The sequence below is a fragment of the Antennarius striatus genome, chromosome 4, assembly GCF_040054535.1.
Source record: "Antennarius striatus isolate MH-2024 chromosome 4, ASM4005453v1, whole genome shotgun sequence".
Taxonomy (NCBI): Eukaryota; Metazoa; Chordata; class Actinopteri; order Lophiiformes; family Antennariidae; genus Antennarius; species Antennarius striatus.
The window spans coordinates 24,100,181-24,168,649 of NC_090779.1; the positions used below are offsets into that span (position 1 = coordinate 24,100,181).

Below are 68,469 nucleotides of genomic sequence, written 5' to 3' on the forward strand. Positions count from 1 at the left end.
GACAATCAGCGACATGACAGGATTCATGATTAAAGTCTCCTCTGAGCAACAAAACTTTCCCTTTGTCCCCGGTTATCAATAGAAGAGACTACACCAGGCGAAGGTGTGAGCTTAATTATACAAGCAGGTTTGCCGAACACAAACATAAAGATCGAGTCAATGATCAAGAGAAAGACCAGAGAGGATAAACGAAAACAGGGTTATTCTTGTGGAAGGCAGCCACTGGTCTCCAAAGGCCACTCCAATTACCGGGTGAGACAAAAGACGACGTCTACAAATCCAGAAGTGGCCAGATTAAGAGATGAGGCCGTTTGATTCTCTGCCTGGAACAGGAAACATGTTTGAGGATTTACGTGATCACATGAAACCCGTTGGCTCCGTCGCCTGGAAATTAGCTCCCGACCATCGAGGAAACAAAACGCCAACCGGTTGTAGTTTCTTTGACCCACCCCCACCCCAAGGAGGACGAGCCTCTGAGGTTGCTCCAAAGATTTAGCTGAATGCCTTTATTGATTAGGGCAAATCAAGTAAACCTGACTAACTAAGCTCTTTTTATTGCATAAACCTGAACTCAAACCAAAACCATGGCTCCTGCTGCTGCAGTCTGGCCCCCATGTGTTCCAATCCCACCACCCCTCCAGCGAGGAGAATAAAGACAGTGTTTTACACCACTAAGTAAATGTCACTTCTGAGCATAATGCTGGAAAATATTAGGTTTTCTAGGGCGATGTTGCAGCATAATGAGTCGCACTGTTTCACTGTTGCCTCCCAGCAAAAAGGTCTTGGGTTCAAATCCACCGGGGGCTTTACTGGGTGGAGGCTGCATGTTCTCGCTCCGGGTTCTCTGGCTTCCACCCACCTCCAGAAACAGTAGAGGTGAACTGACAACTCTAAGGTGTCTCCAGGTGCAGATGTGGGTAAAACTAGCTTGACCCTGCCTCTCGCTCAAAGTTGGTTGTGATTGGCTCCAGCCCCCTTGTGACCTCACCCAGAATGAGCAACTGCAAAAAAAAAAAATTACTGGATGAATGGATAGCTTGTTTTTATTCGAATTTGCTTGTGTAAAATTTGACCATATAAGGTCTTAAATCTGTGTTTGCATGGATGTAAACTAATAACACGCCGTCATTACTGTCGACTGTTAGACAGCAAGTGTGTGAGGATGGTGAGTATGGCCTGATGAAGAGTCTCTGATGAGTGAGATGAATGGACACCACAGTAAACAGCTGTAAACATCTCCAAAGACAGACGTCAGCAGCTCATTCGGGGGGGGGGTTGGAAGGAAAACTTGTCCCAGAATGGTTTTCAGTGGTTTTTTAGTGTGGAGCATCGACGGGCCTTGAAGTTGTGAATGAGTAAGAGCAGGAGCTGCAGGGAGAGGCGGGAGGCGGGTTCTGGTTTTCCTATCCTTCAGTTCTCGTGCACGTCTACCAGAGGAGGGGGGGGGGGGTTAAAGAGGGCGTTCCCCTTCCGTGATCCCTCCCCCCGGTACTGCCCCTCCACATAGAAGAGTGTCCAGTAGCAGGTCCCAAAACTGGAAACTCATTCAGTCTCTTCTGAATGGAGTGTCTTTAAAGTCAGAGTGGAGGACTTAACTTTCAGCAAGACAACATGAGAGCCCCGTGTTTGGTCCTGGTCGCCGTCTTCCTGACCCTGCTGCTCGGCCTCCCCAACCCGGGTCATGGAGGTAAGTGCCCCCATAAATCAGTCCTTCCTTCAGAGATGCCCAGGAGGAGATCAGATCAGGATCCCATCTGGGGTGAAAACTGTGATGAAGCTTGTTCAACTTATGACTGAGCAAAATGAACGAACGCCAGATCAGTTTTTCTGTCTTTCTTTTCTACTTTCCTTGCTGAACGTGTTCATTCCATTCATTGCTGACCAGTGAAAGCTTCGTTTTCTTGGATGAAACTCTATTCATGAGGAGAAAGATGCTCCAGGCTTTGACCCCAGTCCAAGGTCTGGACGACATCTGCTGATTTCTCATCAGTGCAGTTTTTTTTCTCTTCTTTTCCGTACAGACTGAGTGCATTTACCTTGAAAATGTTTGCATTGAAACTCCAAAAGCGAGGAGGCAGTGAGTTCGACGCCCTCTGTGGTCGCTAGGTGAGCGGCGATGAATGGCTCTTTCAGAGGGAAGCCGTCGGTGGCAGGAAGGGTTACTCCTTATCCACCCGGAGAGGAAGATGAAAGTGAGAGAAGGAGTAGTAAGGTAGTGAGAGAAGCAGTGTGTGTACCAGGGTGGGATGGGGGTGGGGGGGATGCTGGAAGGCCAAGGTGTGAACAATGGTCCCATAGTGCACCAATGAAGCAGTAGATGCAGCCGGGAGTGTGATGTTGGGTAACTTGGCGGGGGTTAGAGCAGCTGTTGAGTCCATTGTTTCTACCCGCCTGTCGGATCTTTAGCTGCAGATTCCACTCAATTAAGGGGATGCAACCCCCCCCCCCCCACTACACCCCCCCCCCACACCAGCCTCCTCTATGTAGAATGGAAAAGCTGGCTCCTGATCTGAACGGAGGAGTAGCGCTTTGTTTCTGTGGCGTGGAATCAAAGCTCAGCTGGAGAGCCGGAGTCACTTCTCTGATCTGTTCACCACAAGTGTGAAAAAGAGTCATCTGCCCTCCTGTTTGCTGGGTTTACAGATAAACCCCCACTGACTGGAGCGACCGTCAGATGTACGGCGAGGCGTCGCGTTAGCGAGCAGCGTGACGTCTCCTCATGCAGGCGAGTTAAACGTCATTATCCTCTAATCGAAACGACGGCGGGGCGGAGCGGCTGAAGGAAGCGTTTGTGCTGCAAACGTGTGAACAACACTCACTGCTGACCCTGAAGAGCTACATGCTAATGCTGACCAGATGTACACAGGGGCTAATTAGATCCTGGACCCCCTTCCCTCCGCCCGCAAAATGCCCTCCTCAAGCTGTCGAGGCGACCGGCTCTTAAAAGCCTAACTTGGGGGGGGGGGGGGGGGGGGATTCATTTTCTTTTCCGTGTTTACAACTTAAAATGTCACATACGGCACCGCGTGACGTCCAGATGTCTGGAAGATGGCAGCGATTATTGGTGGAAAGGCGTGTACTTGAGTCACGTGAGTCAGACCCGAGTAACAAATCTGATGACTTCAGACATGAAAATCGAAGACTTGTGATTTCACTTGAACCTTGTAAAATCAAAACACATGAAAATGTCCCCAAAAGCTCAAATATTAAAAAACTCACGCCACGGAATTTCACTTTTTTTTTCCCGATTTAATAAAGCTCATGGGGCCCAGATTAATAGATCCAATTGATTGTTTCTACTGGAATAAAAAAAATTCAACATAAAATAGTTCTTGCAAATTAAACTTTACTGATGTGCAACAAATTACAAATTCATTCAACTTTTGAAGCTGCATGAAAATCGGTTCATCCAAGAATTTAGGATTCAGAATTTACGACCTGGGACTGGCTTATCTTAACTCGGGACTCGAGTGTAAAGACTTACTTCTACCCTGTGAGACAATAATTCAGTCCCATCTCTGCAGCACAGTGAGGTTTTCCTTTATACTCATATTTTCCACGAGTTCCCTGCAGTGGAACAACCGACCATTTTCTCATAGTTTACAACATGATGCTTTCTGCCCACATAGCAGCCTCAGCAACAATTATCATGCAGCCCGAGCGTAAGCGGAGTCTCACTAAATCAATTCTATAACCTTCTCTTTATGTGGATCGAGGAAGTTAGAATACCAAGGATACAGAGTGGCTTTCAGGGTTCGCTATGTCTTTGCATTCACAACCCGATAACCGGCCTGTGTCGCCTTCTGGTGATGTCACGGCTCTCCGTTGGGCCGATGATGACTCTCCTCGACCTACATATCCCGCTCAAGGCTTCATGTCGCCGGGGGAATTTTAAAAAAGTCTCAGAGCAACCAAATGACGGCGCTTCCTCACAAATCAAAGGATGACGAATCCATCACAGCTCTATCGAATTTTTGGACGTGACAACTTCCTGTGCGGCATCTATAAAACACCCACAGCTCTGTATATCTTCGGCGGGCCGGGACAGCTGCTCCTTAACGACTGCTTAACCAGTGTTTGGAAAAAATGGCCAGTGTAGTTATTTCCAAACCATAAATTGCTCTTCCATGCTTACATGTTGTTTGGTTGGCCTGGTAATAGAGTTTTTTGGTTGCTTTGCTGGTTTTATTTCCGTTGATAGGAACACAAAGTTTGATGATGTTATCTGTTGGGGCGTTCTGCTCCAGACCACCAGGGCTCCCATCTGTCGGTCAGACAGTCTGAAAGGTCATTGGGTTCTCTGTCTGTTTGCTGTCTTGTCTTTTGTCTTAAAATAATAGAGTATTTTACAATCTGCAGATACGACCTGACATGTGGAGTTAATAAAGCTCCAGATCGATGTCAGATGCCGTCGATATGTAAGAGAAAGTTGATATAATTTAATGTGTCGCCACATAAATGTCATCATGTCGACGTATCGCCACAGCGACGGGAGACTGTAACGGCATTCTACCGCTGCAGCAAACGGCAGCTGGAAAAACCGCTTCGGCACAGACCGCGAAGTCTGCATGGCTGTCATTATTCATCTGCTCTTCATCTGTTAGCATATTTCTATTCACGCTCCGCTCAAATGTGCTCGATTCGTCGCAAGAATGATTGGTTGAATGCGGCCTTTCAGCTGTTACGACACGTCGCTAGCGTTACAAATGGATCTGAAAATCAGATAACATCTGTGTGGAAGTTTAAAAGATCATTTCTTTGTTGTAAAACTTTGAGGTGTTTGTGACAGCGGACACATGCAGGTCATTTTTCTGACAGCATATGATAAGATAATGATTAAAAACCTTAAGATGCATGAGTCCCACCTACTAAATATCACCTTGAGTGCATGATCCGACCTGCAGAAGCCTGACTGAGGATCCTTGTTTGAGCTGCTCATATAATCACAACACTAACGCTGAAAACTTCCTCTGGTGCCTTTTTGCTCATTTCTGAGTGTTTTTGCAGCAACTCGCTCCTGAATGTGTTTGCATTTTCAATTGCTAAGCTTCACGGAAGGATTTGCATCCCCAAGACTTCATATGAGCATCCAATCTCCTGGGGGACTATAACGTCTCTATGGCAACAAGAAAAATAAACATGAAATTTGCCTGGGTTTTGTGAAGTGTCTGCAGACAAGGCCTCCGTGTGTTCCCTGAGACTTGGCTCTGAGGACGATGTGACTACAAGTGTCTGCGTTAAAGATTAATACGTCCAATATTTGCATGGGGAAATTGATGAGATTAGCGGTTGTGCTGGTCGTGTCGGTCCCACAGACGCTCTTTGTGACCCTCCTCTCACCTCACAGTTTAAACACAAGGCAGTGTTAGGACAGAATAGAAATGGGGCATTTGGAGAAAATCCAAACATGAAAATCAGACTGTTTATAAATGCGGAGCCGAATGCGCCGCCTCGCATCCCTGCTTTCTATCCACGGAAATCCATCCACGTGTGAGCGAAGCGTCCAGCTCCAACGTGCCGGTAATGCTTTCTGTTCCACGTGCAGAATCTAAAAACATGAAAGGCAAAAGAGATTGCTTCCTTCCTCCCTATGGCGTCATGTAGGAGTTGACATCTGACCTGCAGCGGCAGGGTGGGCAGCACGTCTGCCCGGTGATTACAGTGTCAGCCCCATAATGGAGGCATTCGGCTTTGACTCCTGCACCAGCAGTAATTCCTGCCGACGTGTCCTTGAGCTACTGAAGCCACAAAGGAGAGGGCGTCTCTTCAAGGCCGTCGTCTCATCCTCATTTCACCTTGGAGTCAATTTCGGGTCTTTATTTTTGCAGTTTGGCTCGTCGGTTATTTAACTGTCGGCCTTAAACGCATCACGACCCCTTCGGAGAAGGTCTACGAACGATACAGGGAATAAATGAGTAGGAATTGTCTTTGTAGTTATTGGCAGGAACAACAGTCGTAATCTCCAAATTAGGCTGAAATCAGTGGCGAATCTGGGCTATCTGAGGGCCAGGGGCAGTAAAAGTCTAAAGGGCACCAGCTGCATGTGGTGGGGCAGAATCAGAGGGCATTCACGGTGAAAGCCCACCGCAGATTGAAATAGTTTTATATGTGACTCACATCTTTCAACTGCTGCACATCTGTAATTAAAGCTTATATAGCATTTTATCTACTGGAAGTTAGCCTAGAGATCATTTCATCGCATTTTCTTTTCATTAAAATCTGGCTGGTGTAATAATGTAATAAATGAGGGTAATTATTTAAAGTCAGATGCACAACAGAAAAAACATCACAGCTCAGTTTGTTCTCATCTCGACGCAAGAATATTAGAAAAAAGACGCATCCTCTGCATCCTCGTAAACGGTGTTCACACAAAAGTCCTTCTGTTCATAAATACAGTCCCTGATTCTGCTCCTGGATGGGGGGGGGGGGTCAAAGGCGCTCCTGTGTTGTTTCAAACCCCCTCCCTTGATAAAGTTTTTGGAGGTGGGGGATTTCACAACAGACTTGTGACGGATGGTCTCCACCCAGATTTCAGGTCTGCATGCAGCAATTTGGGATTTGAGATTATTTGTTAAATAGTGATAACGTTGTCGCCGGGCGGTTTAAGATAAGCAAGGGGGGGGGGGGTCAGTGCTGAGTTTACGAGACTGTTTTCTAGCATTTAGCGTTTAGCATTTCTTATAGTTTAGATTTTTTTCTGCGGCTTCAGGCAAAAAATTTATTTCTTGTTTTTACGTGGCTGCACTGATCACAATAAAGTCGTCACGTTTTATCCTTCATTTTTAAATAAATCAAATGAGAAGCGATTAACAAAATAATAAAAGATCTTACGCCGTTAGACGAGCCGTGTTAAGGTTAGTGCATCTCCCATCTCGCTCCTGTGTTCAGTGTGTGTGTGTGTGTGTTTGACATGCGGTGATTTCACACAAATCCAATAATATTGCACCTTCCCGCCGGTTGCTGAGGAGGTGTGAGATGGTAACCATAGTAAAACCATCAAATTTATTCCCTCGCTTCTCTTCTTTGTTTCAGCTCCTGCTCCCTCCCTCTCTCTCCTCACTCCCCATCCATCTCGCTCGCCCACCGCTGCTGGGTAGGACCGTCCAACCCGCTTCTTGGAGATGTGATTCCGGTTCCGATCCAAAAAAAATTTTACGACTTCTTTCTTGGCACTTGATTCACAGTTTCTTCATGTTTCATTACAATCAGGCCGGTAGTTATTTTTTTTTGTTTTTCCAGATGCAAACAAACCAACAAACCAGAATGAAAACATAATAAACACCAAGTGGAGTCCAGGCTGATGGGAACGCCATGGGTTTTTATGGGCTTTTGAGTATTAATGCAGCCAAGACAAAAGGATAAATAACCTTCAGAGTTGGTCGTAATGAATCATCTGGAGACCATGACCGCTTGTGGACACTTAAATGGGAATCCATCTGATTGTTGTTAAGATATTTAAGCCGGGAGTGGTGGCGATAATCGACATTCCAGACGATGCAAAAGTCATTAAGTTTGTTTCCTCAGTAGATTATGTTTGATCCGTGCTATTTTTGAGCCGCTGGGCAACAGAATATAAAGAAACCTGAGTTTAATGTCGATTACTGAACACGGAAAGGAAGAAACAACCCAACAGAGGGAGAACACCGCAGAATAATCTGATGGTATCGCACCCATCAGATTACCTGTGAGGCCTGCAGTGGAGTATTAAAAATCAAAGCGTGTGTCATGACCCTGAGACAGACAGCCCCACAAAAACCTTGCCACCCCTAACCCCCCCCACACACACACACACACACACCCGACCTGAAGCAGCTGAATAGTGAATGTTTATTTTCGATAAGAGCTGTTTGGGAGTTTAGTGCCCAAAAAAATGAAAACTCCAGAGAAAATTCTCATCATCACAGAACTGCCAAGCTTTCAATAAGCAGGAATTATGCATGACCAGATGTCTCCTCCATGGCGTCTACGGCTCTATTTTCCTCTTCTTTTCTTTTTTTCATATTTTTTACAGAATGGGTTTTTGTTATCATTTGTGGCCGAACGAAGAGAAATCAGCTTTTATCCAATGAAAATAAATTACAAAGAAAAGCGAATAGCAGAATATCTTCCTACCCCCCTGAGGGCTTGTGTGAAATTACTTTTCATCCCAACAACAGCTCTCAAATTATTTTCCTCTTCATCACAAAAATGATTTATTGCTAATATCGTCAGACATTATTATCTTATAAACACCATGTGATATAAATTCAGACGCAGGAAGAATACCGTCCTTGTTTGACGCTGCATCACATGTAGCTCACATGCCCCCAGTGGAACTTTGAGTGATGCGGGCTACTGGGATCGCACTGGGAAAGCAGAGTGAATCATGGGAAATGTTTCCAGTGGGTCATGTTAGGAAAAGACTGTGGTTTCCCCCTCCAACATCTTGAGTCGGGCCCCGGTCGGCTAGCAACAAGCCAAAGCTGGAGGATTTCATCAAAATTGTCCACCTGCTTCTCTTTCCTAATATAGACAATAAAGCGGTGGTGATAGATCGCCGCCGCAATTAGGCAACATTTAAAGAATGTTCTTCTGCAGCGACCCAGAGGCCAGATGTGTTTTACGATTGCTCGCCCGATCTCCAAGGGGAGCTCAAGATTTCCAAAGCGTCTTCAACCTTCATGCGATGCATGTTGCATTTCACGTGTGTTTAGCTTCACTCCACATACCAGTATCCCCTGGTGGACTCCGCTCTGCAGCTCTGCACATGAATATGAGTCACTGTTTAAAATACAGAGAGGAGCAGTGAGTCGGGGACTCCCTCCAGCCAACAGGGTGTATGACTCATCAGCACAAGGCTGAAGTGGTTCATCATGAGACATCAGACTCCACACCAATAGCTGTTGTGCTTCTAATTAGGATTTGACTCTGATATATATCGTTAGTTTCTGCTCCAAAATTTAGTCTCAACCTCCAGCTGCTGTAAGACGTTATGAGAGAGAAAGTTTTGACCCAGTCGTCACACAGATTCTGGTAAACTCCTGGAAATGAGACTATATTGTCCTTAATTCTTCTAAAACAGCTTCTTGACTCCCTTTTGTTTTAAATTGCGTCATTTGTTTGACTTATTTCACTTCAACAGTTCAAGACAGGGAAAAAGAAAAGTACAAGAAGGCATTCTTCCAATCTGGGATCCTGAATAAGAAGAAGGGGGGAAAAAATGACTTGAGAACATTCAGGGTAATAATAGACCGAGTGGGAGTCGTATCCTCTGAATGACCTCTATAGCATGAAGGTCTAGACTGCCTACACAGAGCTAACATCCAGAGAAAAGAAAGGATAAAACCACCAGGAAACATGCTGTTCTCAATCTGCTAAACTTAATTTAGTTTACTTTAAGAAAGATGTTCCAGATTATTTTTACAGACGCGCAACCTAAATAAACGGTTTGGATTTGGCGCACCGGCTGCTGTTCGGTGACCTTCCTCCTCCCCCCATCCTCATCCGACAGCCGTCTGCTCCAGGGATCGAATTTATTTGTCCATCTTTGTGTTCTGACAAAGTTTCGCTAATGACTTATTGATCCACCGAGCTCCAGTCTGGGAGAATTTGTCCAACTTTGCTGGAGTTGAGTTTGCACCATCTGCCCCAGAAGTCACATTCACGCCATTCTTTGACTACCAATTTTTAATTTGTCAAAACATGTAGCAAAATTGATTTATTTTTTACCTATAGATGAAATAACTTATTATAATAACTTCTTATTTCACTGCTCAACTTGAGCTTCAGAACATTATCAAAAAATTAAAAGGTAGAGGACTAAAATAATTCCAGAAAAGGATAACTATGAGTCTTTTTTAATGCCAAGGTCTCATCTTGTTGTAACTCTTCATCAGCACCACTGAGGGTGTGTTCTGAGTAGTTTGATGCCAGACGGCCTCATTCACAGTCCAGGTTCTGATGGAATTAAAGGGAGGCTGGGGGGGGTCGCACCAAGCCTGGGATCGGGCAGACGACAGACTGGACTAGGTCGCGCCAGATAAATATAGCTAGATGGGAGGACTAACAAAACATGTTGCTTCACATGAGGCTGTCGAAACCTCGGAGGGCGAGGAAAGGGGATCCGGGGGTGGAGGGGTGGGGAGTTGTGTTGAGTTGTGTGTGCGTGTATTATGTATGTGCTGTGGTTTACACACACCCCAGTGTTAGGAGGCCAGAGCCAATGTCGTCATGGCATTACAAGAAGTCTTAAAATAACCAGAGGAAATGATGTGTCTCGTGAAGTTTGCTTTGACTGACTGTGCGAGCGACGGCGTTAGCACGAAGCAGAGAACAGAAGCTGAAGCACACGTGATTGGCTCTAAGGCGACCATGAATCATACGCGGTCATGCGTTGAAACGAGGCGGAGAGAATCCAGCGTAGAATCGAATTTAGATTACTTACATTTGCAGACTTGTAATCGCGCTCATGTCTGGACATTCAATGTTAAGCTAAAGCTGCTGCTGCAGATGGAAAAGGGGGGAGGGGAATCGTTTGCCTATAAGGTGAGACAAAGTTTGCCTACACGAATCTCTGCAGGTTCACGTTCACTGATGTGGAGGCCCAGGGGTCGAGAGGCCGGAGGAACGCCCTGAAGCAAAGGAGGAGGCATGGGAGGGGTCCGGATTGGATGTGGAGACGTTCTGGCAAAGCATCCGATGACTCAGGAAGACAAAACTGCTTTCTTTTTATGAAATAGCTTCTGGCTGTAGCTAAATATCAACTGTACCGATAGACAGACACCAGCTTGTCATCCGCAGCCTTCCATGACTTTTACTTTGCTTCTTCAACCGCTAGACAATCCTTTCACGTCCTTAAATGAACTCCATATGGACGCAAACCCCCAACTTTAACAGTTCCTCGACTCAAACTGTTGCATGTGTCAATCAGATAATTACTGGTGTTTATTCTGGCGACAAGATGTTCTGAATCTGGAATAAAAAGGCTGCCTTTCTTCAAACATGTTGACGAAAACAAAATCACACAAAGGGGTGATGTTTTCGTCTGTTGAATATTCAGACAAAGCCGTCTGAGGAGACGAAATCTTCAAACAATTTAATTGCGGATTAAACCAACAGAGAGGAAAACATTGGTGAAAACTAGAAGATCTCGTGATAAACAGTCCAAAGACGAGCGAAACATCGAGGGTCCTGGGAAAAGACCCCTGGACACCCAACTTCCTGTTTCTGTCCATTCCCTTACTTCACTTCAAACTCATTGAGTTTAGATTTAAAACACAACTGCGTTGCTTTCAGGTTCGTTCTGTTGCGCTGGTCTTTTATAAAATAAAGGACTATAGATGTTTCCACCCTTCATCGCACCCTAACGATGCTCCCAAGCTGTTCAGGTGTTCTGATCGAACAGGAATGCGGTACTCTCCTTGTATAATAACCTCCAGAGGCTGTAGAACTAATTTGCAGTGAGAGGGAGCATAACTGAACCAATAACCATTGGATGGCAATTAGTTTAAGGCCAGCCTGAAGAGGAAAAACTGACCCGACTCTTTCTGGCTGACTGATTCTCTAATGCGCATTAATTTATTAGAACAATTAGCAGGCCTCTGGTGTTTATTTGCTTTCTTGGATGCATTGAATGCAAAAGCAACGCTAAAGTAAACATTTAGTCAACAAGGGTTTCTTCCCTGAGGTGTGGAACTGTTAACTCGCTGGTTTCGACCTGTGAAAGTCCATATCGTCACAACATGGACTTTCTGTCCCCAACAGCAGGTGAGTCTAACTTCAAACTACGGAAATTCATCAATTTCAGTTCAGGTTAAAACAGGAGACTCTTTTAGTCGGGTCACAGTTGTGAGAAATCGTGGATGTTTTAAAGAGCAAGGTTTTAGACTTTGCATTTCAAATATCTGAGCTGTGAAATGTGATCTCCCCTTGTATAATACCATCTTCCTCTGAGTCTCATCTTCTTCAAGTCTCTCTTTAACAAGGTGAGAAAGAACATCCTTTTCCCAAGAAAACAACAGGACATCGATTTGTGTGGGGTCGAGAGAGCTGATTGAACAGAAACAGCAAATCAGTCAAACTAAAACACCATTAAAAAGCCAAAGAAATAAGAATCATGAGACAAATTATTTCTGCACAATTGGATTCATTCGTCATACTGTCTGTTTTGGTGGAAGTCTCAACTCTAAGTCACCCAGCAGCTGTTGTTGCAGAGAAATCATTGTGTCATCCAATATGCAGCTACTTGTGAGAAATATTTCTCTGGCAGCCAAGAGTGGAATTAACTGCATTCATTGCCTTGCAAAATAGTGGATTTCTTCCCAGATATAATTAAACATAGTTCTTAAAAGTAGAGATCATGGTGCTGTTATCCTAAACCTTGTATATGAAGCATCGCTGCTTCCCAGATGCAATCAAACGATAGGCAAATATTAAGGAATTAAGATAATAATCGGAAAGAAAGCAAACATCTTATGCAGCAGAATTAATCAGTTTAATAACAATGCTTGAAATTGCACCCAATCAAGAAGACGTCTGAACAGTAGATCATTGATTAGATGTAATCATGAGCTTCTTTAGTAGAGGCTTGACAATCTAAACACAATCAGGCCCACTTCAGGCTACCACTTCTGCTCTCTGCCAAACACAAATTACATTATGTGCTTGTCAAACACATGTTGGCATTGTCGTAGCATTCCTCCAGCGAGAAACCTTCAGTGCGTCTCGTAACTGAATTTTTAAACACACGCCGCTCGCCAAGAATGTCTGCACAATGTTCTAAGGGGAGCGCTCACCTCCAGATAGCACCACACAAGACGCTGCTTTCAATGCAGTCCGCATGCTAATATAAACACCATTCTGGGATCTCTGGATATTTGAAATTGTGCATAGCTGCCCAGAAATGTTCAGCCATGAGGTGACACCTGGGGGCATGCAGGCTGGCATGCCTGATCTCCTCGTGAGCTGTTAAAGGGAGTTAGCTTCAAGTTAGCCTTGTGTTCTGTTTGTTCTGAAGTGTTTTAGGTGTTTTCAAACTCTGTGGGGAGTTCAGGAGAGGAGCTGCTTCACAGAGAGGTACCTCAAGATTAACATACAATCCAGGGGATGTTTCCTGTTTACGTCTCGGGGAATAGAAACACTGAACAGATGTAAGCTGTTGGATGGTTGGTTCAGAATTGTCACCTCTGCACAATGTAATAAATGTTTCACAGAGGTTTTTCAGAATGCCAGTAGACGGCTCTGGATTGGTTGTGTTCTGGGTCTGGATCAGTGACCGTCCTCCACCATCTGGACCAATCTTATACACCTACCAAGATCTGGATGTATCTCCACACACCATAGTCTGACCAATCACATACACTTACATCTGTTTTTATGTACCAAAGGTGAACGTATGTACAACATGTGATCAGAGTCCACTATTCTCACAGAATCAATGCTGAAAAAGATTCCTTGGGAACTGATGTGCCAAGGTTTAGCAGCTGTAAAGCGATCCAAATGCAACACACACAACCATGCAAGCTGAAAAAATATAAAGCTATCTTCAAAAACATAAAGCTGAAACCCAGACATCTGGAACAAATACAGGAGGAGGACGAGACAAACCAAAGAGAGAATCAACCAGACCGACGCAGGGAAAACCAGAGAGGAAAAACACGAATAGCACACAAAGAAAACCCAACGAAATTACACCAGTAAGGGTAACAGAACACGGACTGATCAGGGATGAAACTAACAGACTGAGACAAACCTCCGACTTTAAGTATTTTACAAGAGACGGTGTAAAACTAAAGGTCAGGATCATCAACACCTTCTTGTTGACGGATCCCAAAAGCATTGCTGACAAGTCGAGCTTTTAGCAAGTCTTAGTTTTTTCTCCTTTCATTTACCTAAAGGCATCAGGAAAAGACAATCAAATATTCCCTTTCAGCCACAATTCTAGTGACCTCTCAATTATCAGATGTCTTCTTTAGCCGTGTCGTCTGATGGGTAATGAATGATTCATTCGCAGATGATATCGGTTTAACTTGACCGGAACGGACCTTCTCAGGCCTCTTTTTAAAACCCAACTCATAAAGTATTGATGGCGTTCTCCATGTGAACTCACCGCTGGATCCCTCCAGCGTGAGGTCATTTGGAAACAAAGTTAACGGCCATGAAAACGTCTGCCTGCACCGGAATAATTGAGAGGAATGATATCGGCTGTTGCCTTGGATTTACTGTATGATTGAGACATGTGAGGAGTCGACTTGAGTTGTACAAAAGGACGTCAAAAGTCCTGCTGTTGTTGAGTGAAATATAGACGAAACATTCCGCCGGGTTAATCTCAGGAATGGCCTCCTATGAGCACATGGAAGGAGTTCAGTGAATCACTGCAGGCGAGAAACGCTTTATGTCAGGAGGATGCTGTGGAGATGCACAGATGGGTCATTGTCGGCCAAATCCAACAGGACCAGACCGGCACCACCCCGGTTCTCCCAGGTCTCCCTAACCTGACAGATCTCACAGAAGGTTGTGAAGCGTCTATCATTATGTGACTCAGGTCTTACAACTACTACACCCCTGTAATAAAAAGGTAACTATTCCCCTTTTTAAACATTTAGAGGCGCATGGAGACCTGGTAATTACCAAGAGCGAGACTATATAGTATTACATCGCCCAGGAACGGCCCCCTAGAGGACACCTTATCAGGTTTGGAACACTTGCACGGCACCCACATTGATTTACGTATCTGGCCACCCTGGAGTGCTTGTTTTTTTTTACAGGATTTTCCACCATCTTTTATCAGCCACAGAGGCGTCCAATTTATTTTTCTTTGTTTTACCCCCAAACATGGGTGAACCACAGAGATAATTGCACCACAGCATCTCGTGGAACCAAAAAAAAAAAGCACTCAACAAACGGACGCTTGTGTTACTCGCATTCAAACCGTTGGCTGGAAAAGTGACGCAGTTAAGCGTGTTTATGAAAATGCATCATTCACACATTCCATACTTTGCATGGCGGCGTTCTGGATGCATTAATTCCTGGTAAATGGAGAAGAACATGTGAATGCCAGCTGGATGGGATTAGATGCCTTTGGCAGGATTTATTGTGAATCTGTGCGTTTTGGAGCGGCGTTCATTAGCAGTCAAAAATATACGGGCTTCATTTGGCCTGTGGAACTCAATTCATTCTCTCATTGAAATGCCAATAAACAACTGTGAATGTATTCATAACTGAAGGCCAGAGTTCATTTACATCAGAATCCAGGAGCCTGTGTTGGGAGTCTTGTATGACATTTTCTGTGTTATTCATGTTGAAAAGACGACTTTAATTGGGTAAACTTGAAAACCGACACGCCTTTAAAGACGACTATCATCTCTGAGTACTTTAAAGTGGATGAAGAGGCATTCTTCAGGAGGATAGTTCATTGCGTGTTACTGAGAACATACATGCGAGTTGCACGCAGTTCATTAGCGGTTGCCCATCGCTGCAGCTAAAGCAATACGTGTTCATTGCGCATTAACACGGACAAAAACATTCCTACGTCAAACTGAATTCACTTTCTTTCGTGTGTGTGCGGCTTCGTTTTACTGCAGCTTCTCATTGAACATGAGTATCGGGGTTAGCGCCGCCACATCAACCGACTGAAGCAGTTAAAAATAAAAAGCACATTATTAAGGTCTCATGGATCCGCTGTGGCACAGAAAGCAACGCCATCGGAAACAAGACCAACGCCCTGACACTACGCCAAGGCCTTCTGGTGAAACATCGGATCAGAAAAAGCTCCAGAAGGAACTCTTTCCCCCCCACAAAAAAATACATCTTCCTCTGCTCCCCCCAGAAAAGCCTCCCTCCTCCGGGCGGGCACATGGCGCTCTTTCTGTTTGACTCTTTCTTTCCATTCGTCCTTTCCTTCGCTGTACTTAGTCAACACTTTTGAGGACACAAAGACTCCCTGTTACAGTAGCCATCAGAAAAATAACTTTTTGTGCCATTTGTTTGGTTTTGGGTTTTCTGTTTTTTCTCTTTTCAGGGAGGCGGTTTCCCTCCAAATCCTGGATTGGATGGACCCTCCCTTTTTTTAGCGAAGGAGTTGCCCTGCAGCTTATAAATGCTTGAAAAAGAGCGTTCTCCTCCGTGATCCGAAACCATCTCAAAGCTTGGCAGGGGTAACTTCGCAGCGCGGTGAAACGCGGGCAAACATCAAACATTCCGTGTCATCGGCTACAGAAAACGGCGAGCGACGCCTGCGAGGATGTGTGTTTGCGACAAAATTCACGGGTGCATACTCTGTTTTACAAAGTTTTTCCAACTATTTACTTCCGAGTATCAACGTTTATGTTTGTTTTCCACGTCGCAGACCCTTAAATGTTGCATATTCTCCACTAGAACCTCCGAGATAAGACATTTCTCAACTTTCTACATTAATGTCATTAGGTTCCGTCACACCGCAGTTAGCGACGCTAACTGCAGCTTATGCGTCTTGCTCAAAGGCACCTCACTTTGAGTAGGAGGCCACAACATCCCTCCACCCCGAGCTGAGTGGAGGATTCAAGCTGACACCCCTGCAGCCTTAAACCCTCCTCTGTAACCCCCCCGTGCCACCAGCACATGCATATGCTGCCACTTAATCAGGAGGTTCTTTATCGGCATCAAAGGCTGTGTTTTCGCGCCTTATTTCGCCTGAGCGGATTGACTTGAGCGTGTCTGAGGATTCTGGGAAAGCAGGAAATGTGGGATCTTTGTGTGTTTATTCTTGTGTGTGTTTGCATGTGAGTGTTCATACATGTGGATGGCGTGATGGCAGATGGATGCATTCGGAGAACTTCGAGGGTGATGCTGCGAATATATTCAGCTCAGGCAAACTTTTTAACCAACACGGGTGACAAAATGTGGCTTAGAAAAAAAAATTATAATAACTTTGTCAAAATAATAGCAAACGTGACGACTTTTTTTCATGTTTGCGCTCACTTCATCAGAAAGAATTCAGTTCTAACCCAATAATGTGGCAGGTTTTGGTACAATAACATCACATCTTTATATTTTAAAGACTTTATTAGCTGATGTTTACACAAATGTCGTTAAAAATTGAAGGCTCAGCTGCATTTACATATAATTTAATCATCATATGCCAAAAATACCTGTTTGGAATTTGGTGAAAGCAAAGTTTGGACAATGAGTCACTTTGTCAGGCAAACTAAATGTGGATGTACTGCACAATTCAAAGTGAATATTCCTAAAATACATAAATCATACATTCCATTTTATAACTACAGTGCCATAATGACATTGAGTACAAAAATAACCCCTTAAAGAACTGACTGAGTCGTCAGTGCGCCACACCTTTTATGTGACTCAAAGAAAGGAAACAAAATGTAATACAGCTTTTACAAACTTGCCTAAAATAGACGGCTCATTTCTCTGGAAAAGACAGCCGCATTCGCAGCCGCGATGGCTTGTTAACCGTTAATTACGCTGCCATCGCTGAGTACATGCACATTATTCAATTAACAGGAATACAAACTGTCTCTGCAGGTGCGCTGCCAATATCCAGAGAAGAGAGGCTCCTTATTTTTTAGCAGAAATGAGTGCCCAAAGCAGAGATGGATTCTACCTGTAGTAACCTCTCTGAAATGGGGGGGGGGGGGGTTGTTGCTGCTGTCGTAAATAAGGATGATTTTTTTTAGGTGAGTTCTGGTTCTCGCAGCCCGAAGCCGGTGACTTGGATTTTCCACCTTTTCCTCCCTCCTCAGCATCATCAACACATGTTGCTTGGGGTCTTTGTCTAAAACAGACATGTGTGTGTGTGTGTGTGTGCGTGCGTGCGTGTGTGTGTGTGTGTGTGTGTGTGTGTGTGTGTGTGTGTGTGTGTGTGTGTGTGTGTGTGTGTGTGTGTGTGTGTGTGTGTGTGTGTGTGTGTGTGTGTGAGTTCAAACGTAGCGCTCTATAATTTCCCAGATTTGTTCCATGATCCATCAAAGACGGGTTAGAAACCGAACCAGCTGAACATTTGTAGAATCAAACCGACCAAATCAGACTCTTTGCCTTTTCCTCCTTGAGTCTGGGTTAAATTCGGGTGCAAGAACTCATATTGTTTCAAAAGAGGGATCGCATTAAGACGGCTGCACCCACCCAATGAGATAGAAAAGATATCCAAACGCATGATGGGAAAAAGTTTTTAATGAGTCTTTATGAATGTCTGACCCTAATAAGGGTATAATCGCGTTGGGAGCTATGAAATCACGTGTTCACCCATTAGTAGGAAGAACACTCTTCTCAGTCTCTCTGATTAGTCAAAGAAGCTCCCAGGGGGGCTGTTAGCGCCAACATCGCAGATCGTATTTAAATCCTGAGGAAATTTTAATTACACTCTGATCGCTTTCGACTGGTGTTAGCTGGTGTTGTTTGGAGAGTGAATTAATGGCTCCGTAAAGCCGTTTTCATTTCATCCGCCAGGCTCAGACGCGAGGAAAGAACACCACAGGTGATGCTGTATTTGAACTCATTTAGCGCACAGCAAAGGCCTGTTACGTGTTTGAATCCCATCACACAGGTAGAGGGCGCGTTTCGACGTAAAATGTAGGCGATCACGTATTTACACTATTTGAACAAGAAAAACCAATCCGATCTAATTCCGCTGTTCATCCGTGCATTGAAATATTGCGACAGATGTATCTTACGCGGTAAAGAGACGGGGATTGTTATCTTCTGTATGTCGACGTATTGAGAAACGTGTTGCCAGCTTGACAGATCATCCAGATCTGTCAAACACACAAGAAGCTAATCCCTGAGATTTATGATTATCATATCCGCTGGCGTGCAATTTGATCTTCCTGTGAGGTATGAAGTATAATATCTGCATGTTAAAACCGTGCGGCGCGTCACTTTCTGACAGTCTGCGGCGTCTGTTTACTTAGCTGGTAAGCACCAGCGAACACATCTGCTGATGGTTTGGGTTATTACTGTAGGAGGCCCCCCCCTTGTCCCATTTTCCACCATGTTTACAGGTGAAAGTATAACATCTAAAGAGGATGGAAAAGTTTAATCTTCACTCACCCAACCCCCACCCACCCCTTCTCCTTCCAAACAAGGCAGATGGAAGATAATGCATGATAATTCCCTCTTTGGAAAGAGTTCAAATGGTTTCGTGCCGCCAAGTAACAACTAATGAATCACAATGAGTGTCCTAAATACAGGTGTGCTGGGGGGGGGGATTTCTGCACGAGGTCAAAAGAAGAGCGAGTAAAAAGAGAGAAAGCCTGCCTGAAGCCTTTGTAATCCCTGCAAAATCTAACCTTAAAAGGGGATTATTACCATTTTTTTTTCCAACTCTTGGAAGTTTGGCTCCTTGATTGAGATCAAGGTTTTTGACACCGTTGGAAGAGGAACTCTGTTTCTGCTGAGCTTATTTTGAACACTCGTTTTATTCTGTGGAGCTCTTCAACACGCATGATTTTCAATAAGTTGAGGAAGTTAAAAAGTCACACATCGGTACGCATCGATCAAAGCGAGTCCCTTTGGAATGTGTGCATCGCTTGAAGCCATATTAGTCCATTTCTTATTGAGCTAATGGCATCAATGTAGGACAGAAAGACTATGAGTGACACACTATCATCATTCTCAAGGTATTCCAGTTTTCGGGAACATGTTTCGGCTCATTCTGGAGCATCCCGAGGTTGTCGGCATCCCAGGCCAGACCAGACGGAGTCTCTCCAGCAAACTCTGCGTCCGCTTCCATGTTAGAGTTCCCTGGATTACCTCCAAAGGGAGGCGCCTAGACTGCAACCTAATAAGGATGTGAAGCAGCAGCAGCTCCGCTTCGAGTTCCCTTCCAGATATACGATCGATTCTCTCCATCTCCCAGTCTGAGCCTTTTTCACCCGGCGGAGGAAACTCGATTCGGCTGCTGGTACCGGAGATCTCACACTTTCGCTGTGAGGATCCAACAGTTTTGTCTCGTAACTCGGTGGCCTTTGCATCGAAATAATCCAGGACAAACTCCTGCAGGACTGCAGACGTTGAACCGACTAGCATTGCATATTCCCAACCCTGGGAAATAAGAACAAGAGGTCTTAAACTCCCTTTGTGCAGTGCAGCAACACGCCCACAAACCGAAGACCAGTTGCCTCAGACTTGTTTATGATGCCACCCATAACTTAAATAGTGACATTTAAAAGTTTTCCTACTTCTCGCTCCAATTTTGTATATTTCTCAGTCATTCATTTTGAAGTTCGGACACAATAAAGACATTCCGTCGAGGCTTGAGTTTGTTTTAACTGTCAACACGACCAACAAACTCGCCCTACACGCATCCCGATGTCTTCTGAATGAACCGGCAATTGAAAAAAATTGGCATTTTCGACACACACACACACACACACACACACACACACACACACTACGTGGCATGAAATTAGCCATGAATGAGGCTGTCAGTTCTTCCGGAGAAACATTTCTGGCTTTATTTATAATCGGAAGACATTTTCAGCCACGACTGCCACTTCATCAACGCTTCAGAAAAACTAGTTGAACACAATATGGTGTCTCATGATAAATTTAGTGGATAAATAAAGTAATCACGAAGACTTTGCGTCGACCGACCGTGGCGTGTCGATCACATGTTCTGAAAACCTTTGGAGAGAAAAGACGGAACAGTTCATCCGTCGCGACATACTTTCAGTCGTCCAGTTGGTAGATAAACAGAACAACATGATTAAATTTAAACCATCGGATGTAGAGCGTGAGCGTTAGCCGACCATTTCTTAGGATACTCTCCTGTTTCACCAGCTCTCAAATGAGCTCTCGCCTCGAGCAGTGAATTAAATAAAAGCACATTTGACACTTTTCCTCTTGCCAGTGTTCGGTTACTCCGTGTTGATGATCTTCTCTCAACATTAAAGCTTCAGTCCCGACTTCATCACGGTTTAACGGCGTAGTCGATATTTGCCGACCAAAACGAGCGAGGGAGCCATCTAGCTCAGCGAAGGAGATGAAGAAATGTGTTCATAAACCTAAATATAGCGGGGGAGGCTGTCAGCCCTGGATGTGAAACTATGTGTGCCGATGTGCACAAAATGTGCATGAGCCATCTGTGGCGGTGGCATGTTTAGTACCGTCAAATTACTCACCCGTGTGGCACTTCCATCAGTATACTTAATTGTGCCGTGGCGAGACCAAACATTCGTCTACGTGATGATGGATGAGAGGTTCGCAACATGCAGCAGATTTAGACTATAGAGGATACAAAGACAATGTACCAGAGCTGGAAGAGCATCAGCTCTGAAAAAGACGCAAAGAGATGAAGTAGAACGCTAAAAAAAAAAAAAAACACCGGAGAACAATGAAAGCAGATGTCGAGAGCCGAAAGTACTCGTCATCTTCTGTTCCGATCGCTGCCGTAACTCAGTCTTATGGAGGCTTTAAATCTAACTCCGTTAAAAAATAAATAAATAAAATAAGAAAAAGAGTGCGTCTGTTTTGCTGTTTTTTGTTCTTTAACGTGATTCACTGACAGCAATTCAATCTTTACGGTTGGTCAATTCAGGGCTCGCTTTTACACGGCGATGGTTTTAGGGAAAAGTTTATAAAAGCTCTGCCTTCACATAAACACCCACTCAAAAAAAGAGCTGACAACATTGTCCATCCATGCCAGAGATGTAGATGGCGACGTTTCTTCTCTAAATCACACTTTGAACGAAATTTTGGCGTTTTCAAAAGGTTTATTCTCTGGAGCCAATTTTCAAATGTTTGCATTTTCAGGGCTCCGAAATGTTGTTGGTGTCTAAACGAAAGACCGCATCACAAGAAAAGTTGAACATTTCTGGATAAAACTGGTATAAACACCTCCTTAATCACACCAGGCTGGTTGCCAGGGGTTACCTTGTTAAAAGCAAATGCAGAATGGGCTGGATGAGTTATCAATAATGATCTCTAAAGCAGCCCGTAAGGCAAAGAAGAACATCATCAACATGGACTCACTAAAGGGATGAAACCTGATGTTCTTGTTGACTTTTATGTTTGTTTTGTGTCTGGCCTTCAAAATAAGAGTCTAATGTGAACAAAAAGTGTTATGACTGGGTGACAGCAGAGATTAGCTCGGCTCTGACAACAGGACCGGTTTGGAGGGAACACAGTCTTTTCCTGCCAGGTTCTTGGTTTCGGAGTGCAGACGAGCAGTCGGATAGGCAAACAATTCCAAAAAGGGGCAGCAAACAAAGCAAGAGGCAGGAGTCTAACGAAACCAGGAAGCAACAGGAAGTACTGAGGTAATCAGAGGCTAACCAGGCTAAGCTAAGCTAAGCACAATAAATAAAAGTACATAACGAATTTATATTGGGCAGGGCAATTTGTCAATTATCTTCAGGATCCAGATTCTGGTGAAACTGGACCAGTTGAATCGTGCTTTAACTGGTTTGTACGTCTCATCGACAGCAGCTTCTTCTGATTCGTCCTCCTCGAGGTGGGTGGGACGTCACCAGAGGTAGCGTGTTACTCCTCTACAGCAATCGGCAACACATATGGCCGATTCAAACAACAGCGAGGAGAATTTAGTCGAATCAGCTGTGCCCATTTGGAAATTACACAAAGGAAGATTATGAGCAACTTTTCCAATGAAATGAAGAAATAACAGAGTAATCAGTCAGAGGCAATGAGGTGTATTACTCGTAATTACATCTGTTAGAAGCTGTTGGAACAACAGCCCATTCAGGCTCCCTGCTCTTGTTATCATCTAAATGCAAATTGGATGTAATAAGGACCTTGTCTGCCTATCTGCTGAAGTTGTGTAGCAACTCACAAGAACAGCAGCGAGAAAGGAGGACGTTTGACTCCATATTTATTCATTCACTCCAAAGAAAAACTTTTTCTGGTGCTTTTTCATCAGATTTTCTTGTGGTTTACTTTTGTATTATTTTTTTTTTTGTCACATGTGGCCCAGGAGGTTTATTTTCACCAGCAGATTGGACAATTTTCATATATTTGATTTCAATTACATTCTTCCTCGACGAAGGTGGAGATGGAAAGTTGCTTTATAATTTTAAAAAAAAAAAAAAAAACCTCTTACTGTCAACTTCGGTGAGAAATTCATCAGCTTTAGAATGAACTTCAGCTCAACTTGAACCCAGCTGACCTACATCCGCGACTTATTCCATTTGACAACACACCATTATATCGTCTATAGCCTATATAATTGATTAGGTCCTTGCTACTCCCTCCTGTCTTGTGTAGCTCCTTTAGATTTTAAGGAGGATGCAGACAAACTGGATCCTTCCCACTCCGATTTTATCCGGCACGGCGCTGCCAGGACGGATACTTCTGTCTCAAATGCTGCACTTTTAGTGAATTAAGTGCTTCCAGGTGAATCAGGGCCTGGCCTCCAGACTGAAGGTATTTAGACCTTAAGTAAAAGTGTCTGAACAGCTGATCTTAATGTCTTTAATCTGGACTTTGAAGGGAAACAAATATCCAGAGTCTTTATTTTGGAAACTTTAACAGATGGTTGTAAAGACAGACGTGTGGAGCAGCGGTCGTAGATTACTCTGCTTCTTCTTCTTCTTCTTCTTCTTCCGTTGCTCCATCCCGACGCCGCACGTCTGCCAAAGGGTGTGAGTTACGTTCGGTAAACATCGCCTTGTGTCGTGGATGCGTGTTGCCACGACGGCCCTCCAGGCCGCCTGCGGTGCGCCGGGCGGCCGCTGTCACCGAATGATTTGGCAGGGAAGCAGTTCGCTTCACCCTAAGACAATTTTGTCACCACATGTTTAAACCATTACCACAGATGTGGCCTGAGCTTTGAGGCCAAACACACACAAGCAGTGTTTACATCAGATTCCTATTCTATATTCAGGAAGCTTATGTGTCATACGTAGGCAGGAATGACACAATTCTGTTTTTTTCTGACGTGAAAAGCAAAGGTCGCTTGTAAACCAAAGGTTTTGCCGGTTTGATCCGGCTCACGCTGGTTCAACAAATGTCAAGGAGCACAGCTTGTTCCTGTTCGTTACCACTGCCAAGCAAAACTTGAGCAAGAACCAAAGGTCACAAAAGTACAAGCAGTTATTCCTCAAGTAGAAGTACAGGTATGTTTGTGAGGAAGAAGAAAAGCAGGCAAAAGAGAAGCACAGTGGTACCACAGTGGTGGTCTACTTACGAATGTCTCTACTGATGTCTCTACTGACAAAAATCTCTACTTACGAAACGCCTCAACAGGAATATATTGCCTCTAGTTACGAAACAAATTTCGAGTTACGAAAGGTAAAAACACAGTCTGGGCTGATACTCGCAGCTCCCACAGGTTCCTGAACGCAACATTCTTATAGCTGCTCCGCCATTGGCTATTACCAAGAATCCTGGCATCCCATTGGCTAAGAGGGACCTCTGTGTGGAGCTAGATTTGTGTTTATGCAGCGTCCGCGTCATTCGGCCCTCAACCCGTGAGGTGTTCTGATAGTTTTTAGTTTATGAATATATTAACTTTTAGAGTATTCACTATGGACCCCAAGAAAGTGACGGAGAAAAGAGGAAAAGAAAAGACGAAGAAAAGAGTTTTTTTGTCCGTACAATCAAAGCCAGAGATGATAGAAAAGCGTGAAAAAGGGATGCGTTTGGTTGATCTCACCAAAGAATATGGCCGTAATGCATCTACAATCACCACGTTATTAAAACTAAAGGAAGTTTAAGGAGTTTAAGGCGTTGCGTGGGTGGTTGGAGAAGTTCAGGAGGAGGACTGGAATTCACTCTGTTGTTCATGGTGGGGGCAAGAGGGCATGAACCAAAGAGGGCAAAAAACAATGAGGACAACAGTTAAAAGGTAAATGACCGTCATTAATATTCTTTATTCTAGTTTTTGTTTTTTGCATTATGCACAACTCTCATTTATTGTGTAATAATATAATTCTAACATGTATTTGTTACATGTTTTGATGCATTTTTATGCTTTATAAAACATTTATGTCTGAATCTACGGCAGCTTGGAACGGATTAGGGCATTTGCATGGAAAATTTTCTACTTACGAAATTTCTTTTAGAACCAATTTATTTCGTAAGTAGAGGTACCACTCTATTACCAACATCAAAGGTTTCAGAGTCTCTCGTTTCCTGTCAGTTTTGTCTCCTTGTTCTTCTCCATCCTCTCCATCCTCCTAATTCTTCTGTTCTATGTTCCTTTATATGCTGATGATAGATTGATTTCAATCTGGATTTGAATCAGCTTAGACACGCCAACACATCTCATCCCGTCTTATCGCGTACTTGAGCATCTCATCCAGATGCTCGACCCTTTTTTGGCGTCTCTGGCCAACACGTGTAGCAGCCCTTACAAATCCCCTCTAACATGAGCTGAATGTGAAATAGCGCTTTAGTTAAAGCAGGAAAGAAAAAAAAATCCCGTGAGCGATGAGCCACTCATCTCCAACCTCCACCTCCTCATGGGACTTAACATAAGTCGTGTTGGACGGTTTGAACACCTCATATTAACATGGGTGTGTTTTTATTGGATGTGCATTAAAGCCTCATGCCTCTCATGCCTCCTCCACATTGTTCCATATCTGGATTGGATGAGGATGGATGTGCCAGAAGCTGTGGTATCTGATGCTTTGGGAATGACACTCGAGTTTGATCTACAGTTATGTATTTACGTTCAAAAGGAGATGTGTGAGGAGATCTGTTTCAATTTCAAAACCCTGGAGCCCCCCACCCCCTCCACCTCATCCACCAACCACCTCCATTTTCCACTGTAACCATTGCCATCCATCTTTCGACAGAGGAAAATGTGGAAAAATTAAACGGGATGTATAAGTAGGAGCCGGAGCGGCGTTTATGTGGACTCTTAATTTGGGGTTTGAAAAGACCAGGATAGACTGGCGGGAAAAGAAGAAGTGGGGGGGGGGGGAAGTGCTCCTAAGTTCTCCTGAATGAGAAGCTGGGATGGATGTTGGAGGGAGAAAATTGGCTGGAGGGTCTGGGTGGAGCAGGGCGCGCCTCCTGAACGGTAGCCCGGTTGGAAAAAAAAAAAAAAAAGAGCTGCTTGAATGGCGGTTGTTTGAGGGCTGACTCAGCCAGACGGCCGTTGAGGAATGACCGTTAGGTTGTGAAGACGTCTAGGAGGGAGTGTGTTTGCATTTGTGAGTGTGTGTTCATGGTCGTTACTATGTGCCTGGGTGAGCGTGGGTGTTTATGTTTGCACCGTGGGCTCCCGTCTGGGCGTGTGCCCCAAGACGGTTTAGAGCAGCGCCTGTTGATGGAAGGATTTTAGCGCCAGCATCTGGATAAGGAATTTATCTGGGTTGAAATTCAGCAGAGGTGTCCCCAGGGTTGTTTTTTTTTTTGGGGGGGGGGGGGTAAACGGTGAGGCGTCTGGGCTGGGTGAGGGTCAGTCTGGTGGTGTGTACCTTCAGCTGGTTCTCATTACGGGGCTAATGTGACACTCTGATCTCAAACGCATTGACTTTGCAGACCCAGGTTAAAGCCGGATATGGGTTTTGTGAGGCCCCCTTTTTCTGCAGCTTCTGTATCCCAGCTGCCCTCCTTGGAGCACAGAGAGCCTGGGGGGCTCGTTTATAGACGTGGCTGACTGTAAAATTGGCCGTGGAAAACAGTGAAGCTATCAAAATGATGGGGGTCTCTGGAAGTTCTAGGAAATAATCTGAAATTTGACACGAGAGCTGAGCAACAAAAACTGTCAAGTGCCGAATCCCAGCATCAGATTCTGGGTCCATTCCATTAAACACATTTTAGGTGCTTCTAAAAGACATTCTCCGAATTTGTTACCTTGGCAGCAACAACTACATATATCCTTAACCCTTACAGCCCTATGATGCATTTATTCACGTGATTCAAACATGTCTCGCGATTCGTGCATTTTGTCACATGACGCAAACATGCGTCACACGTTTGTGCATTCGTATTATATTGAAAAACTCCTTTGAAGAGTGGCACAAGTGACACAAACTGCATATAGTTATGTTAGAAGACTATGGCAACCTTTTTGGAGCTCAAAATCAATTCCATGAGCATGTTTTTGGTTTTATTAGCCAATAAAATACCATTTTTCCATTTCCGAATTTGACTGTGTGTGCCTACTTTGCCCCAATATGTCAATACAATAAGTTATGGGGAAATAATAACTATCTCTTCATATAGCAGAAGTTGTGCTGAAGATAAACTTACCAAGCATGGGTATGTTAAATCATTTCTAATGTGGTATCTAGAGACAAATATCAAATGTACCAAAAAACGGCCAAACTAGGTCAGGGCTGTAAGGGTTATATTGTGCCCAACCCAGAGGAACAAACCGTTTTTATGTACGAGATTGTTCTGGGTAATATTTGGATCCATGTTCGACTCAAACCCCTTCTGGATCTGCTTCCCCAGATCTGGACTGAAGTCCAGCTCCTGAATCTTTTGCCCCCCTTTTTACTGACGTTTTAAAGAGGGAGGATTTACGACAGCAAGCTGCTGCTCAGCAAAGTGTTTTCCGGTCCAGTGAAAAGCCAATGTCATGTTGATAATTAGCGGTGAGGTGACTGATGCTTACACTTGTGATCATAACTGCAGTCATGAGGCCAAGGGAGCGGCGCTGAACAAAGCGTTTCACACGCCAGAAACCACCGCTAACGCTAAAGGGGAGAATCCGGATCGTACAAAACAGGACCGGAAACATTTGCTGCTTTGACGATGAAACATCTTGTTGATGCTTCAGGTGCTTCCAGTGGTGAGTCGTGGTGAACCGGACGTATGATGGAAACATTCAAACGCACACTAAACCTCCAGAGAGCCGCTCGCTCGCTAAAGTGAAGTAGCAGGAACCGGACGGTGACACAAGCACATTACAACACGACAAAAGTCACAATTCAGAATTAAACAGTAACCCAACTACACCATCAGTAATTTATGATGTCTTTGACTTCTATTTTGACATTTCAGGGTACATTTATTGAGTTACTTTGCTTCAATAAGAGTGTTGGATTATAGAGATGGGGCCTCTACCTTCCTGTTAAAACACTCATTCACATTTCCGACGTGTACGGATTAGACGAAGCGAGTTAAAAATGAGCTTTACAGGCGTCAGCAGATGCATTCTCAACTTTGAACACAGCCCGGCGAGCTGTTTCCCCCCACTCGCGCTCAGATTTAAGCTAAGTTAAGCTGATCACATTCTGGCTCCAGCTCTACAAGCGGAGCACAAACAAGAGCGAGTTTATTCGCTATCAGCAGGAGAATCAATAAACGTTATTTTCCAAAGTTTCGGAAATTCCTTTGACAGTTTGCACGCAACAAGCTCCCATAGCGGGAGGCTGTCGTTTCTCAGGCGTCCGTTTGTTGACAAGTTACATAAAAGGTCCTACACAGATTTTCATGAAACTCAGCAGGGGGGGGGGGGGGTTGGCATGTCCAAAATAATCCATTAAATCTTCAAGTGGATCCTGATAAAGGAATATTTTCTTCAACATTGCCTGACAGGGACTGCTTTTAATAAATTCTCTGCACCGTCCCGTAGATGTAGATTCTTACTGACCGGAGTGGTGGAGCATGCTGCTAGGAAGAATCCATTGCATTTTGGAGTAGATGTGGTTAAAGGGTGGATTCTCCAAAGATCAGAATAAAGTGGTGCATCCATTAAAGCTCACTATACCATCAGAAGATGGGGCTTTTCAGCATTATGTTTGCATCAGTTCATTATGTTGCCTTTTGTGGAAGTATGGGCTCTACAGTTTGCCCCTGTGGTCTTATCTAACACACGTTCATCCTATAATGAGATTGTGAAAAACTAATCTTAGTCTGATTCAATTCACTTAAACTGGATAATCCAATGCGTACGTACGAGTGATATACCTGTGTCTAGGGAAAACAAAGGCTCTAAATGGGGCTTAAAATAATCAAAATGGACATGATTTAGGTAAATCAAGCGTATAAATCCGTCGATATAGAAACAGGACATGGGCTTGTGTTGACATTTTAAATACTAGATGCTCAAGTGGCCATAGAGTATTTAACCGCTGTCTAATTTCCTTTGCTATTACCTCGAACCGTCAGGGCTGTGGAACAAATCCAGGACTCCAACCGGTCAAGCATTACATGCGGCGCTCGCAATTTGTGCTTGTACCAGCTTTTTTTTTTTTTTTTCTTGTTCTTTTATAAAGTAGTGTGGACTAATGAAAACCCTTCACAACCTTTAGATTCAAGTGGGAAGGTGCACGCAACACGTTCTGTTCTGAGAGGCGAGAAGGGTGTCGTCTTTAAAAGTTTTACGTTTGATCGTCTAGATGTGATTTCCTTTACTTTTCGGCTTTCCTTCCTGTCTTCGCCCTTCAAACACGCATTTCTGCTCAAAAGTCACATGGTGGGGGTTTACACACACAAATTCATTACCGGTGTGTTAAAACGTCCTCCAGTTCAGTCCATAAACAGCCTGGTTCCAGCTGAGGTAAAACAGGGAAAGTCACAGCTACATGTATAAACAATTACTTGTTAGGACTTTCCTGCAGGACTCTAGAGAGTCTCCAGCAAAAAGAAAATGTGTGTGTTCATTTAGAAGAGGTCAATTAGGTGAGGAGGCTAAGCCTATAGGGTGAAACCATTTTGGGGGGGTCCATCCTCCGATGTCACAGGGATTATTTTAACAAGACCCGCCCTCTGGGACCTCGGCGGTCGATGGCTTCCGTCACTCGAGCCGATCCGACAGAGGCACGCTTTGTATTAGCAAGTCGTAAACTACAGCAGAGCCCAGCGTCACCCCACAATGCTTCTGTTCACGGCCCGTGTTTGTTCTACGACGTTGTTGGACGAGTGAGATCATCGTCCCGAAGTCGGCACGGCCGACACGTTTGGGGTTTTTTTAGACAAGCGCGAACCAGCCAACAAATCGTGCGTTCGTCACGCTCCTTATTTGGCTGCCCTTTTGGGGAAAAGATGTTTACCTTGTAGCTGAAGTCCATGAAAATGTCCCATTGTGTGCTTCTGAAGCAGCACAATGTCTCTTTGTTTGCTGTTGCCTCAAGTAGAGGAAAGTTAACATGAAACTAAAACCCAGCCAACATTGGAGGGAAACATTTCCACTGGCAGCTCTGCAAGAGAGCGTACAGACTGCAAAGAAGATTTCATCATTCCTACAAAACATCCCTGTCCAGTGATGTGATTGGATGTTGCGTGATAGAATTGCGTCTCTGTAACCTTTGGCCACCTCCTGATTTCCTGTTGTCAGTCTCATCTCTGCCCAGAGATGGAGGACAGGAACAGGTAGCAGATGTGAACTTCTTTTTTTTTTTTTTACAGTCAGTAATACTCTTCAGAAAGCAGGCTTTCCCTATTCATTTAGTTTCAAAGGCTTTCAGACCCCTTCCCGCATTAACATCACAATCCCAGACAACACTGGGTCTTTCACATCTTCTCCACGCTCTCCCTCCCTTTTCCAGGTCCATTTTCCTAAACTAAAATTACATTACACAGCCATTCTCCTTTCACAGCAAAGAAAAAGTCATAATTTCTCCTTGCTGCCGCCCCTTCTTGTCTGTTGTGTAAGTGTGAGTTTTACAGAGCGAGCCTGAAAAGTTTTAATTATTGTTAGAGAGGAGGATTCCCGCTGTGGCTCCACGGGTCTGTTTTTTCTTCTCTCTATGTATTGTACCTCCTTACTCTCGCTAGCTTATGAGGGTCTCAGAGGGAAGCAGATGGGGATTTGAAAGGGGACTAAAATGATTATTTGTTTGCTGACATAGTCTGGTCTGAAAAATGGCTCTATAAAGCCTGTAAAAATGTGTCCCTGGTGACTTCTGAAAAGTCGGTGTGGAATGTTGAGGCTCTTATAAAACGGTGCTGTCAAGGTATGTAGAGTTGTGGCTCAGCTCTCTGCTGTTTAACAGTGCTGGAGTTAGCAGTATTTTCCACGCCGTTGTATCGAGAGTCGGGCTTGTAAAACTGCTGCATTTACATGAGCGCTTCTTTTTAGGAGTAGCTACACTGTGGCAATATTAGCTGAAAAATTATCGTTCTGATTATTTGATGTTCATCGTAGGTCCAGTAGGAAAAGAAGATGTAAGAGATAGCCGTGGTTTCTCCAACATATTCATGACGCGAGAAGGATACCAGGTAATCTGAAGGCCACAGTATGGGGGAGAATACGTTGGTCAAGTCAAGGCTACCTGATAAAGGTGTTGTTTTTTAAACACGTTTTTCTTCTCATGCCAGCAACACATTCCGAAAACGGTTCAAAAGGCAACAAAAGACTGAGAAAGTTATGGAATGCCCTCAAACCACCTGTTTTTAACATTCCGTAGGTAAAGAGGTTAACTGATAGCAGATGACGGCATCACGCAACGACAGGAGAACCAACAGGCCATGTTCAAAGGCACAGATGGAGGCGATGCTCACCTACTCAAGATCGTATAAAAAGAGGATTTTCAGCAGACTCTGGAAGATTGGCTTCAGGTTCTGTGCAGAAGCTCAAGTTTAGTTTGGAATTTGGTAGTTTGCATTCATTTCATTGATCTTGGTTGTCTAAATCGTGTTAACTCATCACTAAATACTCCAATGCCTGTCACTGAATGTTTGACTGATGCACGAAAACATAGAACATCAGCCAAAGACCACGGGAATGTTTTCAACTACAGTCTGAGAAAACACTGAAAAAACACTTTTCAAATCATTAGGTTTTGAAAAAATGTCCTCCAATAATCAAATATTTGAAAGTTTGCCTTATGGCTGTTGTCAAACTTCCAACCAGAGCAGACTTCTGATGTGCAGAGACTACTAATCTAAGTTCTGATGTTCCACCAGGGTTAGTCATTGCAAACATAATTAGAAAATGAATGTTTATCATAAATACCAGTGCCGTTGACCTTTGTGAGGGATGTAAATGCTCGTTACCCAAATGACTGTGCTGCCATATGGCGAATACACGTCGATCCAAGCACTCTCTCTACTCAGTCCATGGTTAACATCACCCTATTGTTCACGTAATTATATCCAGAAGCCTTTATGACCTGTTGTAGAAGGGACAGCCCAGATAAACCAGTATTTATAGTCGAGCTAACCATCGTCTAACCATGAGTTGCTCCAGTAGGTGGTTTGTTTGGATCCTAGGCAGTGTTGCCATGGCATAAATCATTGCAGAGGAACACACACTAGTTATCCCAGAACTTTTAAAACAAGCAAACCATATCATTTGAAAGAATACGCGACTGCCATGTTTGCAGAATGGTATCGTCGTCATGTTCTACTTGACAGTTACGTGTCACACAAACACTTAGTGAATACTTAGGCGAGAATTTAGCCTTCAGGGTGAAATGATTTGAGCATTTTCTTTTGGCGACCAACACAAACAAACCCTCAAAGGCCAAAAGCTTGTCTATTAGTCATGTCTTCAGAATATAGCTATGATTCATTGGCACAGACAAAGTCACAAGAAGCAAATTTGTGGGAATGTCGGCAATCTTCCTTCTCTTGTGGTCGGCACGCCTCTCTTCCACATGGCTTCTGGACTCGTGTTGCTAGATCGAGACCAAAAGAGGACGGCAAAAGAGGAGGAGAAGGAGGAGGAAAGGGACCGAAAGACAACGCTTCATTCAGTCCTTCTTTCAGTCGTCTGTGAAAGAGAGAGGAAGACTCCGTTTCCTTGAAGCATTATGAATACAAGAGCAGTCAGTCATCAAATTATAGCCATCTGCATTGGCATGAAACCAGGCTTCTGCTTGATGGACAATAAGGTAGTGTGTGGAGGGGCGTGGCCGCTACAGGGGTTTAAGGACTGTTCGCTTAGGTAGTTCAGACTCTGTGACACCAAGTATGGCAGCAGATCCACAGCTCCAGCTTGTACTCGTAAAGAACAGGGACCATCCTTTAAGGATAATGATGCTCTGTCAGCAAATGTCACCTTGGCTAGATCCCATCAACAATGCCCCGAGTCCCTGCGAGATGTCACGCTGCAGAAGTAAACAGGAAAGTTGATGCACAATGTGATTTTGTTCCATCCTGAGTCCCCTTCTTGCAAACCTGATAGATCGAAGCAAGGGCACAGAGACAAATAAGAGTCACCGAGCAGGGCTTTTATACAGATAGCATATTGAAAATGTGCTTTTTCCTACATGAAGCCTATTATCTGCCTGGGCTTTACACAGCTTAGCTGAGGAACTAATGAATTCCAGGTCCAGGTACACTGCAGAGTGAAGCTATTGTATGTATCATTAGAAAATGTGCTCTTTTTTCCTGAAGGCAACTGCAGCAAATTCGAACCAGAAAATCCCCAGGCAGAATTGTCTTGGCATCACCCTCTCCTTCAGCTTTTTATCCCCATGCTCAGCGAACAATCCAACAAAAGCTCAGGTTTAAGAACCATGGAGCTCTTTGTGATTTTCTTTGTTAATGCAATTGCTGGTAAGAAAAGATTTTTCTCCCCCATTTTTCAGTGTCAGCCTGGAGGTTCTTGTGCAATTAGCTCCATTCCTTCGACTGGAATACCTGAGTCTCACCACAAACTCTCTGAACTCTGTCAGGAGATCCTCTCACAGACACCATAAGCTAGCAACAATAGCCTCCCGGAAGGTACCGCTTGAAAAGAACGATCCGATAATAATATCCAAATCACTTCTATGGATTCTATTGACATGTTTAGCTCCAGTCTCATTGGTTTCGTTCTTGATTAGCTCTATTGTTATCATTCACACACTATTAATTTTAAAGATTTTGAAGTGGCTACCATTGATTAGCGTCTCTGGGAGTAACGAATAACATGTAATTGAAGTATTTCTGCAGCAGATTGATAATCATTTGACGACATTCATATTTCCATTATAACTTCAGTACCAAATGCAGTAAAGTTAACTATGTGCAACTTCTGCCGAGTTGTTTTTTTCCACACATACGTGTATATTTTTAAATTATTTTGCATCACATTTGCATTGTAGATTGACTTTCCTTCCGCTTATCTGTGGCTTTCGTGAACTCACACTAAATTTACCCCTTAAAGGAGCTTGTTGTCGTTCTGTTTCACTAATTGGTGACTTTCAAGACTGTGTTCTCAAAGCAACTTCCCCAACTGGCATTAATGTCGATGCAACGCAGACGCACGCTGCCCTTTAAAAGAGGCACACGCAACTTTCACACGGACACCTTCAAACTGTCGAAAATACCATTTCCATTTATAGCCATGAATGTGAATGTTTAGTGTCGTGTTTTCTCCTCTATTTTCTGACCAACTCATATATGAGAAGTTATGCTATGAGATGTTTGTCTCCTGGCATCGAGCCTACATCCTGCTTGGCCTCTGGATGCTGCTGTTCATTCTGAGGGAATATTTTGGTCTTCATGACCTCATAGGAATGCTCTATCTTTGAATATTGAAACAGAGCGGGACATTACTTCGCCCAAAGTATTCCATTAGCATTGGCATTGTGTTGTCAGAAGACTATTTGGTTCAGATGAGTTTCTGTCCCTTGACCCGTCATCTGAATCCCCATTCCTCTATCTCCTGACTGAGACTGTGGTAAACCCAGGCTCGTGGGAAAAGGAGGTCTTTGGAGGTGGTCCAGTTTAATTTCGGAGCATGTGCACTGAGAGGTAATTGACTCCCTCAGTGGTTTACATTTTGTCAAGGGCCCCGAGAGCACACTGCAAGGCAGGTGGCTGGATTTGCATATCACTGGAAACGAGACAGGCTCTAGCCTGGGAAATCCTACACTCTGAGATTCTATATGCCCGGAAAACCTCCACGGGGTAACGACTGATGTCTCAGTGAAGAATCCCTTTGAGGCCAGAGGAGATGCTCTTCAGCGGAGGCAGCTGGAGGACACCTGATAATATAGAAATCACTCCACAGCGAGTTGCACTGCAATGTGAGACTCAGAAATGCACATCTAATTGGTTTCCCCAAACTTCTACATTAGAATTCAGAGTTTGCATTCAGTAGGTGGAGGATGAGCAACGCATGCAGGTGTCTTTTGTATTGTTGCAACGTTACGGGTCATATTATTTTGCAGAAAGTAGAAAATGCAAATTGTCACATCACACTTTTTATTTCTCCCCTTAAATTAGTTGTAATCCTTGTCAAAATGACAAGCGATACAAAAGCAGCATTTTTGTCTTTATTTAAAGTGACACTTTGAAAAGAACAGTTTCTGCTTTGTAACACACCAATCACTGTCTTTCTCTTCACAGAATCCTACTTTGGGGACAGCTTCTGCACTTTACAAGCCTACCAGGATGTGTCCACCTTCCACCTGTCAATGCAGATCAAGACTAGTCGGAGAAGTGGGCTGCTGCTACTGGCTGCTGGGATGGAGGACTATCTGTTCATTGAGCTCCAGAACGGGAAAGTACAGGTGCGTGGTTTCAGTCGCCAACGTACAAATCTGTAATCTCTGAGATTGAGGTACCTTTACCTTCAGTCTACCTCATTTATTACTGTGTTTTGCAATTCCAGTAGTAACTTCAGCACTTAAAGTCGAGCTAACCTTCAGAGACATCAGTGATACCCAAAATAACTCACAGACTGTTATTAGAATATCAAACTGCTAAAATATATTCATCGAATTCACACTTTAGAGGATTTAAGACAACAATTGCGTTTAGTACAAAAACTACCTGAGTAAATGCAATGACATCTTTTTCCCCTGACATTAACAGCAGGTATAAGGACAAACAAAACACTTACAGCTTTAAGTATGTGTATAAATTGTCCAAAATGTCAAAGCAAACCATTTTATTATTATGTGCTCACTTCCTGATGCATCGATGTTGTTTTGGTGAAAGAGCAGCAGAGCTGTTTCGCACATAAAAAAATGACAGCAGTGTTATCATTTCAGCTGGATAATAAGCTATTGATTCATCCTCAATTGTAATCTCCACCAACATCACATAGAACAGCTTTGAAGGCTGTTGCTTTAAATGTTGTTTGGACAAGCACTCAGCTTTCAGATGACATGAATACATGAACACATTTCATAGGTGCCACTCTGAAAACAAGCTAAATTGATGTCATTTTTTTTTCTGCTGTCTCCTCTGATTTCCTCACTGGATTGAAAACCATGAAATTCTACATCTATTATAATTAATTGCTTGACGGCTTCAACAAAACAGAAGGATTTGCATCATGTGTGGCGTCGTGGAGATTGTTGCATAAATTGCATAAATTTCACTGGAAAGGACAAGATGTCTGCATTTGAGTGTGGATTATTATTATTATAAGAGCAGGCAGTAAAATCAAAGTTTACCTTAGCTGTTATCAATCTATTTCTCAAGGAATTAACTTTAAAATATCTTCTTCTTTTCCTTTCGGCTTTTCCCTTTTCGGCTTTTAAAATATAGTATAGTCAAAATTGAGCATACACAGAACTGCATCAATGCCATGTCCATGATAACAAGAATAAATTCCCCATATGTCACAATAATCATTTATTAATGTATTAAAAGTTTTTAACTTTGTTCCCATAGGCCCGGATAAGCATGGGGGCTGGTGAGGTGACACTATCTTCATCCCAGGGAGTGCAACTGAACAACCTTCTGGATCACAAAATCTCCCTGTCGCTGCAAGATGGCAAATTCACCATGATAATTGATGAGCTCTTCCCGACTTATGTTCCTGTTCCTGACGATGGGGAGCAGCTAAACATCGACCAAGGCATTTGGCTTGGAGGGACAGGAGATCTGGACACTCCCTACCTCAGCAGCGCCATCCCTCCGTTCCGTGGCTGCATGACTGAAGTCGTATTTGAATCCCATCAGTTTGATATTCTCAGCACAGCGTTTAAGCAATGCAAAGACACAAAGGAATCCTGCAGTAGCGAGTTTGAGGCTGGTGATGGGGAGGCAACTAGTTTCAGCACTCCCGATTCCTTCGTGTCATTCCCAACCTGGAGCGGTGCAAGTGGGTCTCCAAGAGTCTTAGAGTTCCTAATGAAAACCACCATTGAGGATGCTTTACTGGTTTTCCACCCTGGAAGAGGGTCAGATTTCATTGCTTTAGGTGTTGTTAAAGGCTATCTAAAAGGCATGCTGGACCTTGGCGAAGGCATGGAGGTACTGGATAACACTCAGGTACAGCTGGATGATGACCAGTGGCATAGAGTTAAGATTCAGGTCAGTTACGAGTCTCTTGAGATTAATGTAGATAGCCAGTCTTCCTTCCTTCCTCTTGACTCGTCACAAAAATTGGACTTGGTTGGAAACCTATATTTAGGAGGTATCCATGGTAAAATGAAGGATGTTTTTCGCGACAGCGGCTCATTAAGTCAGGTAGAAGAGCAAATGACAGCCGAATCCTTCATTGGTTGCTTAGGAGAAATTAAAGTGAACCAGAAGGATCGAAGCCTCCAGGACGCTTTGGTGACCAAAGACGTTCATGTTAAATGTGAAGGAGAGGACTATGACTACTCAAGCTACTACGATATAGATGCAACCACCACTTCCCCACCTGTTCACTTCCCATACGATGATATGAACTTCAGCGAACAGCATTGCTATCCAACAGATGACACGCCTGAGATGTTCAAAAACGTGAGAAAACTCCTAGATGTCACCCCCTTATTTGTGACCGAAGGTAGGGAGGATTTTGTCCAGATCAGAAACCTAAACCCTACGTTTAACCTCAGTGCTGCTGGAATGCGTCAGTCTGAGATCATCTTTACCCTCCAGGATGATCCCTGGTACGGCTTGGTTGACATCAACACCAACACAAGACGCACACAAAAGTTCACTCTTCTCGATGTTGTCAATAACAAAATTAAGTACATGCACGATGGGAACGAGAGGCATGTAGATAGAATCCAGCTACTGGTGGTTGCTCACACTAGCAACTACCTTCCAGAATGTTTAAAGATTCCTCGCAAGTATGTCCTCCCAGTTGAAATCCTTCCTGTCAGTGATGTACCAGACATTACCGAAGGGGAAATACCCATCGCAGAAAACGGAAGGACTCTTTTCACTCCCAGCCTCATACAAATGACAGACTCTGACACCCGCTGTGATGAATTCGTAGTAAAGGTAACCTCTGAGCCTTCGATGGAAACTGGTTACCTAGAAAAAAATCAGCAACCCGGAAGAAAAATCTTGGAGTTCACCTGCAAAGAGATGAAGGATGGGAATATCTATTTTGTTCACAGAGGAGGCAGTCCAGGTAGAATTTCCTTTGAGGTGTCTGATGGACGGTCAGTGGTTCAGTCATCTACTTTTGAGTTGTCCATCACAATGCCACATATTACTCTTGTCACCAACAACGGGCTTCTAGTGTCTCAAGGAAGCAACGCAACCATAGGTGTTCAAAATCTGGCTGTCATTGCTAATCCTCGTAATGCAGATGTTACGTATAACATCACACAACCTCTCTTACTCGGAGAACTGCAGGTAATGGAAAATGATGGGACGTATAAGCCGGTGACATCTTTCCATCAATTTGAGCTGGATCAAGCCCACCTTCGTTATGTCAGCACGGACTCCAGCGAGCAGGAAGATGTTGTGGTCGAGAGGATTCAGTTCGAAGTCCTCATGGGGCAACTCTTTCTGTGGAATGACAGCTTCTCAATCAAGATCATCCCAGCACAAGTGAAAGTTTCTAACCTGGTTGCGTTGGAGATGCAATCAAGAGAGGAAACTCTTGGACACACACACCTACAAGCCGAAGTACGTGGGAAAAACCTAGATCCGCAAACTGTCAAATACATCCTTGTCAAGCCTCCGACACTCGGGAGTCTCCGGTTGTTCGACAGAGAGTTGGCTGAAGATGATACCTTCACGCAGAAGGACATTTTGGACAACAACGTCAGCTACAGAATCCGTGTAAAGAGACATGTAGATAGTACAGACCAGTTCCAGTTCAGAGTGTTTGCTGATGACCAGTATTCCCCTCTGTACTCGTTCCCCATTAACATATTGGCGAATGTTGATGCTGCTGTTCTGACCAATAAGAGGCTAGTTGTCTTGCAAGGTGGTGAACATACCCTGAATAAAAACTATCTTTGGATGGAGTCTCCCAGTTCCACAGATTTTATATACCGCATCACTCAACAGCCGACGAATGGGAGACTGATCAGGGACTCCCCACCCGGACAACCTAGATTTGAGGGCGCAATAAGAGTTTTCAGCAATGAAGACCTGCAGCTTAACAGACTTATTTACACGCATGACGGCTCTAAAACCAGCAGTGATGAATTCCATTTTTCAACATTTGACCAAACAGAGGAGAATCCAGACTATGAAGACATAGTCGAGGAGGTTTTCAGAATTTCTATTCAATCCAAGAATGATCATGTTCCTGTGAGGGTTGTGGATAAAGTCTTCAACGTTGTCCGCCACGGACAGCGTCTGCTAACAACTGATGTCATCCAGTTTAAGGATGACGACTCGGGTTTCAATGACACCCAAATCGTCTTTGCTCGCGAGGGAATCCTCTCCGGCAACATTGTGTCGACATCCAATCCCTCGCAGTCCCTTTTCCGTTTCACCCAAGCCGATTTGCGCGATAAGAACGTCCTCTTTGTTCATCACGGAGCAGACCGGGAACGCTTTTCGCTCCAGGTGTCAGATGGTTTCCATAAAACCACCGCGCTGCTCGAGATCCAGGCAGCTGAGCCCTATCTGCGAGTCGTGAACAACACAATCATCGTCATCGACCACGGAAGCACCAAGACGCTCAACACCACCCTGCTGAGCGCCGACTCCAACATGGACATCAGAGACGACAGTGAGATCAAGTTCCAGGTCACGTCGCCCCCCAGTGATGGCAGGATTATTGTTAGTGGGATAGAGGCCTCGGTTTTCACCCAGGAGGACCTGACAAAAGGTGTGGTGTCCTATGAGCATAACTACGACAGTCTGAGGTCCAAGGACTCCTTCGGCTTCACCCTCCAAGCCAGAGGACAGTCTGAAGAGGGAACATTCAGGATTAAGATCTTCAAGCAGGGCTACCTGTCCGAGCCTGAGGTGATAACCAATGAGGTCATCATTTCCTACGAGGGAGAGCACACCGTCATCAACCAGGATAATCTCAAGGTAATGGATCTACAAGTTAAACCAATTCAGTTTGCTGAAATAAAAACGCACATAAATTTAAATGTAATTTGGCAGCATTTAATACTTTTCGTTCGGTATTGATTGCGTAACAAGAAATGCATTCGTATGCATGAGTCACCCGAGCCTGTTTTGTAACCTTCTCTCTAATCTGCATGATAACCACATGAAAGCAGCGTTAAATATGACTGTAAAGGCGCTGCTTTTAATGTAGTTTATATACTAGATTACAGTCTATTAACTTTGGAAAACAGAGCAGTAAGTATCCCCCCGAGGATCTTCCTCAAGCCCACTGTAATTTATAAGACGAGTCTGCCTGCACTTCATCCTGAAAGTAATTAATGAGGTTTGAATTGTTGGTCCATTCATAACACATTCTCTATATCTGCACATTCATCAAATAAGAAGTGACATCTCTGAATATAAAGTGTTCATTCTTTTACAAACTTCTCGCCATGGTTGACCCGTTTTAACTCAGAGGCATCGACTGGAGGATAACCGACACGCCCAGTATGCATCCGACTGAGATGTACATTTAATAAAGCCTCGACGGAAAAGACTTCAAGAGAAGCAAAATATTAACTTGACTTTCAGCTTGTCCTTAATATTAAAAATGAAAATAGTGTGATCTGAAATATTATCGAAACTGACTGCTAAACAGTCAGGCCCCAGAGGTTATTAAATCTTCTCAACATGGGATGACCATAAATCTGCCTGCTTGTAAATCCAGGACATGATTTTAAATTCCAAATATCCCTAATGTCTATTTTTAGGTTTATTGTCCACCGTGTAGTCCTGCTGTCCCAATTAGATAATATATGCCATACTCACACCATTAGGTTTGTGATTAAACTGTGCCCTATTTTGGTAGTTTGCATACAACAATCGTGTTTATTGGCATTGACTTACAATGGCTGTCCTTGTGCTGAAGGGAAATGTGCACAGGGGCATCGCTGCCAATTTTAAATGAAAACTGTTTTTCAAAGTTTTATACGATTTCACCAAATGTCACTGGAACAGTTACGCAACCATCTGTTAATTCTATCAGCGGCGAGAAGCGCCGCTATTTCATTGGTGGAGTGCACCTGAGGACATTACGGAGCAGAAGTACAGTTTGCTCTATTAGTAAAGAAACCATAAAACGTGTTTAGATTTAGAGGTTTTCTCCCAGCTTCCTGCAGCTTGGAGGATTTATTTCTGCAAGGTGATAAAATGGTGCTAGATTAATCATCCAGCTTCTCCTTTTTTTTAGGTGGATCAAGCTGACATTCTGCCGACAGAGATGGTGTTCACCATTAAACATCCTCCTCGTCTGGGCCATGTGGTCAAACTGACCAACAGCTCTGACGGCACGGCGTCGCCCGTCCTCGAGTACATTCACTCCTTCACCCAAGAGGACATCGACGAGGGACGCATCCTCTACGTGTCTGCCTTCATCCAGGTTCATTCTCACTTTATTTACTCGGTGTATTAAAGATGGGAGCTTCATCTTCAGGATACGAATGAATTAATCCGTCTCTTTCAGGGTCGTGATGTTTTCACGGTGGACGTCAGCAACGGGTTTACGACGGTGGAGGACCTGCACATCTCCGTGGACACCGTGCCCCGGCTCATCCCCGTCCAGACCTTCAACATCTCCGTGAAGGAAGGCCTCAGTAGGGCGATCAACGCAGACATCATCAACATATCGCATCCCTTCTACAGCTCGGCCAACATCGACTTCTTTGTGGAGGAGTCGCCGCAGCACGGGGAGATCCGCTACCTGGACGGAGACGAACTCACGTACTTCACATGGGAAGAGGTACGAAGTGATGGAACCGATCGAGAAATTAAAGATGGTCGCAGCAAAAAGTCCTGAAACAATTAACAATCCAGATTAACTCTAAGTTTACTACTTATTCAAGTTACAAACTTCACAGTTTGCTTATTGCTCTGTTATAACATAAATCCTTTTAGAACTTTTTTTGTCAATGTTAAAATAGGCTTAGTTACTGCATTATGGGAAATTTAGTCTTTTTAGACACTCTGACCCTTTATGCTCTCGCGGGCCACATAAAATGATGTGGCGGGCCACATTTGGCCCCCCGGGCCTTGAGTTTGACACATGTGCTCTAGGCCAATACCATCCATTTATAAATGACTGAAAACTGCATCTTATGCCCTGTTTACACAAACATTTACTGAATCAATGCATCCTAAAGTGTCCTGTTCACTATCTAGTGTATAATGTCTTAAATCAAGAGTCTCCACAGAAACACAAGAGCTTCTCACAGATGTCTGCTCTTATTATTCTGTTAGGTCTGATTTCTCAGAAGACACAAAAACCCAATAATCCATACTTTATCCGGTCTTAATAACTCCAAGGAGTATTAGTCTAAATCATGATAGTTGTTCAAGAGGATTAACACAGCAAAGCGTTACCATGGAACTTCCCCAATTAGTACTCAGAGCTGTTTTGGACTTGTTGTGTTGCACCAGATGGAGGGAGGATCCGAGAGCCAATGCAGCAGATATCTGGTCCCCCTCCATGTGGTTCAGGGGCTTCAGGAAAATATTAAAAATACATGAGTAGCTACCGGTGGAAAAACCTCATGCATGCTGGGAGAACCACAGTTTAGTGGAGCTAGTTAGACACATATCTTATAGCTCCTACATCTCACCCCGCGCTGCCTCTGCTCCGTTTTTGCTGAACCATTGTGGAAAAACTGACGCTGGCTTCGGAGCGCCTGGAGCCAAAATAAACTGGCCCGGTATATTCCTATAATAATGTGTGAGTGCACACAAAACTCCCGCGCTTTGCTGCTGCCAGACTCACGGAGTCTCTCAAAGATCCCACTGTGTCCTGGAATTGCTCGACTGTACAGCCGCGATTACGCCAGTAGCAAAAAAGAAAGAAAAAAAAAAAAGAATGCAGATATCATCCACCGCCGTGGAAATGAAAAAGAGGAGCAAAATGGTCTCTGGAACTTTTTTTTATATGTTTCTTTTCCTGGGATGCAGAGAAGAGAGTGGAACAAAGTCGAATCTCCCAACATATTAAAGAAAAATCGTCCAAACCACTTTGAAACCAGAGCCTAATTGTTCCAGATTTGAGTCCAATCTGTTTCTACTTATTTTGTATTTCTGTGTTTCCCTTTCTTGGTTCAGTCACTTCTGCTTTTGGCCTGAAATCAGCTGCCGTGCCCCTAGAGGGCGCTCTCTAGAAGGTCCTGATGGAGCAACAGGAAATGGGTTAAATGTAAACCACTTCTAGACAGGAAAGGATTCCAGTTTGTGCACATATGTATTGATTTTAAATCAGAAGTGAAGTAATCAGAAGTAAATCAGAAATTATCTCAGGGATTGATTTGTCTTGTCCCGCCCATCCCACTCCGATGACCTGTTGACCAAAGGAGGTTGTATGTGTGATGATGAGGAGGGTCCAACTGGAGGAAAAAACATCCAAGATGTTGGACGTGTTAAAGCCCACACAGAAGTCTTTATTTCTTAGGCACAACCCGAATAAGACTCAGATTTTACATCAATCGTCCAGCAGCGTACTGGCGTGTTGTCCAGAAAACAGTTCCAACGGTCGTCTTTGCAGAAGATAAATTCCCTCTCTGACTTTATCAAGACACATCGGAGGACGACGTTCCAGATGCAAATTATTTGATCCCGATAAGAATGCAGGATTGGGATACGACAGCACACGACGCCGGCCTCTGATTCCTCCTCCGTGTGCAGGAAGTCGGAGGAGTTGGCTCGGCCCGGCTGCAGGTGCTGCCCCCCCCCCCCCCTTCCAGCTCACTTGACCCGGGATGACTGATTTCTTTGTGAATCCGGTTTCCCTCTAGGTTTTGTCCCACAAGGGACATTTTTCCTTTTTCCTGCTGTGCAGGATCTGATTATAACCTTTATCTCGCACTTTTAGAGATATGTTATCTGCTTAGAATTTTAAAAAAAAGATTTATTTCCAGAGCCAAATGCTGCAGGTCTCTCCAGGTGAAAGCAGTCCCAGAAAAAAAAGCAACCAAAAAGTCGCTTTAGGGTCTAAGACCAGGAGATCAGTAGATGACGACGAGTGTGAATATGCATGTGTCGTATTTTATTCTGTTTGCATCCGTTCACGTCTGATTCAGAACTGAATGACAAATAAATCTTTTTTTCTTTTTTTTTGTCATCTCCAGTTGAAACTTGGACAAGTTTACTACACGCATGACAGCACCGAGACCACGGAGGACAGTTTCACGCTCTCCGCCTCGGCTTATGAGCTCGAGCGCCGCAGCCTCCCCGTCACCATCTCAGTGACCGTCATACCAGTCAACGACGAGCCGCCAAAAGTGACACGGAACACGGGAGTGGAGGTAGGCTTGGGGGGTTTTTTTTCTTTTCCTGTCATTCATGTCGTGTTGTTTCTGAACTGTTCTTCCAAACCGGACTGAAATGTTGCTGTTTCACCTTTTTCTATCTGTAGCTTCAGTTTCTGTTCATTTGGCGCGTTTCAGGTGACCTGTGGTTTCACCTTTCAAAATAAGAGCGTGAAACAGAACTTCCCTGCAGATCTATGTTAGAATCCAGTTCAGGAACATATTTTTTTCCTTTATTGCCATATAGAAATCAGAACTGATCCAAATAATTGTGAGGATTTGGACCGGACTTATCATGATTAGTCTGAGCCCCCCACCGCACAAACTGAAATGTCAGTGGCTTTATAAAGGTCAAAATCGGGTCAATTCAGTTCAGTTTCAACGCCTACCTTCATTTCTTCACCAGACTTAATGGTGTTTATCCTAATTTAAAGCCCGACAGACACTAGAAAGGCATTGTGTCGTGAGAAATATCTCACGGCGAAGCGTCAGAACCACAGTGTTAAGAATTAATGGGCTGTGAACTCTGAGTGAACTCTATATCGGATGGGTCCCGCCACGGTTACGGTCCACCGTCATGAATCCTGTATGAACAGACAGTTAAATTCGTACAACAAATGCAGGGAGTTTTTCCTCACGCAGACGAGAATATCGACATCACCGGTCCGAGACGTGCTGCACAAAAAACCCAGGCGACCGCCGCAGCGTGTTTGTCTTCATAAAGAACCATAAAACAGGAGTGAATTTACATATTCTTAGCGTGACTGCTCCAAAATGTGAAAAGTAAATCATGTATGCCACGCAAAAGCCCGTGATCCACTGCCGTGTGCACTCGGAGTGGCGCCAGCATCATTTCATACAGGAAAACTGTATGAAGGCATTCTAAAGCAGTCTCAGGACCAACCTACAGCCGTAAAGGTGACATTTTAGGATAAGAAATGAATCATTTGGAATAATTCAGGCCGTATCTGAGAGTATTATTTATCAGCGTAGCTGCATCAGGAGAATTTAGAGGTTTTTATTGCTGCCTTTTCCATGATTATCGCGTAAATCAGATTTATTTCTTGAGCTAATCGTTTAACTCCTCGGATTTTGTGTCATCAGAGGAATGAAAGTAAAATTACAGCAGATCAAGTTAGAACTAATCCGGAGCTCAAATGACTGGCGTTAAATAATATTAACAGTGAAATTACAGACTGTAGTTTAACTCTAGTTAATCTGGATCTGCAGCATCTGAATGCCTGTCCCCGCCCCTTCCTGTTTGAGGCCACGCCCCTCCATATGGACTCTCCTATCTCAAAATGTCTCAGACAAAAAGTTTAAGTCCTCTTTGTGATTTCCAGCACCCGTCGCGTTCCTCCTGCAGTAAATCGACGCTCCTTCTCGATTTATCCCTAAATAATTCCATCACAGCTACTGAAAAAAATAAAAACGTCAAGTTTTCGGACTGCGCACCACGCCCTCACTCTGAGTTACTGATCAGTCGTGAAAGAGAAGTTTTGAAGCTTCAGTGAAGTCTAGCAGCGAGCAGGCCGTTGGAAAAATCCAGCAATAATCAGCTCACAGAGCTGGAAACCAACTGTGTCATTCAGCCCTCCCTGCTCCGCTTGCGGCTCCCCGTCTCCCTGGCAACCCTTATTTTTGGAAAAAACCAAGATGGTCGACCAGACCGCGGCTTTCTAGCAGAGCGAAGGCTGCAGCCAATCCCTGCGCCTCCTCTGCTGCCGCGGCCGCAGAGAGAAACATGATAATATATGGATGTGTGTCCTGAGCCAGTGGTGCTGGGATTGATTTAAAGCAGGAGGTGTGTGTGTGTGTGTGTGTGTATGCTGACCTCTGCAGCAGATGATCACACACGACGAATAACGTGATCAGGCCCTGTTCAGGCTCACTATTGATCCCGTTTGGCCCCGGTTATCGGCTGCAGCTGTTCTCCATTACAGTTCACACTCGTCTCCGTCTGCTTCTCCTCCGGGGTCGTCAGACTTCCTGACAAATTCTGTCTATCTCTGCCCCCCCACCCCCACCCCCACCCTCCTCTGAGTCTTTCATATTTGTCCAGGATCATATTTCCATCACGACACTTTCGAGGATTGTCTCGGCGGGTTTTTGGATCGTCCTGACTTGTCTTCTTTCAGTTTAGACGTCAACAGTCCTAGTCACACGGCTTGCACTGCAAAACCAGCCATGATTTGAGCTGCTGGGCTAGTTGGACACCCCACACCCCTACCCCCCAGGGTCTCCAACTAGCCATTTGCCTTTGGCTGCTCCCCCCATGATGAAATGTCAGCCTTCATTTTTGATCAGATTTCATTTGCAGGCAGGCCTTTTGCTGATAAATGCATTGATTGTCGTGTGAACCGTTCATTTGCAAGGCGGTTCTCACACTGAGGATGTGAAGCGGGCTGATGGCGCCATCTAGTGTCGAGAAGCGGGTACGACACCTACAAAATGTCATGGAATATTTATTCCCAATCCCAGCCTGGTGACCACTTTACATTTATTTTTCAGTGTACTTAATTGGATAATATTTTAAATTGCCTTCATTTCATTGTTGACACGTCAGAAGACAAGTCATTAATCAAACAAGGAAATTAAAGGATCCACATATTTCTGGTTAAAAAAAAACTTCATTTGGAAAAACAAGCTGGAAACAAAAGCAGCAGACACCTTTTATTCAAAAGTCTTCAGGCATTTTAATTTGTCAGCCCCCCCACCCAATTCTAATTAGCAGTTTAACAAAAATAATTAAATTGTCAGAAGTTCTTGGCAGAACATTCTGAAACATTTGTCTGTGGTTTCCAATTTGCACAACATCTGTCAAAGCAGTAATTAATTTTACAAACATCTTCGTCAGACAGGCCGTTTGTTTAAATTAAAGCCAGGAGATGAGGACATTTACATTTATTAATATTAATAAACTGGTTTGTGCTTCAGGTTGTGTGTCTGGGACACTTCGTAACAAATCCTGTTGTTCAAAAAGTGCTCAAAAGCTCAAAAGTGAAAACCAAAGCTTCTTTTCTACCAATTTTTGTGGAAAAATACACAATGAAGCCTCAGGTTTCAGCTGGCAAACAAAACCTTCACGCCCAGAGGTCGTCCAGAATCTGGAGGACTTGTTCTTAACCAGTTAAAAATCTGGAAAAATAATACTGACAGGAAGAAAATCTCACACAGAGAATTCCTACCAGGATGTAAACTTAGAATTCTTTCAACCAGAGAAGAACGACACATACAGCTCGTGTCTGCAGAAGAACAAGGAAGGAGGGATCTCCATCTCTTTAAGGCTTTGTTGGGCTCTGATTGGACGACAGCAAAACGCGCCAAAGTGTTCTCAATCATTCATTAGCAGCTTGTCTCCAACAACCCCCCCCCCCTTCCAGGTGATCTGATCATCACTGCAGATCCTGGTTCAATAAACCTGATGAAGGAATAATCATGTGTCTCAATAAGAGAAGAAAAGCACTGAATATCTTGAGGGATAAAGTTTTGATGACACAGGTCTGATGGACGGATTCAGACGAACTGAGAGTTTCTGAGGTTTGAACTGTGGAAGCGAGTGGATGAAATGTTCCCATTTATATCCTAAAAAAAAAACACAATTACACAGAGACGAGGAGATCAAAAACATGAAAGAACCTCCAGCCGGAGTCTGCAGGTGGATGCTGGTGGTGCTGATGCGGGTGAAGGTTCTGGTGATGCTGGTGGTGCTGATGCAAGTGGAGTGACACTGATGCTGATGCACCTGGGAGGGACGGGCGTGTCACATGTCTGTATCGCGGTGCAGCTCGATCCGACTGTCTGAGCGAGCCCACAGTTGTCAGTCCCATTTCCAGCAGGATGATGTGACAGCCTTCCTCTGAAGGTGGCATGCAGCCTCCAGAGCTCATAGACACACACACACACACACACACACACACACACACACACACACACACACACACACACACACACACCTGTCAGACAGCCATCAGACTCGTGAGAGGTTCTTGATGGTCTGGACAGGACCCTTCGGATATAATCATTCCCTCTCGGCTCGGACCCAAACAGGCGTCTGTGGACCCGTCCTGGGGGGTTAGTGAGCAGCTTACTTCAGGTGTTCGAGTCCCAGACCCCTCCAGGACCAGGAGGTCCAGGCATGATCTCCCCCCCAGCACCAAAGGCTAAACAGCAAGCATTTAAACAACTCTACTCACTAAACACACGGAATATTTTCATTTAAATGCAGATGAAACTGATTCTATCTGTAATGCAGGCATTTAAAACACATAATTTTATCATTTAATCTTATTTCTACAGCTGGAAACCTCCATTCTACAGATTTGCCTCAACAAAGTAAAATGAAGTCTTCTTTAAACTTTTTTTTTTAAACAAAATAATTTAATAGCTGTTTGTTAGAACCACATATGTGTATTTTTTTTATAAACTCTGAATATAAAAAGTTATTAATTAGTCATTATTTATCACGAGGATTAAAATAAATTAGTGGTTTTTCCTCATTAGCAGATGCTAACGCTCACATATAGTTGACCCTTGACTTTTCCACTAGCGCCACCTTAAGATTATAATTATATTTTTACGACAAAATGCACGCTAAGCTATGCATGCATTTTACTAAGCCTTAGCATTTAACTAAGCTTAGCATTTAGCTAACAACTGCCCTTCTCCTCCGGTTTAACTTCTTTTAAAAGTTTAAGATCTTTTTTCTTTGGTGGTCCGAAGTTAAATAATTTGAGTATTTTAGCTTCTGTTGGAGTAAATGAAAAGAAAAGTCCACCTTAAATGTCCGCATATCTCATGAACACAGCCGCTGCTAATGGACCCCATCTTTGTGGATGGTGTATTTCCAGCTTCCCACGGATAAATGAACTGTCCGATCGGGGGTTTTTATAAGCATCTTAAATCTTTTCTATGGAGAATTCCCTCTTAAAAGGTATTTCTTTTTTCTCAGTGGGCGGGAACCGACCAAACATTTCCTTCTCTCAGCAGGTTAACCTGAGATGTTTCTCCGGTCGTTCCTCAGACACTCGTTCATGATCACGGAGGAATCCTTAAAATTAGCTCAGGGAATTTGGAAGCTGGAGAAAATCTCCTGACGTGATTGTTGAAGGCGAGACAGAATCTCATTGATTGAATCTGACAGGAGTGGGGGGGGGGTTCTGGCTCCCCAGATCAATAATCCACCTGTGGACTGCTGGGCAGCCTCGCCTCACTCCTGGCTGATTTGAGCTATTTAAGAACGTCTTTCTGGAAATCAGGCCCATTTCTTTCAATTAATACTCCCCTCCGCCAGCCAACCATTAGAAATCCATTAACCCCCACCCCCACCCCACCCCATCGTTCAGCTGTGCTGTATCTTCTGATAGCAGGAGCATCTGAGAAGCAACCGACATTATCGTTTGTGTGGTTTTCTCACAGGTTCTCGCTGGGGAGGAAGCCGACATCACCTCCAGCATGCTGAACACCGACGACGACGACACCCCAACGGAGGAACTGGTTTACCACGTGGAGGTGCCGACCAGCGGGATGGTGGCGCTGAAGGAGGCGCCCGAGGAGGAGGTCATGAACTTCACGCAGTCTCAGATCAACAAAGGGGAGGTCATCTTCATCCACGAGGGTGAGAGGACAGGAAGTGACCTTTGATTGAACCCACCAGAGGTCAGACAGAGGTGATCAGTGCGGATGTGAGCGGTTCCTCTTGTGTTCACCCAGGTGAGGATTCTGGAGGCTTCAGCTTCACCGTGACGGACGGAGAACACACAACTCCTCTCTACCGATTCGTCGTCACCGCCCGGCCTCTCACCATCACCATGGTGATGCGGGACGAGCTCACGGTTTTCCCAGGTAAAACACCAATAAATCCCAGAACTTCAGAAGATCTTTAATTTTGCAATAGATTGATAAAATATTTTTAACCACCATCGGATTACAAAATAAAGCAATTGATGTTAAAAAAAAAATTGTGCTTCTTTATTTCTTATTGGATGATAAAAACTTAATTTGATAATATAAATATGCAGCTTACAAATAAAATAATAAATAAGGCATGAAGTGACCTCCGTTCTCTATTAGGAACACGGCAGCCAATCACCAGCGCCAATCTGGGGGCGGTGACCAATGAGGATGGAAATGAGATCATCTACTCGCTGATTCGCCCGCCGCGTTTGGGGAGACTCATCCTGGCCAAAGACCAGAACCAGTTTGAGGAAATAACCAGTTTCTCACAAACACAGGTGATTCTTGAGTTTTTTTCCTTCTGCAGGCGATGAACTCATTCGCCTTCCTCCCTTCTTAAGGTTAATATTCTACATAAATTTAATATTAAGTACAAATAAAGCGTTAGAGTAAATGTAAAAGTTCAAAATATATGAAAGCAAACAATAATTAAAATAACGCCTGCAGATTTTTTTTTTTAAAAACCCAGGAACGTCGAAGAAAAAAACGATCTGATGTAATTTTAAATTATTTGTATAATTACATCTCTCCTCTTTGGAAAATGAATCCTTGCTCTTTTCAGTTTCAACACTTTTATTAATATGAGGGTTTGTGTAACTAATCCATCCTACAGACACACACTTCTCATGCTTTAATGCATATAAATCATCCTTTGAGCACAAAGAACACACCATCCCCTCCAGATGTGGAAATTAAGTCATTAAGATTCAGTTTCTCTCGGCTCATTTAAATAATTCACAGGTCTGTTATTGTGTTACTACGCTTTCTCTCAGTGTTGACTTTCATTTAAGGACATGAGGGCAATGAAGTCAGCAGTAAAGATCAGTCAGTCTGAACCAAAGTGGCCGTTCCTGAGAATACTTGGGACAAAATGACTGGAAAATGATTTGGTTTGTTCAAACACTTTGAGTTGATGCGAAACTTCCGCTGTTTGCATCTCATCTCCCCGTGAACAAGATGTTTCCTGAACATCAGCCAATAGTTTGTCGTCTTAACAAATCAGATAAACACCTGAAAATCTTAAGAATTCTTTTTCTTTTTTTTTTTAGCTGTGAGGTAACGTTGAAGTGGATCATTTGACGCATCATGACGTTTCTCTTCTCCACCAGCAGAGGGCGACACTACTAATACACTCATGTAACCCATCACCGTCAAACTTCCTGTTGACGGAAATGTTTTGCATTTTTAATGGGTTTTTTTTGCATTTTGGATTTTTAAAATGCATTTTTAATACAGTATTCACGGGACTTGTCTTGTGATACTTATAAATTGATCATGTTGTACTTCCACGCATCCATCCCTGGTATCCGACCATCTTTGGATGAGACAATCCTTTCCCTGTTTAGAAAGTGAATGATGTTGAGCAGAGAGTGGATCTGACTCCACGATGAACTGAAGACATGTTTTGAGTTTGCGGATGCATGAGAGGCTTTCGGGCTCAGGCAACACATTCCAGTTCCCCAATCCAGATACCAGTAGAGCTGAGCCAAACCACTGCTGCAGCGTTAGGGCCCCCATTCCATTGCGGTACCTGCAAACACCAGGGGACTGACGTGAACTAGCTAAACTGAAATGCATTCCATCATGTGGTTGGAACATCTCACCGTCGTCTGACGCTGTTTCCTCTGACACCACAGCTGGAGGCGGGGGCGGTCTACTATGAGCACCAGATACCTGAGGAGCCCTTCTGGGCGGTGGGCGACTCTATGGAGCTCACGCTGTCATCCCAACCGGCCCCGGAGGTCCGTCACATTCTGCCCATCACCATCTCTTACTACGCTGCTCACAGCAACATCTCCTCCCAACTGTGGAGGAACAAAGGTAAACGACAGGGAAAATTAGCATAAATCGCGATCGATAGAAGTTGAATATACAGCGCATTGCTATAATTTTACTTGCCTTGTCCCTGTGAGATGAATAAATTTAATCTTAATTCAAGCAGTCTGGGCATTTTATTCATTTTATTATTTCTGCTCAGGTCTGGATATTGTGCAAGGCCAACGGAAAGCCATTGACGCTTCAATCCTGGATGCCTCCAACCTTTTGGCCAGCCTACCTGAAGATCAGCGCAGCGACGTGGACGTGGTGTTTGAGATTAAGCGTTTCCCTGAGCATGGACAAATCACTCTGGGTGGTCAGGACCTGCCACGTGATGCCGCAACTTTCATGCAGGCAGACGTAACTCAAGGAAATGTGGAGTATCTCCATGATGACTCAGGGGCCCCCGCTGACAGCTTCTATTTCAGGGCTCGTCTGAAGTCTGAGGGTCGGGAGTTGGCTTCACCCGTCGAATCCCTGGTTCTTGAAGAAGTCTTTGCTGTCTCAGTCAAACGGCGTGGATCTGAACCTCCGGAACTTGTCACGATAGACATGCTCCTGGAGGTTCTTCAAGGCTCTGTGACCATCTTGACTAAGAAACATCTTAACACTCAAGATGAGGACAGTCCACCAGATGAGGTGCTCTTCAAAGTGACCAAACCCCCAAGCAACGGTCGACTGGTGGACTCGCTCACGATGGATCCCATTTCTGAGTTCACGCAAGAGATGATCAACCGTGGACAGGTGGGCTTCTACAGTGATGGCAGCCTGAACGGCGGGTTTATGGAATTCATCGTGTCAGACGGAGGACATCAAACGGAGCCTCATACGCTCCACATCGGCGTCCTGGCTCGCACTCTTCTTCTTGAAATCGCACCTGACATCAAGGTGAAGCAAGGCAGCGACGAAACCCTGGTGACTGAAGAGATGTTAAAGGTCTCAACGGGGGGCCCGGTGGAGGAGGATATTCTCTACAAGATCACAAATGTTCCTAAATACGCCGCCGTCATGGTGGACCGGAGGACTACATCTGCCTTCACCCAGAAACAGATCAGAGAAGGAAGAGTCAGCGTCCGTTTCGTGAAGTCCACTTCCCCTCGAGACAGTGTGGCTTTTGTAGCTCGTAGCCGAGCCGCTAACATCTCCTCTGTGCTCAACATCACCGTCCAGCCTTTGGTCAACATCGCTCAGGATCCTCTCTTACCCCAAGGTGCTCTAGTCCAACTGGACAGAAAGTTGGTGGATGCAGCTCCCCTTGCAAACAAGACCAGAACCAACCCCACCTTCACTGTCATCCAACAGCCGAAGGCGGCTCGTTTTGTGAGGTCTGGAGGTCCTGATGCAGGCCAGCCATTGGACACGTTCAGCCAGTGGGACCTGGATGAGGGCCGTGTAGCTATGGAAATCCTAAACGGTTCTTCTGGGTCAGCGGATGGTGCCACTCAGGATGAGGCCCGCTTCCTGCTCAAAGCTCATGGGGTTCCACCTGCAGAGTGTGTGTTCCCCTTCCAGACGGATGTCTACAACGCCTCTGTGATCTATCCCGCAACTCTGTTGAGGACTCCCTTAGATGCCCCCTCAAAGGACAGTAATGACCTTCCTGGTGTGGGTGGGTCCCCGCGTTCCACTCCAGCCAGCCCCCACTGGAGAGGCAACGCGGATTGGCCCCACGGAGACGCCCCCACGACAACATCTGGTTCAGACTCCCACGGAAAACCGTATGTTTCCCGGCGCAGCAACTTCTGGTCTATCCTCATCCCGATCCTGGTAATCCTGCTTTTGCTGCTGGTGGCGGTTTTGGCCTACTACCTGGTCCGAAAAAACAAGACAGGCAAACACAACGTCCAGACGGCGGCGTCCAAACCCAAGAACGGAGAGGTGGCCGGCACGGAAACCTTTCGTAAAACCGATCCTGCCAATAACATCCCCATGTCCAACATAGACGCCAAAGATGCTGACCCGGAGTTGTTGCAGCACTGTCGGACAACGAACCCAGCCTTGAAAAAGAACCAGTACTGGGTCTGAGACTCTTGGAGAAAGGACACGGAGGGAGGTGGATCCTCAAGTGTTTGAGCCTCCTCAAGTCATTCCTCTCAGTATTAAAGACCTCTTGCCACACCAGATTAGAAGACATGATCGACACCATTTGGTAATTACTTATCTGAGCGTAACTGTGGAGAAATTCTCAGGCAACGAAACACTGAATAGTTATTGGCAAAGAAAGAGGCGTCTTCTTATTGAAGGAGGCTCTATTTATTTTAGTTTTATCATTCCTCTTTTTCAGCGGGCACAAATAAAGACATAAACATGAAGAGTGTTTGCAAAGGTATTTGGGGTGTGCTCTGTCAGTGTATTCCGTAGGACATGGTAATCCAGTATTATTCCTTTGCGTGGATCGGTAATTTAAAATCCCGGGTTTTAGTTTTTGGTTCATCGGGATAGCTTTGTATATACATATATATATATATATATGTATATATATGTAGATGATGAGGTGAATATATGCTGTGTCTAGAAGATAAAGCAGTACTTTATGTGTTTTCTCATTATGTTTTTGAGGTACCGTTGTAAAAAATGTTTCTCAGGGCTAAATTCAAGGAACAATAGAACATTTATGAAAGTCAACTAACTCCCCTTTGACAGTTAGCCAGGAGATTGATACCGCCTTAACATCTGTTAAGCGCTATTTCTCACATCTGTTAAAAAAAAAGGTTAACTGGGGCAGATTAGTTGGATTCCCTGTCTCCAGTCCTTGTGCTAACTAAGTTAGTTTTAGCCATTTAACAGTTTGAGCGTGGCATCAATGTAGTCGTCTAGTTCTCTGTCAGAGAGATAAAAGCTCACATAATCATCCCAAAATGTTGAACTATCCTTTCATGTTACGACCATCACACAGCGTCTCCTGGACAGGAGGAGCTCTAACGCCATAAACAGTTCAAAATGAAAAACCTGCTGCAGAAACTGGCACAGGTTTGATTGAATTTAGCTCAGAGATTCGTCGTCGTTTCATCTACGTCATGATTTCTGCATGCTTCCAGGGGGCTTGTAAATATCCATTGGCCCGGAGCCTACGCTGAGTCCGCAGGCCGCAGGTTGTCGATCCAAAACACATTTACGTCTGCTGGGAGGGGAGGGGTGGGGGGGTGAGGTCATCTCAGAATGGGATGTTTCCAGTTTCAGGGTCTGTGATTATGAATTAAAATCGGTTGATGCTGGGGAAGGAATAATACATCAAATGCTCCACTTGTATAGTTGTTATGACTTAACATGACAGGGAAACAGTTGCTTAAAATCTGTGTTTTATTCGAAACACTCCATTTGAGAAATGACCCGTTTATGTCCGGACTAAGACTGAAGTTTCTGACAAACCTTCATCTTCACTCTGATCTGACGGTTACAGCATCCGCTGTCAGGAGGATGACAGAGTCCAGATTTCTCCTGACAACCGTTCTCCTTCTCCTTCGCCGTCTTCTTCTTTGTCAGACACATCCTAAACATACAACACTCAACCTTCAGCATTCTTCTGTAGATTGTCCAGACGACTCACAAAGGATGTGTTTCAGGAGGGTGTGTGTTGTCATGAAATCAGAATGTTAGCTATCAGGTTATCACATCCGCATCAAACCGGTTTATGTGTAAATATTCAGTTTGCAGTATATTTTCTGAATTAGATTAACATCTCTCTATATATACAGTATATATATATATATATCTTGTTCTGCATCTAAGGTACAACATACGCACCATTTAATTTGACTGACTCATGTATGATGTGTGTGATTGTGTTCTATGTGTGTGTTCTGCATGTGTGTATGTGTGTGTGTGTGTGTGCATGTTTCACTCCTGTCTGTCACTCGTCAGTTTTACGCTTCACTCCATCACCAGCTCTCATTGTCCAGTATTTATTATTCCTGTTTCTCCCCAAACACCAGTTCGTGCATACCAGTTCATCCAGACATTAAACTGTATCTAGAGATTACAGGTGCCTTTTAAGATAACGGTGACCCAGAAAGAAAAAGTCTTGAATCTGGAGCAAGTCAAAGTTCTACTGCAGCAGCGCCTCTGAACTTGTTCTCAGCACTAATAGAAATAAAAATGTTCACCCAGCAAACCTTGTGTTCATTGTTTGTTTTTTTATTTTGTCAGCATTAAGGCTTCATTTTTGTTTCCTATCCATGCAGTAATTAATATTATACCATGTCTAGAGTTTTACTTTGGCCACTTTTATTTAATTTACAGTATAAACTTATTCCAAGGACAAAATGTTTGCATATGCTGTACCAACTTTTGACCACCAGGGGGCGATAGGATGCCAAAAGGCCGTGTAGGAAACAGGATCAAGTCTCGCAGCCATTTGTCAGCATTTAACAAGTTCCTCTGCATCTGTCATTCTTTCCAGTGAATGGCCTTTACTTTCAGTGTTTGCTTCAACTCTTTACGTTCTCCCCGCTCCCCCATCGTCCCCCCCGGTGTCACCAACCCGACGCCGGGCCTTCATCCATCCTCGCCTCTGGGTTTGAGGAGCTGCAGCTGTTCCTCCTCATGTGTCTGCTTGTCACCATGGATTTTGAAACGAATACAATACAGATATTGTGCTTTGCTGTGCTTAAAAATTATTTCTGACATGAATAAAAAAGTGTCACCAATTAAAAAAAAAAAAGGCAAACAAATGTCACTGGAGCCAAAGACACAAAGAGCTCTTTAGAACCCGGACCCAGACCCGGGTAAACCGGTGACAGACTGCAGAGAGGCAGATCGTTCATATAGAGGAGGAGGGGATGTGATTACCTTTCTGTATCTCCGAAGAAACTTAAAACATATTTTCCATAAAGTTATATCTAGAGGTCTCAATATGAGATTTCTTTAAAAATCAGGACCTCAAGTCGCTACATTCCAGAAGTAGGTTATAAGTTTGTCTCCATTAAATGTTTGTGGTTTGGAGTCAGTTCCATTCTAACCATTAAATTCAATCTGAAACTGAACCAAAAGTAGAAAACAAGGGTGAAAATACAGGCATTATATTTCTATAGGACAGACACAGTTGAATATCTGATGCTTGATTTTGCTGCCATGCATGGATCAGTGGAACTCGGACTGACCCGGACACACACTCTGTCCTCATGTTGAGTGTTTGCGGTGCTGTAAACCAAAAATGCAAACACTGCATGTTTTTTGTGACCACATGCCTCGTCTTGCAGGATAGGAGATTTGCTGCTTCGAGGTCTCGTTCTGGATCGAGACGAGTTTCATAATCCTCCTTCCTGTGTTTGGCCTGGTCCGAGAATGTGAGACGTTAGACGGTGTTAGCTTTGCACAAAGGAACTCCTCCTCTCTTCCATCCAGGAGGAGTAAAAACACACAAAACAGGGAGGAGGAATCATTTCTGATAAAAGAAGTGTTGCATCTGACAAGGAGGGTCGGAATTACAACACAGTCGATGATAGCGGTTATCTACTGACCTGCAACATGTTTCTGCGTGACCTCTGTCACGATTGTATTTTACAAGTAAAGCATGGAGCAATTAAAGCAGCCTGACTCCCATCCTGTTTGAGTTTCAGATGATCACTCCGCTTGTTAACCTTTAATATAAGTCTAAGCTGGGTTGTGTTGACACTGGCTGCAGCTCTGACTCGGCCTCAGTGGAAGAGACGAGTCTGTTTGCTTTGGACTCCACTCCCCTCGGTGATCCACTGACTCCATCGCTTCTCGGTTAGCATTAAGCGGCGTACAAACACACAACCTGGATGTGATTCAGTGCATCCTGTTCCTACCTTTCTCTCATATATCTCCTGTCGGTGCAGAAAGTCAAACCTCTACATCTGGTTGGTGCGTCGCGGCAGTCAGGGGTTGACTTCTCCTTAATTGTCGTGGTTCGCCACAACTTCCTGTTTGTTCCTATTTTGGCAACGTAGTTTGTGTAAAGTTGTGGCGTTGCTGCGCTGCAGTTCTCAGGAATCGTGTTTAATTATTTAGACTTTTAGGAGGTGGATTTCTGCGGGCGTCATTTATGTGTTATTTATGACAAAACTGCTTTTTCTGCTGGATGAAAAGACACTTTGGTTTTTCTTAGGAAATCTTTAAATATTGCAGACCCTGATGACATCAATTTGAACCGAGTTCTAATTTTGTACTTTTACGTCAGATATTATTGTTGTATATATCTTTCTATTAGATGGTTCCAGTCCATACCAGACCAGGGTGTGTCCAGGTTCTTCATGCTAGTCCAATCTGTGTGCAATAAAGAGCTCAGTCCTCCCATCAGTGGGTCCAGAAAGAAAGAAGTACATCTCAGTGTCTGTGTCTTTTACGCACAAGGGAGAGTAATTAATTGTCTTTCACTGGGGATCTACTACTGATCTTTCACACAGTGAAAAAGTTAGACACACATTTTATTCTACCCACTTATACCCCAACCCTGAACCCTGGTAGAGATGCAGTGAAACCTCCACAGAGGAAAAAGCATTTTATGTCAGAAAAACTTCCTCCAGGTCAATGATGGATCGCTGAAAATATGCATGAGGATTGAAATGATGTCACTGTACATCAACTAATCACTGACTTCAGGCCAAGTTTATATCATCTGACCGCACCTCGTTTTCAGAATAACATGTTCGACATGGAAATGACTTGACTGGTTGGAAAATGGCACCACTTTGGCACAAAATGGACTACATGCATGTTTTCTGGAGTCTAATTTTGAGCAAATGACATGGAGAGGGAGGAGCTAAATAAATGAAATAAAGCGCGCTGTGTTCAACACAGGTTGTTCCTTTGAATTCCTGCACAACTATCCTCTGAGATCAGTGCGGAACACAAGTAATGTGTGAACATGCAGCTGTCAGGAGGTTGGAGGTGGGTCCCCGCGGCCATATGTTGGGGTCAGGAGAGCGGTGTAACGTGCCGGGGCGGGTGGCGGGTGGTGGGTGGGGTTTTAGGGTGGGAGTCAAACGTCCCCGCTGCTGCAGTCGGTCACAGAGAAAGAAAAAGGCCTTTCAGACAGACAGAAGACAGCTGGACGCTGTACAGTGTGTGTGTGTGTGTGTGTGTGTGTGTGTGTGTGTATCATCACAGATCAGTGTCCAGCATGCAGGTGCCACAGAGCACATCTGATAACAGCGTGCTGCTAACATCTGGACCGCCGGGCGGGGCCACATCAGCTCCACGCCACGGGACCAACTCCCAACATTCCAGCTCCTTTCAGGTTTTCCAGTCCATTCATGAGGTGTGAAGTCATTACATACAGCTGGGTTTGGATCCGAGGTGTGAATTTGATGGTCAAAAGTTATATTAGTAATATTATTTAATTTTAAAGTTGGGGTGAAACTGGAAGGTCTACATGATTCAGCCCAGACTGCAACGTAAATCTCTGGTAGGAGAGCCGATGACGCCTCGCCCTAACTTTCAAGAGAATAAAGAGGGGGGGGGGTATGTTATGAAGTTAATGAGGCCTTCGAGGCTTTAGGTTGTGTTGTGTTTTATTTCATGCTGCGAAACGTGTGGTTACTGTAGTTTCCGTGCTTCCATCGGACCATTAACGGCGTCTCCGAGCTGCATTCCATTCCCATCAGGCGGTTTAATTCACGCAATTACATGAAGTGTTCGTAGGAAGGCTGGAGCGCGCAAACGAGAAGACATGTTGGAAAGAAGACCTAAGGATGAAGACGCTCGTCTCGTGAGCCCCCCCGTCCAGCCAATCGCCTCCCCGTCGGACGCCAGCCGTCCTCTGAAGTCATCCCACGGCTGGTTGTGTTCGGCGGAGCAGATGATTCCCTGGCCCGGCTCTGACTTCCACCCTCTGTGGGAAAAACACTGCAGTTCTGCTTTGTTACCCCCTCCCCAGTTGGAACACCATTGTCATGGAAATCTGTGTTGTTTTTCTTGTGTGTGGTGGGTGTGTGTGTGTGTGTGTGTGTGTGTGTGTGTTATACCCCTGCAGTGGGGTGGGACAGACTGCAGAACGAGCCAACAACAACAACACGACATCCCTCATCCATCCTAAAGCCTTCCAATTCCACGGTTGGAGGGGGTGGGGGGTGGGGAGTCTGGACCAGACCGGAAGTCACCAGGGTGGACCCCGTCGCCCCCGCCCTCACAACTGGTTCACGTCCGATGCGGCGAAGGCCGTAAAAAAAAACGTACAACTGATTTTGGTTTCTTCTCCGCTTTTGAGGACGTGTGATGAAGGCTCTGATGATGTCGCCATGGCGACGGCGAGCAGCTGCTTTTTGCATCCCGACGAATCTTCAAACGCGTGTTTTCAATAAAACCAAACCCCCTCCTGTTGGTTTTGGAGAACGGAGGCACCGAACGGTAACACGACCACAGGAAGTGGTCCTGAGGTGGTCCTGAAGGTGCAGGAGCTGGGTGAGGCGGTGGTCGGGTCTGGGTGGGCTGGGATTACACACACACACACACACACACACACACACACACACACACACACGTAGAGACGTGGAATGCAGGACCCGAGTGGGAAGTTATTTTAAGGACGAACCCTTCTGGAAATCCACTCAGCGTCAGCTGCCTCCATGACGGATGTTCCTGCTGAGGCCGACGGCCACATGATTTAAGACAAAACGTCAGGAAAGGAGCGTCGGGAATATCCAACATGCAGCACAGCGAGAAAAAACAGCTGAAAGTGTTCATCTCTGATGTTCCCGAAGCACCGTGTTCATGCAAAGTGGATTAAAAATGAATTAAATTAACATTAAAAAGGGATTTGATTTTTGAAACGTGATCAGGGCGGGGCTAATGAGGACAGGTGTGCAGCAGGAGCAGGGAACACATCCATAGAGGCTCATGGGAAAAAGGGCACATGTCCAGGAGACGATGATAAAACAGCTTTTAAAATAACAAGGATGCAATTGAAATTAGAAATATAAAAATATGTTAAAAACTAACAGGATGAACCAGTTCATGTGTCATCAAGCCTTTACACGCCTCCCAAAGTGTTATCATGTGTGGTCACATGATGTCATCACACTAATATCTAGATCGCATGTGTCAAATTCAAGGCCCGGGGGCCAAATGTGGCCCGCCACATCATTTTATGTGGCCCGCGAGAGAATAAAAGGTGTCCGAAAAGTAAAGTGTCGAAAAATAAATTGGTCAAAAGTGTCCTTTGACCAAAACTACATTTCCCACAATGCAGTAATTCAGCCCTGTGAACAGAGTTAATGTCCTAACTTGTGTTTGGTGTTATTTTCTTTATTCTCTTGGATAGTTTGATCCTTGATTGATGGAGTTCTTTTATAACAGAGAAACAAACAAATATATTTCTTCTATGTAACTGTAATGTTTTGTAACTTGAAAAAAAATAGTAAATCCAGTTATTTAACATTAAATTGAGTTACATTTAGTTATGTTAATTAGTTACATCTGGTCCTTTGAGGACGGTCGTTACGCTGATGTGGCCCGAGGTGAAAATGACGGTGACACCCCCGCTCTAGATCCTCGTACACGTCCACACAGGAAGTGGGATTTATTTCAGGTGTGGGTGGACGTCTGCGAGCTGATTGCAGGTAATATCTGTTCACAGTTTATTCTGGTACGACTCTAAAGCCTCCAGAGCAGAACCACCGCTCCGGAACGCTTCCTTATCGTCCCCTGATATTTGCACAGGGCGGGTTGAGAGTTACGGTGTGTCACGTTCTGATTGGTCCGTCCTTTGATAGCGTTATCTGGATCTGTTTTCCTCTCTTTGAGTTTCACCTTTGAAGCGTTTGTGGCCAGAAGGTTTTGGTTTTTTTTTCTGGGTGTAAATTCTAAGGAACAATCTGACTGTAATTTCTCAATGTGGCTGTTCGTGCAGTACGAACGCCTCTCAGATGTTCCCAATCAGGACGCTGCATTTTCCTCTTTCATCATCAATAATAAGAGGAACACTTGGAGGCCCTCATGCGATGGATTCTGATGGACGAGCCGCGAGCCGACTCGCATGACTCAGGGCTGATGTTTCTTCTCAAAGCAGTTTCTTGACGAATCGAGTTCCTCTGATTCAAAACAGAGTGGACGTTCTTTCAGAATCACTGCAGGGTATTAAACAAACACACACCCCCACACCACGCCACCCCCTTGAACATGAGCGATGCATTAAGTAATCCGTTCTGGTGTTGGACTCGTGGACGTCGGCGCTGTTGGAATTTCCATTGTCCTTTTCACGGACAGATTAGGTCGTCCCAGGGGGAGATGATGGGTGGTGGTGGTGGTGGTGGGGGCAGATGGTCTGTCCAAACTGGATGAGACGGACACAGTCACCCATGATGCATCTCTCCTCTCTGCCTCATCTGAAGGTTTTTATTGGCTCGTGTTACAATAACATATCTACAGATTTATTGCCCGATGGGTTTTTTCTGCTCATATCTTTGACTGTGTTATTTTTTTTCTTTCTGCCTGTTTTTGACTCAAAACGTTCTTCATACTCTAAAATAGTACTTGGAGTTTACAGAACACGTTGTTACAAGTCAGTCAGGATATAATCAGTGTTCTTCTAAAGCACATGTGTCAAACTCAAGGCCCCGGGGGGCCAAATGTGGCCCGCCACATCATTTTATGTGGCCCGCGAGAGCGTTAACGGTCAGAGGGGTCTCATAACCTGACAAATTAAAAGGATTCATGTCGTAACAGAGCAACAAGCAAAGTGTTTGAGCAACTGTAATGTTTGTACCTTAAATAAATAATAAATGTAACATTAAGGAGTAGTTACATTTATTTTAAGTTACATTTAGTTACATTTATAAGTTACATCTGGCCCTTTGAAGACAGTCATGATGCCGATGCGGCCCTCGGTAAAGACGACATCTCCGTTCTGCAGGTATAGACTGATGAAAAGAACCACTCTTGTTCTCATTTGTACATTTTTATGTTAATGAAGTTGTGTTTGTTTGCTGTGTTGCTTTATGTGCTTGCACGAGTGTCGCTGTGATGCATGAAGGCCTGTATTTCCTGCCCCCCTCCCTGCTTGTGCTGCTCAGTCACACAGCTTCACCCACTCGGACTCAGATCAAACAGAACTCCAATGAAGAAGTCGATAAGTCGTCCAAGATCAGGCTCAGCTGTTGTCACAAAAGTCGCCTCCAAGTTTCCAGAAAAACTTTGGAAACATCAGCAGAGAGAACAAATGTAAGCGCTTAGTGTGTATGTGTGTGTGTGTGTGTGTGAGAGAGAGACAGATGGATGTAAAAAGGGTGAGATTGCATGAGGGGGTGGGAGTGAGGGGTTCTAGATCAGACCGGGGGATAATGTTTTTCTGTGGCTTTTATTCTCTAAAGCAGGAATGTTGTTTACAGGGGCCGGGCAGCGTCTCAGGAATGCAAACTGTTCCAAGGAAATGGTTGTTGTCTCCAGAGGAAACATCTCTGGTCTGGCCTGGAGGGGGTCGACAGGGACGGACTCTCAAATTCATCACGTGATGATGTCACGTAGCCGCTGGCGACCTCTGAAGTCTGGAAAACATTGTTTTAGCCAAATGAGACGAAGCTGATTTTGATTATGTCATTGTCTTCTGACAGCCAATAACAGATGGAGCCTGGAACAGAAACCAGTTCAAGGTCTCAAGGAGGCCAGATCTCAATCCAGTCATCATGTATGGGATGTGCTGAGTAAGTGAGTTTGATCCGTGGACACCTCCCGGCTTGCAGGACTCTGGATCTGCTGCTAATGTCTTGGTCCCAGATGTTCTGTTGAGTCCAGAGCTGTTTTAGGGTATAAATAATAATAATAATAATATTAATAATACTAATACTAATAATTATTAATAATAATAATTATTATTATTAATAATAATAATAATAATAACAATAATAATAATAATAATAATAATAATAATAATAATAAATAGTAATAATAAATGATTTATTGTTTAATATCTACACCTACAAGAGCCGTTCCCACGCAATGACACAGCAGAGCCGACGCGAAGCAGTCTTTCATGTCCTGGAGGAATAATTAGCAAATCTTGTTTCCGCCTGTCTTCGTTTTCCCAGCAGAAACTCGGTGTCTTATTCTAACCATCGTCAGATTTCACAATCCCTTCACTTCTGGAGAAACGAGTCTTTGTCACGTGACGACCTGAGAAGACTCCACCTGTCCGGACCTGTGGAGGAATTCATTTTACAACACATGGGATCACCAAATCACAGGTTAAACTATACTATACTATAGTAGAAAGTATGTTCTGAGTATTTAGAGGCCCTGATGAGGCAACATGCAGATTGTTGTTCACAGCTGAAAACCGGTCAGAGGAGTTGGTCACACCCTGAATTCTGATCGGTACACAGAACGGCCTGCGGTGGAGGAACATCACCAGTAAAATATGATCCTGGCTCGTGAATCGGACCATGAAACGATCTTCCCGTCGCCCGTCTGTGGATCCAGTTTAGTTCAGTATGACGTCTTGGCTCTCTGGGTTTTTATTTTGCCAGAGAATCGTTCATTCTGATTGACGCTGGGAGGCGAGTTCCAACATCTGATTTAACCAGTAAGAAAAGAAATAGTTTTGACTATTCAGCAAGAAAGGTGTTTATAAGGGCTTCAGTTCCACCTCCTCCATCCCCTACGTCTGGCTTTTGTCACTTCACATCACATTTTTGACATTAGACTGCAAAACCGACCAATTATGGTGTTCTGTTAATGCTTGACTACCTGATGGTCGCAGCGCCTTCCAACTGAACAGGCTGTTAAGTCAAACTCAACTCTCAGAGCAGCTGTTTTATGGTCATTTAATCATTTTTTTACTGTAAAAACTTAAGTTGCACCAGCATGAAGTTTTTTTCCCTTCTCCTTCAGCTCCTGATGCAAACAGGAAATTTTAATCTGCGATGAGGTGATCTGATCTTTTTACTCTTAGAAAAATTAAAAGAAAAGACATTTTTTACAGTGCGTTTAAGCAGATTTGTCTAATTTATGCTTGTTTCGTCACTTGTTTTGAACCAAAGAGGCTTTTGGTTATTTTGATGACAGAAAATAATGTTTCCATGTCAAAAATAGAGTTTATTTTTATTCTGCAGATTTAATTTCCTTCATTTGCACGAGAACCAACCGATTAGAGGAAAGATCTTGCCGTCCTTGGCCGTCTCCACTAATGTCACCCAGTGACGACTATTTTGATGCTGTTGCTGCCTGATTGTCAGAAGAAGCAAAAAAAAAACATTTTAATGGGACTTTCCAGAAAAATGTGGAAACATGTCGGATCCAACCCACTGGAATGTCCTCTATGTCAGGCAGGCAGAATGTTACCGACCTGCCTGGTTCTGGATTTCAGTGTTTTTGACATCTTCTGATGTGGACCTGAGCAAACACCCCCTGGATTCATCCAAAGTGCCCTCAAAGAGTACCGGGTCAAACAGCTGGTGACCTTTAACCTCAGGGTGTTGCCACCTTTGACCCGTACACAACAGTCAGACCTCCGGGGGGGGTTGCACAGCTTACATGCATCGACATCACTAAAGGTGAGACCCCCGGCGGTCCAGTTGTCATCGGTCCTGTCGGACTGGAAACACGTGAATTCCAGCTGAGCAGAAAAAAAGCCTCCGTCCAGCTGATGCAGAGTTTTGTGTTGTGTTTTTTTTGTTTTTTGTTTTTTGATGGGCTTGGCAATAAAATGCATCTGGAAGCAGTCAGTCGGATGTCTGGGTGACCCCTCCTCCGGATCACGTGGGAGTGGGGGGCAACAAGATGGAGGGGGGGGGGGGCAGATGGGAAACAGGAAGGCCAAACAAGAAACTCCAGAATGAGAAATTGATCAAATTTGGCTGAAACTACAGACAAAAGTCTTTTTAAAGTCTCACCTTTGTGTTCAGCGCTAATGAGCACATGCTAAGCTAAAACAGTAGATATTTTCATTCTAAATTTCTACTTTAAAAAAAAAATCATATTTAAAAAAAAAAAAGCTAAAACTGGATATTTTCATTCTAAATTTCTACTTTTTAAAAAAAAAATCATCATTAAAAAAAAGCTAAAACTGGATATTTTCATTCTAAATTTCTACTTTTTAAAAAAAATTTCTTAATTTAAAAAAAAAAAGCTAAAACTGGATATTTTCATTTTAAATTTCTACTCAGTGCCGTGACTGTGTTCTGACAGTAGCTTGTAGCACAGAGCTGTACAAAGACTTGTAAAGACGCTAACACGAATGTCGACACACAGATCAGCTCGTATTTCTATTTATTTAACTGGAACTGTGTTCGTTAGCGTAATCGCTACCACATGTTTCTCCACTGAGCAGTTTGTAGCCGTCATCAACGCGACATGTTAACGTAACGGGAGTTTGTTTTTTCAAACGCTTTTTGTTATAAACTGTATATCCCATAATTCACGGGTCCTGATAGAAAAGAAAATCATGTTTTATTCTGATTTTTAATGTGTTTATTTTCGTGTGAAGTGTTTTTACCTCTTGGAAATCAAATAATTCGGTTTGTGCTTGCGTTTGGTTGAACCACACATTAGAAGGTCACAAATCCTGCTTCCTTTCATGACTTCAAACGCTTAAAAAGCTGCATTAAGGAGGATAATCTGATGTATTTCTGCACCAAACTCTTTGGAAAGGTCAGAGACTCTTATAGGATTATAAATTGGCATTGTGAAGAATAATTCTGCCTGAACGGAGGCACAAATCCGACCGCTGGCTTTTGGCCCCGCTGTGATGTCGTCCCCAAGAACAGGAGCAGGAGAAAGGAGAACCAGATCTGACCATCTGTTGCCTTTGTTCCCTTCAGATGCTGGAGGAGGAGGAGGAGGAGGAGGATGATGTAATCCTCCACGGCGTAAAAGGTCAAGTCCGTGTCGCTCCAGTCGACCCAGGAGTGAGAGCGCCGTCCGGTCGACCGTGAAGGCGATAGCAACACCACATTCTCAATTCCAGTAGCCCGTTGGCAAAGCTAGCAGGAAATCTGAGATTTAAAACCTGGATGCGTTAAAAAGTTGTGTTTGAATCATGTCCACCCTCTTCTGGGTCCTAAACACACTTGTGTCTGGAGCTCAGGGGACCCAACGAGGACTCGGCGTGTCCCCTGAGGTGCAGAGCATGCAGACGTAAATCTACCCTTCCTCCATTCTTGGTTTTTTTTACAGACATCTGGGTCAGAACGTTTTACCATGAGAGTCTGCAACAACGCTTCTGATAGAAATGCATGCTTTTCCCCTTCAGCACAGCCAAACGAGTGGTCCTGTAAGGTTAGAACATGAAAAGAATGTGAACGCGGCCCCGGAGCATGACCGGACCCGTAGCGACTGGTACGCCACGGCGAGATAACTGAAACGCCTCCAAACGTTTCAATGATACAGCTTCCATTTTCACACCACGTCGTTCCCGTCATTTGGAAAAACCTAGAAGGTTAAATCGACCTCCTCAATCGCAAGAGAAACGCGATGTTAGCATTGCTTTGGGAAAAGCCTCAAGGTTTTCCAAGGTGTCATTTTACTTTTCCGCTATTCATCCCCGATGTACATGTGCCTAGATGGATGTACCAGTCAGAAAATGCTGGATCAGTATTTGCGATCTGTGCTTCAGTTATTTGGATGAAATATCAGGAAGGTGACATCATTTGCACACCAAGACCTGACCCTCCAACATTACCTTCAGACCCAGGCATTTGGAAACATCTGTGTTTTGAATCTGTGAGAGGAAAATTTAAAAAAAAATCACAAGTGGATTCTGTCAGGAGGACAATAAAGTTTATCTAAAATTCTACACTTGTTAGGACAGAAGTAGGAGCTCGGTGTTTAGATCTACAATCTACGATTCTGAATGTTCTACATGTTCTTCTACATGTTCTTCTGCAGGAACATCTGAGTAGAATTTGAGCACTGTGTCTTGAACGTTTTACACAAGAATCTGCTGACACTGGAATCCATACGACCTCCAACTTTAACTCCCAGTACCTGAACTGGACTTAATGGGGCCTTAAATGTGTTTGTGGTCTTCATTTCCTCGCTATGTTCCTCACAGTGGAGGAACATAGCTGAACACAGCTGAAATCGCTGAAAGCTTTTCTTAGCCTTCCCCCTAAACCATGATGTTGAAAAATCTTTGTTTTCAGGTCATCTGTCCTTAATTTTATAGGCTCCCATGCTGCCACTCTTCAGAGGAGAGGCAAAAGGAGAGCAGCTTGTAATTGTCCACCTTAAATACCCTCCCTCAGGATTGGCTTCACCTGTGTATGCAGGTCAACAATCAATGAGCTCATCTGACAAATTATATGTTCCAATAATCAGTGTTAGAGGTGTTCACACCAAAAAAAACTCCAAAAAGGACGTCCAAATTTATGCACCTGCCTACTTTTGTAGCATTAGCTCAAATTATAACTCACCTGTACGGTGGCCCAGGTGGATCAGTCCGGAATCACAAAACTCACCTCAAACCTTGATACCATGACGGGAAAAAACACGGTTAAGACAC

At 44.2% G+C, this 68,469-nt stretch overlaps 1 protein-coding gene across 1 annotated transcript; it reads left to right on the top strand.

The window, feature by feature from the left end:
• Positions 1-672: 672 nt before the first annotated feature.
• On the top strand, positions 673-56,184 carry cspg4 (chondroitin sulfate proteoglycan 4). Its single transcript, XM_068313037.1, has 11 exons — positions 673-1,687; positions 35,110-35,273; positions 36,385-39,936; positions 41,207-41,395; positions 41,480-41,755; positions 44,121-44,297; positions 49,719-49,917; positions 50,013-50,144; positions 50,373-50,533; positions 51,893-52,076; positions 52,234-56,184. The coding sequence occupies exons 1-11, from the start codon at positions 1,612-1,614 to the stop codon at positions 54,096-54,098; spliced, it is 6,975 nt and encodes a 2,324-aa protein (XP_068169138.1). The 5' UTR covers positions 673-1,611; the 3' UTR covers positions 54,099-56,184.
• The last annotated feature ends 12,285 nt before the right edge of the window (positions 56,185-68,469 follow it).

Coding starts and splice junctions, on each gene's coding strand:
- cspg4 (XM_068313037.1), top strand. CDS start 1,612: ATGAGAGCCCCGTGTTTGGTCCTGGTCGCCGTCTTCCTGACCCTGCTG. Junction 41,756..44,120: donor CGTACTTCACATGGGAAGAG/GTACGAAGTGAT, acceptor TGTCATCTCCAG/TTGAAACTTGGACAAGTTTA. Junction 50,145..50,372: donor CGAGCTCACGGTTTTCCCAG/GTAAAACACCAA, acceptor GTTCTCTATTAG/GAACACGGCAGCCAATCACC.